This window comes from Passer domesticus, chromosome 3 (assembly GCF_036417665.1).
Source record: "Passer domesticus isolate bPasDom1 chromosome 3, bPasDom1.hap1, whole genome shotgun sequence".
Taxonomy (NCBI): domain Eukaryota; kingdom Metazoa; phylum Chordata; class Aves; order Passeriformes; family Passeridae; genus Passer; species Passer domesticus.
This window is the reverse complement of record NC_087476.1, coordinates 107609411-107681499: the sequence shown is the minus strand read 5'-3', so window position 1 is coordinate 107681499 and position 72089 is coordinate 107609411. Positions and strand designations below refer to the sequence as shown.

Genomic DNA, 72089 nt, shown 5'->3' with positions numbered 1-72089 from the left:
TGTCTTCAGGAGGGCAGTGCAATATACTTAGGCATAGGCATTCCCACAAACTAAGATGGGTTGAAGAAGGCTTAGCCTTTGGTTTATGAGGCAAAGGTCAAACGTGACATGTTCCCAGATGATGGATTGTCAGTATTGCTTTGCCAGACCATGTTACCAAAATTCTAGTTCTTTGTGCATCAGCACTGTATTTATTTAGGTTGTTGTTTAAAAGTGCCAGAATGAAACCTGCTGCCTCTGCTGTTTTGCATGTTTAGTGTAATAAAATATGCGGTTGGTATGACTGGATGCTGGCTTTTGTACAGCTGCTGTCATGTTTTGTTTTCATTTTGTTGAGTTTTATACACTTTTCTCATCAAAAGAGGCTTGCACTATTTGTGTAGGTGTCCATGAGAGGCTTGTGGAAAAGACACCTTGATCCTGGCTCTGTTTTTGATGGTGCATGGGTGGGATCACTGCTCCAAAGTCAACAGTTAAGTCACAGGTGCTGTGAATCCTTAAGATACCCATACTGGAGCACAGGCACAAGAGGTTGGGAGTAGTTGTGTTGAGAAAAATCTTCTTTAAATACAGACAGAAATGCTCCCTACTTATTCAGCAGCTTCTGCAATGTACTGTGGAAGTAGTAATCCCTAATAGGACTGAACAAATGTAGCTGAATTTAGAATACTCACCAAGGTTGTCTGGACTTCCCCAAGTTGCTAGGCAGAGAATATCTACCACCTTCTTAACACTGATTCCAGGTTTCTTGCCTTCCTCCTACTCTGGGCTTGTCAGACTGGAGCCAAACCATCACCACTCTCTTTAGGAAGGTTTCCCTAGTTTTCTGCAGGAAAAGTAAGAATGACCCAAGTGGAGCTGTTACCAGACCAACACATGAAAAATCCATCAGTGAGAAGGGAGTGAAGAAAGGAGAGGAGTGGAAAAGGTTTTTCCTGTAGCTTGTCACAGGCCTGGTTATGACGTGCTCATGGTGACGTCTTGCTCCCACTTCACCACTGATGCACGTGGTTTTTTTTGGCTAATCCTGCAATGTCAGCTCACGAATTAATGTTCACCATGCTATGGTTTCCTGTGCTCTGGTAACACTTCAACCAGGTATCTGAATACTACAGGACTTCTTAATTAAATTGAAATTATTTTGCAGGACCATCCAGAATAAATACTTCTGGACAACAGAACATGGTTGGTAATACGGAACATGTGATTTGTTTTTTTTAAGGAACTGATACGGGAAAACGTTTCCACACTGACAAAAACAGAACAAATGTAGGTCAGTGTCTGAAGGAGATGAAAGAAACCAAGTGTAATGAGAGCCTATTGTTTCATGCTGACATATGCAGGAAGCTTGTGGAGAAAGAACATCAAACTAAAATGTGAGGAAAAAAGAATAGAAGGCATGAAAATCATCATACTCAAGAAAACAAAGAGATCAGAAAGTTAAGGGGCATGCTAAGAAATCTGCACTGGGAGGCTAAATAAATGAGTTTCATATTTCCCCTTCTTCCTTCCCTTCAGTTCCGGGTTTCTCTCTCCCATTTGTCTACTAGGTAGTAGCTCTTCTTCCTTCCAGGAATACTTTGATTTTTTTCCTTCCTCTCCTGCAGATGCCAGGGCCTAGAGAGATCCAGATGGCAAGCAGACCAGCAAAAAAGGGCCTCTTTACTATTTCACTTCTCATCTTCCTCTCAAGTTAAAACACATGAAAGATCTATTGAAAAGAACAGACAAGTCTTATTTACTTTTTAATAAGTAAATTTAGTTTATGTATTTAACAGAAGTTAGTACACTGTTCAAACAGCTGGAATAAATATGAAGAAGCAATTTAGATTCTAATTCTTTACTTTGTTCACCAGTCTTACACTGATTTTCTCGGACGTCAGAGGCGTTTTTCTGACTTGGGCAATGGGCATAGAGAATTGGTCCTTCATGCTAATTATTTCTGCCACCCATTGTCATCTGGAAACATCTTTCATAGCTCTGGCCAGCCAGTGCCTTCCTCAAAATTTTAGTTGATCTAGGAGGCTTAAAACTGTTCTCAGCTCTGTGCAAAGAAAAAGTGATTCCCTACTCAATAGGGCTGCATGGGAATGAAACTGCTGCAAGAGTACATAGTTATGTCCTGTGTTTTTACAGATGAGGCATTGGTGTATTTTTTCTTTTTTTTTTACCAACTATTTCCTTTTCATATAGCTTTTCCCACCTCTTGTAATAGAAAAATATATTTGTGGGAATCTGTCTGTCTGAATCCTATGATACCCCATAGACTTGAGTCTTGTCATCCAAGGGTTCACCCAAGGGGGACTGCCCTGGTCACTGTTCAAGTGTTCCCAGCACTATCCCTTCCCATACCCTCGCTTAAACAGGATGGATACCAAATTTCCACTCTGTCACAATAATGAAGGGCTCCTGTGGCAGTCTGATGGATGGGCTGGGTCTGCTCCTTGTGAGTGGAGAATTCATGGCACCGTGAAATATGTTGTCTGATGAAAGGTGTCACAGGGCCATTGCTATCCCTTTAAAAGTTCTGACAGTAAAATTGTGAGTCCTAGCAAAGAACAAAAAAATCTTCTATTAGTTCTCCTTACAATATATAGACATGAAGCCCAGATTTTTGGGTTGTGTTAGGGCACAGGGTGACGATGACTATTTCACTTAGTGATACATTTGAATTGGTGATTTATGCAGCCCAACGTTGACTTTCATTTAGCTCATGTTACGAGCAGAGTAATTCAGTCCTTAATGAAGTGTACCTCATATGACATATTGAACATGGGATCTGACAATCAGTGGTTGCAAACCAACCTAGGTTACATTTTCTTTTGTCATTGAATGTGGGCTGGCAGTTCATAAACTTAAACTGAGGCATGCAAACCGATCACTCTCTCTTAAGTGGTGCTGAAGAGGAGAGACCTGTGTTAAAACAAACTTTCCTCATTCTTTTAAAGGAAAAGGAGGGAAAAAACTTCTGCATGAGCTGTGTTATGCATCTGAGAAAGTTGACATTCATGTGTGTATATACACACACTTGTTTAGTTTTCTGCTGTGTGAGTACATAGAAAAAAAAGTGTTAACAAAAAGATTCATGCCCTGACCTATGCAAAACTTTGGATTGTGCAGTAGGCGAGTGAGAGAATTTGATCTACATGCTCCTGAGCAGACAGACCCAGCTCTGAAGTAGTATAAATTATGCTTACATCAGCTCTTACAGGGGTTCAGGGCAAGGCTGTTGGGTAAGCAATAGGCAGCACAGCCTGCCTGGCTTTGGGGCAGCTGGGGGATGTGAGGGGGCCTTTCTCTGCATGCATTGGAAAGGACTCAACAGAACAGCTCTGAACTGCAAATATGCAAATCTTTTTTATATTTATGTTAAGAGATTAGTCCTTTATTGACTGTGAAGAAGGAAGCAAAAGTTTTGAGTTCTTCCAAGAGGCAACATTTAAAAATGAGAAAACCTGTGCTGCAGCAGACTAAGTCACAGCTTTGTTTTTTCTCACTGCAAAAAGTTGACTTAAAGTAGCATAGCAAGTGTGTTGCTTTTGCGTGCAAACCAGGTTCAGACATCTATGTCATCCACTCGTTTCCTTCTTCATTTTAGAAAACTGTTAAAGGATGCTTTTAGTATTTGACTGTGAGAGTAGGGGAAAGAATGGAGGTAAGCAAAGGACATCAGTTTCTGGGCCACTTGAGAATGATATATTTTCCTTTTAAAAAAATAGGGGGTGGGGGGCAGAAAGGACAGATGTTATGTCCCAGAGTGTTTTCTGGGAAAAGGAGGACAAATGAAAGGACAAGAATAAGAAGTTGTAACAAAGGAGAGCTTGTCAGTCTGTGCTACAAGGGAGGAGTGTGGGAAAGATGCTAGTTTAGGTTAAAATAGCACTGCAACTGGACAGCCTGCGTTTTAACTCTGCCTAACATGAAATTATCCCAAACTTCCCCACCAGTTGGATGTGAGGTGCCAGTACCCTGACCAGTAAACTGCAGGTCCAAAATCGCCTGGTGCCCTGGGACAGCAAAGTCAGGTGTGGGGGTAGGGCAGCTGGGCATAAGAAATAAAGGTGCTTTCATTTAAAATAGGCAAAGTCCTGCTCATTTTTGGTGCTTGGCCCATGGAGCTCTTGATCTTATGCTACTTTTTTTTTTTTTTTTCTTTAGTTGGGGGAGGATATTCTGGGCAGCCTCAGCACTCCTTGTCTAGGAAGGGAATAGGGTTGACACTAGGGAAAACAGGCAGAAATTATCACCTTGAAAATATTCAAGGATAAAGGATTTCTTTGACAAAAGAAACCCCCAAATTAGAAAAATACAGTGAAGGATTCTCAACTTTCAGGCTTATATAAATTCTTGTTGAATATCCATTTGATCTTAAGCCTTAGGATTTATTTAATGCAGTATATTTGATATCTTGATGTTTTTGTAACTCTGCCCTGAAAAGAATAGCAGGGGACAGGGATGGAGAATCCAACCCCAAGATCATGACATTTTATTTTAATATTGGCCATGACATGGATTTAGCTTTCCAGGAAGAAAATGCACTATCATACCTCAATATTAAACTGCAAAATGGTCAAATAGGTAATATTTGAAGTATTTGTGCATTACTAACTAAACAGCTGATTGATCAAGGGAGGGATGTTTGACTTTTTTGTGGAGGACACAGTAATTAAGTAGAAACCAAATACTTCATAAAAAAAAATTAAAACAATCCCAGGAATAGACCACAAAATCCTAGGTTCCAGCTCAGCCCAACACTATACAATTTCATATTTGATTTATTATGTTTTAGCCTGGGAGCTTCAAAAGTGTCTAAAAGTTTGATAGGCAAACCCCAGTGAGATTCTCCTGGCTCCTTTAAAAATGGTAGGAATTTTCTATTTACAGCATCACTAGTGATCAATGGAATTTTTGGGACAGTTCAAGAAATATTAAACAGGCTGAGTTTGCTCTTTATGAATTAGTCTGGTGTTTATTCAGCAGCTCATTTTTCATCGAAGCACAGTATTAAAATTTCACTTGTTTGTTATAGGGTTGTCAGAAAGAAATCTATTTCCAAAAATATACATTTCCATCTTCTCGTACCCTTTCTTCTTGCTGTAGCTAAGGTTATGTCAACACTCCCAATGTAAACCCCCTCTTTTCAAGGATTAGTAATGCTGGCATCATCAGCCCAGACTCAAGAATAGCAAAACCATGAAATATCCTCTCTAGGATCAGGTTTTGAAACAATTGTTTTCAGTGCCTTTGCCTTTTGTGTTAAGCATCCTTCTGTATCCAAAGCAGTGGCATTCAGGTTCTGTTCTAAAGTTATAGTTAAAAGAAAGAAATTGTGTAGGCCCACATATTTTCATAGAAGCATTGAAACATTTGTGTCTGAAGTTTAAACTGGATGCCCAACTAAGACTTAAAAATCAGTCCCTGCTCAAGCTCAGCAACTTTTTCCATGGTGTTGTTTACCACACGTAACCATAGTAACATCACAAGGGTCCATGCCAGGGCTCTTGGATGGTGTACTCTTCCTACTTGTTGCCATCTTTTGGATCCTCCTATAATATATACATTTAAAACAAGTATACAGCTGTATATTTGCTTAATCTGCAAATGTTTTGGCATGTCCCATGGAAAAGTAAGAGCTAAACCCTTCATGAGTCTTAGGAATGTCGGTGTGGTGCTGTGGAGTTCGTCATTCACTCCTTCTTTCCTATCTGCCTGGTTCCCCATCATGGAATGGGCTGAGCTGTGGAACAAAGTGGTCATTGTCATATTCTGTGCCCCCTTTTTGGTACCAGCTAAGTGGCTCAGCGAGAAGGTCTTAAGGCATGGCAGAACTGCTGCGAGGTTCATCTTCGTAATGCATTGCTTGAACATTCAAATGTGTTTTGTGTTCTGGAGAGCTCAAGGCTGGTTAAGCATTCCCTGGGCTCACAGCCTGTTACAGGTGACAAAATTTGTTCATAACACAGCTTGATTTTGTTTACATGCAAAATTGCATCTTAATTTTTCCACTCAATGATAAAGCACTGGCCTTTCCTGGCTGCCAGAGGTAACTTATCCTTGGCTGAAGGAAGTCTTCTACAGTCAGAGATCCTGGTGTGTCTGTGCTCTGCATGCAATCAATTACCCAGCTGGATTTTGTACAAAAATGGATTAAAAGAGGCTGGGATGGTGAAAATTAGATCAATAGTTTCTAATGCTTCTGTTGCCCTACTTTTCAAAAAGCTGGGATCATACCCTTAGAGCAGGAAGAGCTGAGGTAAGGAGTGTCCAGTGCTTCTCCTTGCCATAACAAGACTTCAGAGTCAACACAGTAAATTTTCATGGATCTCATTGCCAGGTCCAGTTATGGCACCAGTTGGGCCACCAGGTCTTTCCTCATCAGCCTCTAGCTGAAGGTGATTGTGAGAGCATAAAATAAGACAATAGAATGGTTAAAGATTTTTCACAAGATGTTTTTAAAGGAAGAAGCAGCTGGTGACAGAGTGGGCACTGGTGACATGAGCAAGGCTTGAACAGAAGAGTAGTGAAGAAAAGAATGAAACTTTAGGCCAGAGGATGGCTGAGCCTACTAGGCCATCTTGGTCTTGGAAACACCTGATCAGCAACCTTGGGAAATGATGGAAACTGTTGGAAACTGCAGGTGAGGCCTCTTAAAATGCTAAACTTTCTTGGGAGTGTGGAAGCAGGAGCAGCTATTTTGAGGCAGGATGGGGATGTGTAGTCATGTAACTAAAGGCTAGCATCAGAGGAAAACACCTCACTGAATACCTGGAGGCTCAGATGAAAAAATAATCATAGGAGTTAGAAATTTTGAACCCAGTTAACTTCCTAATCTCAGGAAAGGCAAAAGGGCAAAAGCAAAAGGGCAAAAGACAGGGAGGGCAAAAGCAGCCACCTGTCAGATTTGCTCCCAAGGAGCCAAGCAGGGTCAGACTTCATGATGGTGTGGACCTGGCTCTGTAGCCACTGGACTGAACCAGTCTGCTTGTACAAATGTGCTTCTGAATGCCAGCTTGAAAACTAGTCTGGCTTTCAAACATTCCTGCTTGCTTTCCTTTCTTCCATTATTATTGTTTTAAGTCAAAGATGTCATTTCTAGATGCTCTTGACTGATGCATATCCAGTGCTTTGTACGCTGTGCCTGGAGTCTCTGTGATTTTTGCATGACAAGAGGATTACATTTATACAATTAATTAACATTTGCTTGACCACTTTTATCCAATTTCTTTCTCTAGCACATAAAAGAGAACCTGACATAAATTTCTCTTTCAAAACAATTGACTTAGCAACTGCTGACCTTCTGTTCTGTCATTCTGAGGATTGATTGGATATTGTTGAATTGTTTCATTCTGCAGTAATTAAACATAAAATTAATTATGCTAGTAACCTATTATTTCTTTGAACCAAGGACTAAGTCATTTGTTTTTGCTTGGTTACTCTGCGAGTTTTAACATCAGACAGCAAAACCTTGCTGTTACAAACAAACTAAACAGTATAAAGGGAGCAATTTAATAACCTAAATAAAATATAAAGACTTCTAATTTCCGTATGGCTGGCCTATTGCATTAGGTTAATATAATTTGATCTATAAATCTTTTAAACCTTATGATTTTGTAATTTAAACATTTCCTGGATGGCTAATCATGCAGGGAAAGAATAATAATAATAAAAAAACCCCTAACCTAAAACAAAATACACGCCAAAAATATACCTCAAAAGTAGATTAAAAGATTAGATAGGAGGAGCGTTTGTTGAACACTTGGTGAGCCCTAGTATGTCTGAATATTTCTGGGGCTTGCTGCTTACACGAGTCTGTCTGCATTCAGTCTGGTGCTGATGAAGAATTTCCTTTGTTATGATGAAAGTGTTGTTAGATATTTACATTGCTGGTATTTGGTGTAGAAAGGAACATCAGAATGACAAGTTGATATTATCAAAATGTATGTGCTCATGGACACCAAAATAGTATTTTGTGGTTTTCATTAGCATAGCCCATATTAATTTAATTAACATGATTGAAAGTTATACCATACCATGAAGCAGATACCGAGCCCAGGCTTATTACTCCCCCATGGGCTGTAAAATACTATGGCTGACAAAAGGGGTGCGTGTTTGTACATGTGTGCGTTTCTAGCTGCACGTTCACCTGTGTGCTTTGTCCCAGAGCTGGTGGGGATGGTGTGGTCATTACCATGCACAAGGCAGAATGTGGTAAAATAAAAATGGGTAACCATCCAGCTCCAGTGGCAGGTGAGCTTTTCCCAGGATTGTGTGCCGATGCCCCTGTGAGGGGTGGTTGTCCCGTTTCAGGATCACCAGCAGCTCCCAAGGCTCTGCCTCCATCACCAGCACAACCTGGGATGTTTTAGACTTCATGGTGGAGCACTGCAGAGAAACCTTTGATGTTTGTGATTGCCAGTACAAATCCTGGAGGTGGCCTCGAAGGTTGGCTCTTCATACCCCCTGATTCCCGTTGCCACCAGCAGGGCCATCAGTCAGGACCTGCTGCCACGCAGGAAGAAGGACATAAAGGAAAACACTCCTCTGCCTTTGTCTCCCTGATGTTTTGGGCAGCTGCCTGCTTTGTTTGTACCCAGAGTCAGCTCTGGTGGAGTCCTGTAACATCTCCAGGTTGCTCTGTGTATGTCTCTTTCTTTGTTCCTCTCCTATTTCCTCTCAGAACGATTTTTGCTGGCAGCCAGCTTTTCATGATGCTCGAATCTCTCTGAACTAGAGCTAAACTCCTGTGCTGTGACAAGGCATACGTCAGAGATGAGGGAATCTTGAACATAAATGACTTTTTAATTGTATGACTCCACATAGCCCATTGCTGAAAGATGTGGTGGGCAGGAGAGAGCAATCCTTTACAGACCAAACACAGATACCAATATATGAGCCCTTTGTTCTTGCTCCCCTGCCCTAAGGCAAGCAATACACTCAGGTCTGTGGACATCAAGCCTAATTTGATCACACTTAGCCCAGTGAAACTATATTGACTTCAGTGGAGACACTGCTTTCCAGTGATATAAATGAGAGCTAACTAGTTCTTGAGGCCAGTAGCTATTACCACTCGGGATAAGAGCGGCATGCAGCAGTGACGGCTGCCTGTTCGTCATCAGCTGAGAAATGTCTGCTTTGTGGGCATGTCTTTCAAGGCTCATTTGTCACCTTTGTGTGGAGGAATTTTGGCCAATGAGTTGTGTTTCAAGTGTCTGAGCATTTCTGTGGGAATGGTTTGATTAAAGTCCTGCCGTTAGCTCATTGTTCAAATGTGTGGTCTCACTGCCCGCAGGAGTAATGTGGAAAAATTTCTGAAGGATTCTGTTTCCTAATAATCTGGGGTTTTTTTCAAGGCTTTGACCTGTGCTCATTCTGTATGAGATCAGTCATCCCTGTCTGTACAAAAGGGTCTTTGGTCCTCCCCAGGCTCTGCTGGCTCCCATCCGTTCCAGTCCCCGAGCTCCATCTGTGTGGATGCACCTTGCTCCCCGCTTTTTAACCTTAAAAGCTTTATTTTTTCAGGGTAGCTTCAGAGATGCTGTTACTCTATAACTCCCCATTTGTGACTTTTTTTTGTGGAAAAGCCTGTGCCAGAATCTTTGTCTGCTTGCAAACTCACTGTTATAATTTAATTCAATAAATCAGATTCTCAAAGCTTTATCCTTACCAAGAGAACTGCAGGGAACTTTCTACCATGCTTTCAGGATATAGGTATCCATTTTTTCAGCTTGCCATATCCAGCAATAGCTGGAAGCCTCTTGAGATAGTTTAAGAAATATTTTTTAGAGATGTGATAGATGAAGAAAATATTCTGCAGCTTCTGGATCTCCAGTCTCAAGAGCCATCTCTTAACGTTTAGAAAATTTTTACATGACAAAGCTTTGCAGCATGGGGCTGTGAATTTCTATCTGTTGTTTTCCTAAACACTATAGCTCAGATAGTGCTGATTTTGATATATTTCAACCTCTGGCCTTGGCATCTTGAAGGGTATAACCCTGATGATCCCTACTGCAGCCAGCCAGCAGGGTATAGAGAACTGAATGCTGTGCATCCTTGTGCCCACCTGCCCTGCACACTCTGTTCCACACCAGTCTGCTCCAGCTGTGCATAAACAGCTCAGCAGTGAGTTATGTGTTCCAGCTGACTATTGCTGATTATAAACCTGGAGTTATTTTTCATGGCCAGACCTTCTGAAGCTGCTCTTGGTGTCTTACTTGATGATGGGAGGAACAAAACATGTTAGAAGTTTTCTCACAGGGAGTTACTTGCTCCTCCTTATGGAGCCCTTATGGCTTTTAGGATAAAAGTCCTGACTCTGGGGCTGACCTGGCCCTGATTAGAGGGGGAAGCAAAGCTTGAACCAAAGCACACACATTGCTGAGGTCAGAAATGGAGGAGAATGAGATACAAAATAATTTTTTGCAAATATAGATCAAAGTAGGTTTGTACCACTGTCTGAAGCTGGAACAGGGAAAGTAAAACTAACACAGGGCAAAAGTGGTAGGAGAGCAGTAGTAATAGTAGGAGGAATGCTTGCAGACTGAGCACATAGTGACTTCTATAACTGTTCTAGCAGAAATTAGGAATTGATTTTTGTTGTTATTGGATAAATGATTTCAGGAAAATACTGGTTAGAACAACAGCTGAGTTTTATGTCAGAATGATGACTATGCATAAGCACTGAGATCAAATCACCTGGTGTTTAGACTTTATTGTGCTACGTTACAACTGCTCAACCCTCTTCATATCAGGTGTTTTGCTTTCTTGCTTTCTAGGCTAAGTTTACTTGCTTGTACTGATGGGAATGTTGAACTCATGGTTCTTGTGATGGAAAAGCTCGTTTCTTTTTACCACACATGTTTATAGAAATGAGAAAATGCCAGTTTAGTCTCTTGCTTTGTGTTTAGTTTCTTACTGATAGTGGAAACTTTAGGAAAGAGCGACTACTTGGGCAGACCTTCTCTGAGAACAAAGCACCTGAGGTTTCCCTCTGATAATGGGTGGCTCCAGGAAAAGCTAGCTCCAAATCAAACAGCGATGTCAATGGTGCTCCGTAGTGGACAAAAAGAGACCTCAGTGTTACCATGTTTTCAGATTAAGATGGGAGGATTAAGGAATTTTACTCAGCAATTTGAGATGCTTTGTTAAGAACGAAGGAGATTTGAGCTGCTTTGTTCTCAAACCACATGTTAGTGAGAAAGCAAACAGGCCCTTAATCCTGACAGACAGCAGAACTTGACATCAGTTTGTCCCTGGAGAGGTGACCAGGAGTTCCCCATGCCAAGCTAAAATGGTAATTTCTTCTTTTTTTAGGAGGCTTCTTGAATCCTCACACTCAGGGCTGCACACCTCCATGTACTGTGCCTAACCATTGTCAAAGCCTTGTGCTCCCCAAGACAGGGTAACATTTAAAACCCCACACAGAAGGTGACAAAATGGTTACTGAATTGGGCTAAAATATGTTCTAACTTAAGGTCATGTCTTTAGTCTTAAACAGGACCATGCCAAGAAAAAAAAAAGGAGCTGATAATTTTCCTGTTTGGGACTTTGGCTGGTTTCCTGTAGCAATAAAAATATAGCAGTCGACATATAGACAGCTGAGTATATACACGCTCGTATACTACCCTCTGACACAAATGTTAATGTCTTATATAGATCTTTGAGATTCTTTTAAACATCTAGTTACATTTTGAGGTCATGTCCTCAGAGGTCATTGATGTAAGCATGTTTGTAGAAAGAAACAAACAGCTCATTGAATTTGGTTTCCCATTTTAACATACATCAGTGAAATTAAATACGCGATGTTAGAATGTCTGGCAACAAACCCATTTTCTGATGTATAAAATTTGACTTTTCCCCTCTGTGTTTATGTCATAGCTAATACACAAAGATAAAGTGCGTATACTATACTCTGCATATTTACTGAACTTTGGCAAGTCACTAAGAGTCAGTACTCAAATCAAATAAGAACCGCCCGATTTATAAAATACCCTTCTAAATTAATTTTATTATATTAAAAAGGAACTCTAGGTTGATACGAAGCCAATCAATAACTCATGCTTCCCACTGTTCAGCAAATATCAACTATCCCTTTCTAATCTTTGTGTTTTGTCACCACTGCAAACCCGTTGTGAAAAGCTGCCCTCATGTATTACTTAAATAAACAGTGTAAATGCACCCAAACAAGATTAATCTCTGTACATGCTTATTTTTTCTGCAGGCACTGAGTATCAAAACATCTTAGTTTTGTAAAGGGATCTACTGCAGGTAATTAGATTCATCTTCCAATTTGTTCATCCTTGATTTGCAGCTGGCATTACTTTTTTTTTTACATTATTCTGCTGTCACCTACTAGCCTTTACACAACAATTTAGGTGAAAGGATTATTTGTACTGGGATAGCAGAGTCAGGTTTTGTTCAGAAAAAGATCTCCCATCTTCCTCCCAAAACTGCATTTGTATGTGAATAATCCAAAATGTGTACAGGGCTGATTTAAATTCTTTTTGCTCTTCCAAATTTCCAGAGAGCAGTAGAAAAAACAAATAGTTAGGTTTAAGGGGCAAGGAGGTTTGGAAGTGGCTAGTAGTCAAAGGAGAACTTGACCTTCCTTTTAAATTATTATATGAAAATTAAATCGGCAATATATAAATTCAAGAGTCTTATCAGTATCACCATTTATTCCTTGTAAACAGCATGGGAAACCTGGCAGTGGTGTAGCAGGATCTGAATAAGAGAACAGCAATTTACTAATTCCCTTTTAAAGACTAACAGAGTCCCCAAACACAGCTTTGGCACCCTGCTTGATTCAGTTGCTTCATGCTTCTAGGAAGGTTTATTGACTATATAAGGATCAAATAAGGGGTAAGCTGAAATCAGAAACACAGTATTCATTCATTTAACTCTGCTATAATAGAGTAAATTCAGGGTGACTCAAGGGACACAATGTCTTGTAAAACATATGTACTTAATATAAGGGTCATAAAATTTATTAAATTAAAAGCTAGGTTAAAAATAGGAAGAAAATTTATGCTGCTGTCTAAATGAGCAATAATTTCCCTTTGGCCTTTCACTTTCCACCTAATATGGGTTCTAGGTTTTGTTGGGTTTTGGGGTTTTTTTGGGTTTTTAAATAGTCAACTGGTAAAATCTTCATTGTTCACATGTGAATGCAAATCACTCTACCAGGTGAACTGGTATGCTAAACAAAGAAGAGGAGGTGTGGCCAGCTGGGAGAATATATTGCATCATAGCTGACCACACATGAAAACCTATAGGTATACATTTATTATTTTGAAAGGAAGAGTCACTTGCTCCAGACCAACAATGGACAAAAATCTTTTTTGGTCTTATGGCTGAAAAAAACAAAAATTTTGTTTTGTCACTCCACAAAGATGCCCCATTTCTGGTGGCATGTCAGCCAGGAGCCTCTTTCCCTAGTGATTCAACCATGGGCTTTGTAAAGAGATGCTCTTGCATGAATGTTGAACAAATGCTCCAGGGACGTGAGACACAGAGAATCTCCCTGTCCTTGACAGATGTATCAACAAAACCAAAGTGCTCAGATGAAGTCAATGTAATTATCCTGCAGTCCTGCAGAATGACAGCAGAATTTAGCTCCTTCGATCAAGACAACCATTTTCTATTAGAGATCTGGGGAGGTGTGGTGCAAATAAAGCGTTGTGACCTAAATCCTCCTCCCTAACCCCTAAGAAATCAAAGTGATGTTGGCCATCCTTGACTCATGACACTGGCCAGACCATTCGTAACTGAGAGCTCTGCAATGTTTGCTCAAAGGCATAAGTTGTTAAGGAAGGCTGTGAAAAGCTTGTGTGTGCTAGAGGGCCACCTTTTTTTTCCATGTGGTTTTACACAGAATAACACAACCAGCCTCAATTCCCATCCCCTGTGTGCTATGAAGGTTTTTTTTTTTTTCTTCATGCTGTTTAAACACTTCTGCACCCAAATCTGTCACCCGTGACCTCATTAAGTTGCATTTAATCACAGAGGGATGCCCATCAGGCCTAACCCCATCATTTCCTGAGGAATTTTCCCCTGATTTACTTAATAGTTCTCAAACACTAAGCGGGAGACCTCCGGGTGCTGTTCCCTGTGCATGTTGCATTACTGGCATTCATACTGTGTTTTAAATAAACACTGTTTTGCAGGCACACTTGTTTTGAAAAATAAACTTCTGGGCAGAAAGAGCTAGTTCACATCAGAGGCAGATTGGTAGTGATTTGGCTCTCCCCAGCAGATGGGAAGAGGTTGGCCTTTTGGTTTTGGGGGGGGTGGGTAGGGAGGAAGACGTCACCCTTCCTTAAATAGCACCTAACATTCACATCCCCTAGGGAGAAGAAAAGCCTGAAACCAAAGTGGTGGCTCTTTACAGGGGTGCTTTGGGAAGAGGGCATGGTAGCAGTCCTGCAATTTGCCCCCAAAGGGCATCGCATTCTCCATCTCCAGGGGTGTGACTTTGTCTCCTCCTCACCCCTGTCTTCTGCTGGACATGTGTTGGTCCACAACCTTCATCTTCATGCTGAAGGCTTTTGGAAGGGTAAAGACCACTGCCCTTATCCTGCCTATCCTGCCAATTTTGTTACCTATTCCCCTGCCCAGTCTGGGATGGGAGCCATGAGGAATGAGGGAGGTTTATGTCCTCTTGGGCAAGGATATTCTATGTGATTAAAAGTTTTACTTTCTCCCTGAACTGAGGGTGTTTTTAAGGAGGCAAAACTAGGAAGGTTCATGCGTGTGTCCTCTGTTTCTTCTAGGACTCTTGATGTGCTTATCACAAATCCTTGGACAGTGGGAATAACAAAAGCCCTTTGACTGCAAGTCCTACAATGGACTAACCAAGGGGGGACCTGGCCAGTGGTGGCAGCTTGCTGGGACACCAGTGGGACAGGAAACCAACAAGGTTGTTGCACTGCTCCTGAGGTGGATCTGGCCGACTTGAGGTGGAGCTGCCCAGCCAGGAGGGAAGCCTGAGCAAAGCTGCAAAGTGGTGTTTACAAAATGGTAGTCTGAGAAGTATGAGATGAAGATCCTTCATTCTCAGTATGATTATATATATATATATATCTAAATATGTGCATGTGTGTTTGTTGTCTTGTGGTTTGCTGCCATTTAGAGGAATGAAAAGGGCAAAAGGACTTAGGAGGTTCTGCTTTGATGACCACCCTTGTAGCCTAGGGTTGTATCCTCTGATCTTCCACAAAACACACCAGGCTTGGTTGCACAGTGTGCAGCCAGTGGAATTAATGCAGGTATTTTACAGTGGGAAATATTTACCCCATGCAGTATCTTACATGTTATGTGGCCTTCCTCTGAGAGAGCTCAATTTGGTCCCCAGCTCCGAGCAGCACCTTATCCTGACATTTGCTCAAGATGTATTTCAGAGCTGACCTTTCAGTCCTGCTGATAGGATCACAGCATATTCACTGTCACCATGTTTGCTTCTATTTCTTTCTGTTTTTCTCCACTACAGATCTGGGCCACTGTAGTGGATAAATGAGAACCCTCCCCTCTTCGCCACATCGCTGTCTTCTCCTAAATTATTGAGACAATTTATGAGGTGAATGGGATTAATGACATCCAGTTATTTTCTTTGGTCATTCTCAATAGCCAGCATTGTCTAAAGTTGCTACTAAGGCCGTGCCCACACTGCTGTGCCTTGGGAGGAAGTTTGGAGGGCACTCCTGGTAAAACAAGGTGCATGGCATGGGTGCCTTTATGTTTCTCAGATCAGAGGCATCATGTCAAAACAAGGTGTTCAAACTTCTGAAAAGACAATCCTTTGAGAGCTCAGGGGCTAGGCTACAATGCCAATTTGTCTGTGGGAAGGGTCACCAATTAATTAGCAGTTTTATTAAAAAAAAAATTAAACTGGCAGCCCTTCTGAAATTTAAGCACATTGTTCATGGTGTAATTATAGATGAAATATTAGAGAAGTGGACTAATTACACACAATGCACTTGAGCCCAATTAAAATAGCATCTGCAGTGAACGTAGGGGTATTCTCTTTCACTAATAAGAAATACTTTCTTAACAACAGAAAATAAAATAGCTAAATTGGATATGCAGTTGAGATTATAAATATCCTATTAGCATATAAAATGAGGATTAACCTTATTTAATCACTGCTTGCTTGATCATCAAAAGTCATGTTTCACCTCTATAATGTAGCTGTATCCTCTTTGAAGAAAAAACCCCCAGCATATTAATAAATTTGGCTAATTAGGTGCTTTTTCTCATCTGCTCAATGGAGCTGGTGGAGCAAACCGTCTGGCCCTAAGAACTTGGCTCTTTCACATCTTGAAGTTTATTTCTAGCAGACATCTCTCAATGAAGATGCAGGGTTTAAGGAGATTTGTGTGGCATTCTGTCCTGTATAGCTTGGTGGGTAATCACATCAAGGAGGACTCTGAACTGTGAACCTGTTGGGGAGAAGAAAAAAACGGGGGTGAAGAAAAGAACCTAAATTACAAGGTTTTACCCTGTGCAAAATAAAGTTCTGCCTTAAATATCACGGTGTGAGGGCCCATTCTACTGTCAGTTACTCGGGAGGTTGGAGCAACTTGGTTTTCGGCGGGTCTGTCACCGCCGGTGTCGCTGGGAGCCAGCTGGTGCTCAGAGGAGGCTGCGCTCCCGGCGCAGCGGGGAGAGGGGCTACCCGCCAGCTGGCGACTTGGCTCTGCGAAAGCTGGGCAAGGGGGCTGGGGCAGGGACTGAAGCAGCCTGACCTCCAGTCTCTTCTATAAATATTCAGCTGACCCAGGATGCACAAAAGGAGACAAGCTCTGAGCAAGAAGAGGGCTTTGAATCCATTATTTTGGGATATTTTCTGGCCATGTCCCGTAGGGAATGAGTCCTGTGGTGGTACTGCCTGTTATATCTGAGGATCGCTTGGCAGGTTTCAGAGCTGCCCCTATTTACAGAGCTGTTCTGCCCCTGGCTGCATCACAACATCCTTCTGTTGGGTCTGTGCATGGTGGAAAATTGTACTAAAGCAACAGTGGGGCAGGAGCAATCCTATGAAATATGGGCATAGTTTGATCTAACCCCGTGCAGCTCTGCTCCCTGGTTGTGTACTGTTTCCATTAGTGCCTCTATGTTTTCCTGGCATGAGGGCCAGTGGCTGATAGCTTGCAGAAGCTGAGTTTTAAATGTGCCTGTTGACATATTCCCAGAGGAAAGGCTTGAGTAATACCATCCTCGCTGGGCTGAATCAGGGCCCTGCAGCACTGCTGGCACGCGTTTGAGGGCTGGTAGCTGTAATATGGGCTCGTGGCTCCTTGGCTAAAGGTGAATGTTACCCCCTGCAGTTTGCCTTATTCCCAGGGACCATTTAAGCTTTTATTTCATTGTGTGTGTTCAGTTTTGATCTAAGTGTGGACCCAAACCCAACCAAAATGAGCTCAACTCTAGTCTCTCAAAATACTTGACACTTCAATGCTTAAAATGAATAAAGTGATTTTCTCAGCAGTAGCGATGGTGATAAAGAAGATAGAAGCACAGAAAATCCTAGATTTAATTGCAGCTTCTCTTTTGTGATTTGTCTCCACCAAGCTACGCTGAAGCATCAGCTGCCTCTGTCCTGTCCCTAGGCAGAAGTGTGAATTTTCCACAGATACTAGTCAAGTGCACTGAGGGACGGTGGTTTTATTTATCGTATTCAAGGACCCACAATTGGATGTTTCACAATAAACTGGGCTCAGCCTGTGATTTACAGTAATGGGGAAGAGTACTCTGCTGGCATGGCTCTGGTGTTGCCAAGTCTTGTGATGGTTGCAATGATTTTTCCTTACTGCCACAGAGCCTGGAGCAAAGTGTTCATAAGCATTTCAGCTTGCTTTTTTCTCTATTTTTTTTTGTTGTTGTTTTTTGTTTTGTTGGTAGTGGCAATGGAAGGCTTTGTTTTCTTGTATTAAGAGCAGCCTTCCATCCCTTAGGGCAGAACAAAAGAGTTTGGAAGCATGTTCTCAGTGTCTTCACAAAGACTCAAAAGGCAGTATGAATTTTTTTTATTTTAAAGGAACCCCCAGTTTGTTTTCCCACGATTGGTTTAAGTCACTCTGGCATGAGTTCATATCCTTTCTTGCCTGATTCATGGAGACTGGAGAAGGGCAGCAGTAGCAGAAGCAGCCAGCAGCTACCTCCACAGGGCAGGAGGTGGGGTGACACAATAAAATTGTCTGCAGGGAAGTTTAGAGTTTATAGGGTAGATATACACCTTTTGTTGCTGCTGTTCCTGTCTTTAAATCTCATTATTACTTATATTTTTAGGGCTTATATCCATTTTTATCTAACCTGGTAGAAGAGGGTTAAAGGAACCTGAAGTGTAAATGTAGCTCAAAATATTAAAATTAATCTTGTGGTGGTCCTATTTCAGTGCTTTTCAAAACTCTCCCTTCCAGCAACTCCTGGCTGTGGCACAGGCCACCTTCTCATTTGTAGCCTGCCACTTTCCCCCTCCTCTTCTTTTGGTGCTAGAAATCACATTCAACTAAACCCTTCAGAGAAACACAGGAGGCAAATTGAAAGTGACTGGGAATAAAATAGACTTTGCCATGCGGGGGGATTTGAGGTGTTATACTGTAGGGGAGGGCTGTGGGTGAAGTGACTGAATCCAGAAACATATGGAGAATGGAAAGGTCTGTGGGTGATCGTAACATCAAAAACATGAAATGAAGTCAGCTGCCATAGTAGAAATGCAAGTTCAGGGACTCTGCTGCAAAGAAATTAAGGAAAATACAAGTGGGAATGAGAAACATTTTTCTGGCTTTCATGGCTATTCATATGGCGAGAAAACTCTCTTTGGGCTCTAGTTTTAAATTGTTTGTGTTTTTTTCATTGATGCTATAGCCTTAAATCACGGTAATATTCCTGAGCATAGAAAAGATAACTTGGGGGGCTCTAGTTTCAGCAGCAGGAGAATTAAACACTGCTTTCAATGTAGCTGCAACCAAAATCCTGCCTTTTTTTCCTCACATTCTGAGCACTGATTCATTAGGCAAACCCAACATTAACAGCAGCTTCTTGCCTTGCCAGGTGGGCCAAAAGAGTTAAACCAAAACAAAGCTGGCAGTTGACTTTTATCCACTTACATCAAATTAAGGGAACTCTCGGCTCTTCATGTGTTTTTTTTCCCTGCAAAGAGAGAAAGTTTGGGAAATCTAAAATCCCTGAGTGCCACAGAAATGTTAGATTTGGGTCTGATTCCTTTCAAAGAGATAATTCATCTCGCTTCCCCCTTAGCCATCAAAAATGAAGAGGCCCAATTTCCAGAACCACACAGCAGCCAGCAGGTCCCTTTGAAATTTTTCTCCTGCATGCTCAGACCCTGGAGCAAGAAGAGCTACTGTCCCTTCTGTGCTGCAGAGGGGAAAAATTTTGGCCACTTCATTAAGATGCCTAAATTTGGCATAAAAGTAATTTACAACCCTAGTTCTGGCTGCCATGATTGGTAATCTCTTCCCATCATCCCCTCCAGATCTTCAGGGGAGGTTTACACAAGGAATTCAGCTTCAGCATGGAGTTGCTACATTACGGGTGAAGGGTCCCGTTGCGACGCTGGATTGTTTTATGGGGGAAAGCAGAAACCAAGATGCTTCAGTGGGAGGGGGGAGAAATATGTCTCTCCAAAGAAGATCAAAGGAGGCAAGGGGGGGGACTGATTTTCGGCAAGAGGAGAGCAGGGCTCATCTCTCTGCCTCTGTGCTATAATTCAAGGCTTGTTTTAGAGACCCATCATACAATTTCTCCTGTAACAGGGTGGGGGGGAGTGTGGGGAGGAGAACTTGGTTAAATTGTAAATGAGTATTTCTTCAAGCGCTCTGAGGAAATATGTTCTTTCCCCGTAGAGCCTATACATTATTTTCATGTAGTTACGGGGCCTCACATTTCCTGGAACTATCAACCAGACCTTAATTCTCCTTACAAGACATCCCTTTAAAATTGTGAAGCTCTCTTAATCAACCTTTGTATCAGCGGCAAATTTGCAGTATGACCTAATTTGAAAGATGTCTTGAAGTGCTGACTCAAAGGGTTGGTGAATAAAAGCCAGTCATTGCCGCTGTGACACTAATGTGATGCAAAACAAAATCGAGTTGCATCAGCTGAACATTAGTTTGCAAAAAATATTAGTGATTGAAGCCACTTGCTGGTCATATTTTATTTATACTTGTGAAATTTATACTTCTTGGGGTCTGAAAAGGCTTTAAAACAAACTTCTGGAGGAGAAGCACGGAGAGACTTTTAAATGGTGAAAAATCCCAGTAGGATCTATACATCTAAGCTGCATCATTTGCACTTCATAATCTCCTCTCTTTTATAGAGCAGGAGGCAGACACATTATTTTAGAACTTTTATTAAAATATTTATACAGCAACAGATGAAAATTCTCATCCTAATATGTCTCTTTGCATTTTTCGATTATGTTCCAAGTCTTTATCTTTTTTTTCCTTCTCTAATTGAAACACAGACGATACTCCTTCATTCTCCGGATAAGTAACTGTCTTAAAATGACTAGCAGTTACTTTGGGACTCAAAGAAATAAAAAGGAAAGAAGGGATTTGGGCCAGAAAGTTTGTGGGGGGAAAAAACATCCCTCACAAAGCAAGGAAACCCCATTCCACCATAGTTTTATTTAACGTCTTCAAAAAAGAAAGAGTGAGTATAAATTATTGAGGGGTTTTTGCTATGATTTTATGGGGACATTGTTTCAATTATTTTTTTTTCTTTTTTTCCCTCTAGCTTCTCTTTTTCATGCTTTCTTAAGGAAATTTATTTGAGCTGCAACAACCTGGCCAGAGAGGAGCAGAGTGCATTTCTTTATCAGTTTCTCAAATATTGGCAGCTAATTTAGACTCCGAAGGGTTATTGAAGAAGCAGGGGTCTAAAGATGAATCAACTCAGCAGAACTATTTTTCCTTGCACTTTTTTTATTATTTTACATTTAAATTGAAATATCAATAATGCAAATCATCTAACATGTGCTGATAAAATGTCTATGACTTTCCACTGTAGTGTCTGAAAACCAGATACATACAGACACACAGAACAAGGGAGACAGGTCATTAATTTAAAATTTAGAGGACCAATAAGTTTTTGATAGCAATGGGTTACTGTGCTAATGATTATTTAGCTTGCTTCATGTAGGGTTAAGTGTGTATGGCTATGTAAAGTGCAGTGCCTTATTGAAGTGAGACAATTTTGTCTCTGAAATGTTATATTCAAAGCACAGGGAGGAAAGCAGCCAGATTATAAGAAACAGTTACTATATGATGGCAAATTTCAAGCTGTTGAGAAGTAGAAGCTGCTACAGTTACAGAAGTAAGTTTTGCTACTGCAGGAGAAAAACCCCAAATAACCATACACAAAACCAAAATACTTCTGAGTTTCCTCTCTGTTTCTTTCTGAAAGCTATTTTAGTATGGCTGTATTTATTGATGGGTGCAAGCACAAAACAGGGAGCATGGCTGGATGTTTTACCTTGCTGGTTATTCTCCTAATTATTCTCATCCTTTCTCTTGGCTTGCCTTAATTTTCTATTTTTTTTTTTTTAAATTTTCTTTTCTTTTACTTATTCTCAAGATGTATATTACCACAATAAGATACTGTGGGATCTGGGGTTTGCTTTTGTATTTTTGAGCTTGAAGGGACATCTTATTATAGACATATAATTCAATACTGTACATATTATTCAAGAAAACTCTGATCATTCTTTTTCAAGTAAAAGGTAACACCACTTCTAAGTTAAAAAACAAGAAAGCTGAAAGTAGCAATAAATGTTTGATAGCCTGTAAATGATTTACAGATTTTTTTTTTACTCCAGCACTCTTCAAGTACAGTATGTTTGTATTTTTTATGTTGTTTATTTTGTCTTTCTAAAGGGATTGCACTTGCTAACCTCACAATTTTGGGTTGTTTATTCTTTATGTGGCTGACTCCTTAACAGCGCTGCCATTTGTGAGTGTTTAGTGTCCTTCAGCCCTCCTAGGAAGTTGTAGGCAGGAATGCTCTAAACCCTCTAGCAGTTTCCTATGGGGAGAGGATGGCAAAGTAACGGCTAATGATCTGGAAGTTAGCTGGAATTCAGAGACAAATACTAAACATAATATATCTACCTACCTGTATATATATAAAAGAGATTTTTTTTCCTAAAAAAGAAGTAAAAAAAAATGCAATGAAAATTTATGACCTTAACATTCCTTCAGGGTCAAGCAATTTATCAAATTCTCTCACTTTCTGGTTTCAATTACACAGCTATTGTGGAAGGAACTTATTTTAGCAGGTTCATTTGCCTCAGTAGGGAATACAGGACTTTGGCCTAATGCTTCACCTTTAGTGCAGGCCATTTGAGCCTTAGAACAAATACCAATCATCACTCTTAGGGGGAAAAAAAAAAAGTAAAAAAAATCTGCATCGGTATGGCCTATTGGAATGGGGTTTCTGTCAAGGTAAACGGTTGTCGGCAATGACTGTGGTAGAGTGGCGATAAATCCCATTTTATTGCTGAAAAATTCCAGCTTCTCTCCATGCCTGACAGCTCCCCACATTCTCGTACCCATTTGGGCAATTTCTGTACTATGTCCATCTGGTTCTTATTACCTCTCAACCTGCCAGTGTCTGATCCAGAAAAAGTGCAGGTCAAAAACAGGGGAAAGAAACCAAGGTGATGGACAAAACAGAAAGAGAGTGATTGAGAGACCAAGTCATGCTTCCTGTTCCTCCCTCCCCAGCCAAGAAAATATGGGTTTGAGTGGAATAAACAAATTTAAGGGAGGCTATTAGCTTAATTATGAAGTTGCTGTCAATGTCCTTAAAATACAAAATTAAATAAATATCAATCCAAAGCTCCAAGCTTTGGTATTGCCACCAAATTTTTGCCCAGGACACTGATGACATCTGCCTAAGTTAAACCTTTCTGGAGAAATGGAAAAACCAAGACTTCAAATCCTTAAATCTTGGAGTCCTGGTGTGACCATTTCATCTGCAGCTTTTTTCACTGTGCCCTTGGCATTAAGAAAGACTAGGCTTGTCTCCAAAAGTTCATTTGGGGGTTCCAAATTGTTTTAGTGGGGCATCAAAAGTATAATTTAATTGAAATTTAAAAAAACAAAAAACAAACCCAAAGTAAAAGTTATGTTAGCTTCCTGATAGAAAAATAAAAAGAAAGGAAAGTCTTTATTTCCATGCAAGTTTTGTGCATACTGGTGAACTCAGACCTGTGTTAGAAAGTCCTCAAAACCCCCTAAAATAAGTAGAGAGAAACTTGATAATTAAAAAAAAAAATTAAATTAAAAAAATTAAAAATAAAAAAATTGGCCCACAACAGCTGAAGTATCAATAAGAAAAAACCCCAAAACCCATAGGGGTACTTGCTCTCCTCCCAACTAAAAGTATTTTGTATGACATTTGTCAAGGACCTCCTAGTGCTATCAGGGGATGTGCCCTGATCCACTTTCAATCTCTCCCTTCAAGGGAGCCCAGTGAATTTAATTGCAATTTCTGTATTTATTCTACATGGAACACCTCATTTCCCACCCAAAACGTTGCTTGCTGTACCCTTTTTCCCTGTAGATCATCACTCCTCAGATCCCGTGGTCTCACATTAGCTTACACAGCCTCTTCCCACATTCCCTGAAGACGCAAGGCAAATTACACCTGACTTTTTGGAGGTAAAAAATCCTAAAAATCTGACTGAATTCTAAGGAGCAGAAACTTCAGTGTGCCCTACCATCTACTCAGAGATCCTTGGGGAGGAGGACTCTTGAGCATCCCACACTGGGTGTCTCACACATGGTGGGATTTTCTGGCAGGTGTAATGGTCTGATCTGGTATCAAAGGGCTGGAAATTGTGGGAGATGTTAGGAATTATGTCCCCGCGGTTTGTACAAACCTTTTGGTTCCCAGAAGCTCAAGATGGGGCTCTAAGAGTGAAACAAGACACAGGGGTACAATTTCCAGAGGAGCTGGAGGAAGATGTTGTCATTGAACAAGGAGATAGGACAGAGAATGAGTAGGAAGGAAAAGGTGGGGAGAGTTCAAGATCTTCCTCCAGAATAGGTGACCTAAAAACACCATGTTGAAAATGTGACATGCACCTCACCACCTGTCCTTGCAACTTCTCCCTCTGATGCTGGTGCATCCATTTAAAATAGGAATTTGGAGAAGATTGCTTTGGTGGGAAAAGTCTTCCTCTCTGCTACCTTTTGGTGTCAGTAATGGCCCTGAGAAATCTGACTGCCTGTGCCTAGGATTTGCTTGCATTTGTCATGGATTATAGAATTAGAATTTTTTTAAAGTATTATTTTCTGCATGTATTTTTCTTTGTTTGGTTGTGGGGGGGCATGACATGCAGATTTAGATGCCAAGATATAAGAAGGTGGTTTGAGACATCTACACAAACCTTGGCTTGAAGACCCATTCAGCCACACTGCTTGGTTTGCCTGTGAAGCCATTGAATACAAAAGAAGCTGATATGAGGGAAAGCCCCAACTTTGACAATAAAAATATGTCAGCATGAAAATGGTTAATGGTGAGTATTATAGCTTCAAAAGAGCCCATTGGCTACCCCTAAAGGATGCCCTGCAATTGTTAAACTCATCAGATGCAACTACCCTTCCTCAGCTAGCCCTTACATTTGTCTGGCTAACAGTAAAAAAATACTATAATAAATCGGTAACATATGTTGCCAGACAAGAATAAGTGATATAAATAAAGAGTCAAGAGACATAGCCCCTCAAGAATAATGTGTAAAGATTTAAACTTCCAATGTATTAGTTAAGCTAGGAACATTTTAGGAGGAACTTGAAAGTGGTGTACTGTTTGTTTATATCATTCCTTCTCTTTTTTTTTTTTTACCCTTCTCTTTTTTCTGCTCTTCAGATTGCATTTTAAATCAAAATGTTCTCCATGACTGACTGCTTTGCAGCACTAGGGTAAGTCCCATTTTTCCATAGCTTAAACAAAAACTATGCCTAAGAAATCTATGCCAGAAAGGCATTTTACTGGGTTTTGGTTTATGAAATAAGCACAATGTTGTGAGGAGGACATCCTCTTTTATTTTATTTTTTTCTCATTTTCTTTTTTTTTACTCCAAACATAGAAAATTGTGCATGTGCAAACACAGCTACTATCAAGAAAGTCAATTCACAGTAAAGGTGACAACTCTCCAAACTAGTAATACATTTACAGCTGCAGCATTAAAAAAGAAAATATAAAACCAAATATGCATTGAGACTTGGCTGGATGTTTTATTTATCTTTTACTTTTATTGAGACATCCTTTGAAAAATGGCATAAAATAAATAGTTTTACAAAGCAACAACATAATCAATCTCTAAATGAGAAAATAAATCAAGGATTTCATTAACTGCTGGTAGCCAGTTTAAATTGTAGTCTTGTCCATAATGTCTATCTATCTATGTATGTCCAAGTTATATTAAAAACCTTTAAATGGCTTTGTAATATCAGCTACATCTAGCTATTATAATAATTAATGATACTGTTTTATAAATCAATATATGTATTCTTGATAAATTCATATCCAGTTAATGGTGTAATTTAAATAAAAAATTAATGTAATAAGGGACATACTGAAATAGGCAGGAAATCTTTAAAGGTTAAGAGGCAAATTTGTCTAAATTCTTTTCTTTGTACCTATTTTTTGAGAAAGCCTCCATTGAAATGCAGCTGATAGCAGGCTGGCTCTCCAGATCGCGCTCTCGCCATTAGTTTTGTTTTAACAGCACCCGGTGAGTTTTTGCAGCCAGAGGAAAAGGGAAAGCCCCTTCAGCAGCAGGAATACTTTCCTTCCTGCTTTCTCATCCTGCTGCAAAACTGCAAACAAAAACAAAAACAAAGACAAAAGCAAAAAGAAAGAAAGTAAAAAAAAAACAAACCCACCACTCCGGCATTTGGCCAGAAGCAGATATGGTAAAAATGTTCTTTTTTTATCATTCCCCCTCGATTCCATATTTGTATTATTACTAAAATATTTTGCTTGTTCTATATGGTGTCATTAAAAAGGTAAAATATGAACATTATGTTCCAGGCATGAAGTGCATTCAGAGGAGTCTGGAAACCCTGCAGACTGTTCAGCGCAGTAAAAAGCTGCTCTTTATCTCTTGTTTTAAATACAGTTAATCCTGTTTATTCAGCAAACACATTTAAGAGCAACTTTGAGGGAAAAAAAAAACCAAAACAAAAAAAGCTGGAAATTGCCTTTTTCTATCTGCAGTGGTGAGAAACTGTGGCTCTGTTCCTTTGCTTTTATTTATAGTCAGTAACCACAAAATGTATCTCTAACAATAACAGGGATTTTAATAGGCAATATTAATTGTTCTTTCCTTAACTTTTGATCTGAAATGTTTCAAACAAAAGCCTGTTGCCTGTTTATACGATGAATTTGTTTGAAGTATATCTTTCTGAAATGATGCAAAACATGACACTTTGTCATTTGGACTGACATGGGACAGAAATGTCATTTTAATCCATTGAGTGATTTTTTTTTTTTGGTTTTCTTTGGGGGGGAGGCAGGTTTTTTTTCAACATTGCTCTGCCTTATTTAGAGCAGCAGTGATCTGCGCAGTTTCTTTTGACACTGATGAGTATTTCAAACCCCTTATACTGAGGGGAGGGAGAAAAAGGAATTTGCTGCCAGCCACAGCGTCGATGCAGCTCCATAAGCCATCACTTATTTGCTAAAAGTTTACATTTCAAATGAGCTTGAAATGCAAAGGTGGGTTTTTTGATGCTGGGACTGTATTTAGGAATGAAGAGAGAAAATAGAGGGAAGATGATTATGATTGTATGGTAAAGACTATCAGGATATTGGTAATACAGCCGTTTAAAATGTATTTTGTTTTTTGATGCAGCTAGGAGCAGGAGATTCACAACCATATCTGGATGCTTAATTTAAGCTTTATAGGAAAAAACATCAAACAGCAGCTTACAGTAACATGCCGAAATACATTACACATTTTAAATATCTTCAGTTAGAAATGTGTGTTATATTTTTTATCCTCCCCTTCTGGGATCACTAACATGCCTCTACCCAGACAAAGCAAGGACAAGTTCCATCTTTAAAAATTATCTGCCTTACAGATCACATTCTCAGGCACGTTCCATGCTTTTTATTACCACGGATAACCTCTTAATGCTATCACAATTTTATACTTGTTAAGTGGACATCTTCCCTATATTTAACTGCAAAAAAAGCGACTTCATTTTGGGGGGTAGGAGGAAGGAGAAATGCTTTGGGATGATTAGAAACATAAGTTTCTATCTTCTGTCACACCAGCCTATCAATTATTCAAAACCCTACTAAATTTAGATGTCTGTTCCTAAAACGTTGTTTGCACTCGTTCCCTGGGAAGATGGAGGCAGCTGATAATTTGGCTAAATTATGCGTTTGAGCCCAATGGTTACAAATGAAAGAGCTGGATTCGGCAGATTTATTTGCCGCTGATGAAAATCCTTGGTAGCATGAATTCAGACCTCCTCCTTCAGGGAGCAAATCGAGGGGTGAGGTGGTGCCCACAGGTATTTATGTGGACCACACCTCATTGTTACAGCAAATAATGTGATGCATCAGTGACTCGGTGGGAGGTTTTACTGATCAATTAGGGACTGGCTACTGGGGGCGAAGGGCCTAAAGCAGCCCCTGAGGTGCTTTGTGCCCCAGGTAGTCATTACCTGAGTGTAAAGACCAATAAAGGGGAAATTATTGCTATTATAGGATGAGATGTGAAGGATGCGGGGTGGACGACTCCGGATCAGGCAGGGTGTAATGCTCTCCTCCCAAACCTGCACTTTGAGCATCCCTGGCTGCTGTGATGGTGTAAAATATCTCCCTTTTCCAGCAGTGTCGGGGTGTGATTGGCAGCAAGTCTGCACCGAGCGTGGGCGTCCTCCCGTGCGCACCAGTCACAGGACGTGAAGGGGGAGTTTTTATAATTTATTTTATTTTTTTTTATAAATAGATAGGCTCTGACAAATAACACCGCCTCTTCACGAAGCTCCTTTGCAGCAGCTAACAGACCTCTGCTGGGTTTATCAGTGACAGAACCTCCTTTCCTAAAGGAAATAATATTTTTGGTGAAGATAATTCGGCTGATATTGCAATAGCTCAGGGGGGCAAAAAGCTGCAGAGCAGAGCTGTTTCCAGCAGCCCTGGGCATGGGGCAACACTGATTGCTGCACCGGGTGTGTTTCACAGGGCCAGGCACGAGAGCGAGAGGAGAGCTGAAAGAAATGCTGCTGACTGTTAAAAATAACAGAATAAATTACAGAATAAAATCAAATCCATGCAACAGAAACACCACCCTTTCTCTTGCAATGACAGTTGGTAATTGCCAAAACACAGACAGCCTTAGGCGAAAAGAAACCAAATCAAACCCCCCAAAAATCCATAAAGAATTTAATTTATATTTAGAAACCAAAATGTTTCAGGCAAACAGCACGCAAATTGCACAAGCCCTTGTGTCGTTCCCCGCTATCCTGTGCTGACTCTTAAGTTACGCTGCTGCGGAACATATCCCCGTTTTTACAACTCTGGCATAAAGGCAGGCGAGTGGCAACGGGGAGGGGAAAAACCCAACCCCCAAAAAAACCCAAAACAAAGGACGTGTGAGGGCTTTCATTTATTTTGATAATCCTCCTCCTGCTCCACAGCGTTTTGCTGTCTTTGTCAAAGTGAATGACAACAATTTGGCCAACTCTCTCTGAGCTGCACTCAACAGTGACAGGCAAATTATCAGAGGCCCTGCACTCCTTATTATCAGAGGAGAAGTCATCAGGAGGACGTGCGGAGGATCCCTCTCCCCTGTCACTATTTGTCAGTGGGACAAGGGCCACTGCTATGGGTAGCTGACAGGTAATTTCAACAATAACAATTACTCCTATTACTGGTGTCATAAACAATTCGCCCAAGGCATGACAATAGCAAAGCTTTATAATTCAATGCCATATAAATAAATGCCAGCAGGTAACAAGTAATTTAGCTCCAATCAGGCCTTGGCCCTGGCATTAATATTGTTATTGCAAGAAAATGGAAAATTGAAAAAATTCAATATGTTAATGAATTAAGAGGGGTTCAAAGGCTAAGGGAGGGGAGACATGATCCAGAATGGGGGGAAGGAAGAAAACAAAAACAAAAGACACAAAATCATTCTTTCAAAGCCAGCACCAATATGTGTTCATACAACCTTATAACTAGGTTTTGATATAGAACATGGTCTTGCTATGCTGCTTTTCAGGTTAGGGCAAAAGGCATGCATGAACCTGAACCCCACCCCTTGCCTCCATCTGCCACACTGTGAAAAACGTGCATCAAAAAATAAACCGAATTTAATGGTTTTATTAAAAACAGAATAATATTTGAAATCTCAGGCAAGACATAGATTTAACAAAGATTAAAGGTTTATTTACAACTCCATTGCTTTATTGTTCACTTCTTGCATGCTTTAATCTTTTTTAAACAAGCTCTGTTCAATCATTGATTCTCAATTTATCAAGAAGAAGGATTTTACTGCACTTTTTCTCTCCCCAAATGTCTTTCATAGGCCACAACACCCTAACTCTCTTACAAGAATGATGATCAGCAGCAAACAAGCTAAAGACCAATATCTTCAAGTCCAACTTCTTGATCAACTCAATTTGCAATTTTACTATTTGTCCAGCAAGACAATGTGGCATCAGGCTGACAGCAGTAAAAGAATTTGAAAATCTCTAATTAGAAGAGCTGTGGAGCAATTAACGCATGTCAAATTTCACTTCATCAAGTGCCACTCTAATTTTCCCACTAAAAATTAATGGACTTTTTTTTGGTGTGTGTGTGTGTGTGCGCCTGTGTCTCTGTGTGCGTGTGTGTGTGTCCCCTCAAGGCAATGTTGATTCAAATCTGCTCAAGATGCAGCGTTGCACAGCTAAGCATCTTCTTGATTACAACCCGACACACTTCTAACTGCTTTCATTCTCACTGCCACAGATACTTTGTCAACAGTCAAATTACGCCATGCTGATAACAATGCATAATGGTCTTCCTCAAAGGAGGCTCCTGTCATGGAGCAGCCTTTCATAAAAACCCACCAGTTTCTTCTCTGGGAAATAGATCTGAATGAAAGGAATTAAGCTTTTGTGGTTCCAGCCATGGTTGCAATGCAATTTTTTAAATTTCATTTCTTGTTTCTTCTTCTTCCTCTCATGCTATAGTTTATTTATTTTTGTACTCACCTGAAATTACGGCAGGGAGTTGTTTAAAGAGTGATACAGAATGGAAAATCTTTATAGTCATTGTTTATACAGGCTTTGCTTTAACCACTTTGCTCCAAGACGTTTTCAAGAGCAACATCCTCCTTTCAGTACCACTCATTTCTTTCTTTTTTTTCCCCCCCTCCTTTTCTTTCTAAAGGTGCAGGGCAGCATCCTGCACTCTTTGCATAAGCACAAGCCCTGCTGACGTCAATGGGAGTTTTTCCGGGGCGAGGGCTGAGCGCCTTGGCTCGCTGCTGTAAACACATTGGGACTTTCTCTTTTAATGGATGGTATTTAGATTCTGTGTGGGGCTTGTTTAACAGGCACGTTTTCCAGAGTCCTCAAACATCGTGGGGCACACAAGACAAATTGTCTTTTTGTCAAAGCAGCATGAGGGCAGAAGAGAAGCACTGAGCTATCACAGGCAGTTTTTGCCTTCCACTCACTGCTCCCTGATCCCCACCTCCCTTTTCCTGGGAGATCAATAACAGCAAAAGTCAGAGGGTGTCATGGGGCAGGATTTCAAACAAGCAGAAGTGGAATTAATAAGAATAACATTCTCCAGAGATATTAATATTTTTTTGCCTGTAAGTGTCAGAGCTGAAGTACAGTTGTCTGCTCCCTTGGAGAGAAGAAGGGTTAGCACCCACAGCCCTTGCCTGTCACTGGGCTTATTGCTGCCAACCACCCCAATGACATGGGTAGGGTATAGAGTCCTTGGTGTGTGCATGTCTGTTTACACTACAAACAAAGCCAAAACCACACATTGTCTTCAATCTGAGCCATCTTTCCATCAATATCTTATTTCTTGCCCAAATAAATGACTGATATTGCAGTGGCTGGTAAGATGGGCTCCTCTTCTCCCAGTTATTTTCTGTATCCTCCCCAACAATATTCACCGCCACCCTGGCAGGTATTAACATTTTGCAATCAACTCTGCCTGATATACTAAGAAATGGGAAATCCAGGATATTTTGTTCCTCAATTCTGGATGTTCCCCTCTTTGTGTCCTCCATCTAGGATGGACAAATGAGTCTTCTCCTAATGACACAGCCCCAGAGCACACACAGTCCTCAAACATCCCCAGACCAACAGCATGGCAGCCACTGGGTCTGCAGGTTAATATATGTATAAGTGCATTTCTTTTTTTTTCCATGTCCTTCTCTAAACTTAAAAATCTCTAACACTGCTTTTAAACAAAGCAGCAATTACATACTTTGCCTCGACAACCTCTCCTTTTTTATTAGGGGACACCCTCCCCCCTCCTCAAAAAATGCTGCCATAAAAACAATAGGCAAGGCCATAATTTAAAGAGAGAAAAATGTGATTATATAACACATCCTGCAGTAATCAATTTTACCTCCAATATCTGCTTTTGTTTTCAAAATGCTAAATAAACAATACATAATGCATCCCTCATCAGCCAAAACCATGAGGGCTCTGTGCTCAAATAACAGGAAACATATTCAATTTTCCTAACAGAAGACAGTTCATTAAGCTGTGCCACATCAAATAAAACTTTAATTTCTCCAGCATCAGAGTCGCAATGAAAGCAATTGAGGAAGATGAGCCATATGGTACTTCTATCAGCAAACACATATTGCTCATTCCCCCAAAGTTTTCTAATTCTGCTCCCCAGACCTGTGTAATATAGATAATGTGCTCTGAGCGCAGCAACCATGAGCTATCTGGTGTACACTTCTAATACTGTATTTAATGGGAAATAATGAATCATAAAAGCCTGCAGAAGACGGCTTTTGCTAACCTAAATCTCAGCTGTAATTTCATTGTTCTGTGCCTAAGATGCTGTTTGCCCTTTTCAAACAGCAGCAGTTGAACATAATTATGCTGCTACAAACCTGGGCTGCAAAAAAGAAAGCCTTCCTAATAGAACCAAGTTTTTATTAACTCTTGAAATCCTGAGCTTGGGGCAATTGCAAGCAGACAGCTGCCTGTCAGGTTTTAGGGTTCATTAAAGCACACGTACACGTATATCTTGATTTCCAGTGCGCAGCCCCACAAATTAAATTGATGATTCCCACATCGGGCCAAAAATGCAACAGGAGAAGGCTGTGAAAAATTAGGAAATCTTCTTGACATCGGGAAATCCGACACTTGTCTGCTCTAACATCTGTAAGTGCCAAAGAAAGAGGGGGATTTTTTTCCTTAAAGGTAAGTCTATTTTTCTTCTTCTTGCCAGATATAAAAATTGTGGTTAGTGCCTGAAGTAAAGGGCCCTCTAAACTTTATAGTGTTTACCCTCCATTTATAAATCCATAATAATCTATTTAATGATATCATAAGGTTAAAAGTTAAACAGCACTGTATTTTCTCTGCCTTTTTCTCCTCTGCCTTTTAGAAAGGCAGGTTTGCCTATCTCCAAGGGACGGACGGTCGGGGCTGTTTTCTGAAGAAGCCTATAGGTAAAGAGGCATCCATATGTTCACACAGGAGGATTCATAAAGGCAAGGACGAGAAGATAAAGGTATTATTCTGACATGATGACCCCTGGAAAATGTCTTTGACTCATCCCAAGTAAGTGAATTTTTTTCCTTCCTCCACCCTCTCCGCCTCCCCTCAAAATATGGGGCTAATTTAAAACATTTTCTAGATATGCTACTTATATATATTGAAAACATATTTTAGTGACTGTGTTTGTTTTGGCAATATATAAACCAAAAAACCATCCCAATTAAATTAAAAAGAGCGACTTTTAAAAGTTAGAGATTGCCTTTTAAAATCTTATTAAAATCAGCATGTTAGATGTCTGTCTTTGAATTAGCTCCGAGGCTTGATTGCTTTCATTACAGCTGCCTGTTTGGGTGCTGCTTGGTGAGTGTTCAAGTCTGGATTTTTTCCCCTCTTCTTCCCCCTCCTCACCCCCCCCCAGCCCCGAGCTGCTTCTTACTACTTGTCAACTTGGATTTTCCCTCCAAATTTGAAAGCAAAACTTGGATTATTATTTTTTTTCTTTTTTGAGTAGTGACAGCCACCCCCACCCTGCCTTCCCCCTTGCAAAATACCACAACCAAAATCACCAGCAATCCGAGTCAGAGACAGACCAACAGGTAATATATACTAAAAATATATATATATTAAAAAATAGCTTAAAAAAGACACCCAAAACACCCACCATGAACAAACCAACACCCCTAAAAAACCCACCCCAAGCCACCAAAAAACTCCGAGCTATCACATTGCTCATAGCCCATGAATGCCTTAAAAACAAATGTTTAAACAGGTTTTCTTTTTTTTTTTTTGAAGCAGCAGAAAACCTCTGCATGCTCCAATGGGTTACAATAACAATGCTCTATTGCAATGTAAAACAAGCTGGAGGAGAAAAAGGTGCTTTTTGTTACCATTTTATCAAAGCTGTTCATCTTCTAGCTGCAGGCAGCATTTTGCTGGAATTGCAGATATTTCTCTGTCCGGGCTCCTTTGTTTGTGCATCTCATTTGCATATATTTATCTCCAGCTGAGGGTGCTTTCAGCTCATTAAGGCCTCCCCTCGCATTATTTCATAAGCCAGCTGCTAGGAGGGATTTCACCTGTGGTGACTGAGAAAAGAGGGGTGAAAAAACCAAATTCTTCATTAAAAAAAAAAAAGGAAAACAAAAAAACCAACAACCAAGGAAATCTTCTGACTCTCTTCCCCTATAAATGGGCACCATTTGTGTTAAACAGCCTCTTGTCATGATAGATGCCTCCTGGGGTCAGGGGGGAAAGTTGATTTGAAGGTCAGCAGTAAAACAACAGACAAACCAGACGCCAAACTGGTTCTTTAGCTGTCGGTGGGAGCAGTGGTACAACCAGGTCTTGAACCTTTTTCAACCTCTAATAAAACAGGGGAAGAATCTGAAGTGGAGCAACCAGGCCCCAGAGGAAAAAAAACAAAAAAAAACAACTCACAAATAATATCAATATCGAGCAGCAACGGGAAACAACGGGGCAGCTCTCAGCGTTACGGCCACTCTGCTATTGTTTCAAGAGCTGGGGAATTAATTCCACTTATTTATTTAAGGCGTGTCAACTCGCTGCCTAAACCTGTTTCGGTGTCAAGATGAATAAAACTTTTATGGCTCATAAAATAGAGCCATTCATCTCCATGGTCTTTGTGGTGCCTGGGTTGTTTGGGCTTTTTTTTTTTCCCCCCTTTCCTCCTGGTAGGCTGAGCTGGGCCAAAATCTCTGTGTCCCATTGCTACCAACTCACTCACAGGAGAAAAGAAAATTTGGACGGGGCATCTCAAGCTAAACCTCTGGGTTTGATTAGAAATTGTAAATGTTAATTCATCATAGTCATGTGCAAAACCCCCATCTCCTCTGTTTCCCTAGTCTAAAACCTACAATGAATTTACATCATCTATATGGAGCTTTGGACCAACAGGTAATAAAATACAATAAAGCTTGCTTTTTATCAGGACACACACAAAAAAATCCCATTAATTATGGTTCATGACTACTCTAAACCAAATGTTCAAATAGTAGTTGGAAATGATGCATAAAATCTCAGCATGTTCTGATAGGTTATAGAGTCAGTGGTTTATTGCAATGTAAAACAAGCCACAGGAAGAGAGGGTGGTTTTGTTTACCATTTTCATCAAAGCTGTTCATCATGTTGATATACTTATGCTATATTGTGACCCTTACATACGTTGCATTTCATATATTTATTTTCCAGGTTGTTGCCACTTTTGCTGCCTTTGCCTCTGAGAAGTTGAGTAAATCCTCTGGCCCCTTTCAAATATTTTCTCATCTGCACTGAATTTCTACTAACAAACCAACTGATAGATACAGACCTAAGAAATATTATTGTCATTGAGTAAGGCTTCATTTTTTTTTTTTTTACTTAATCTGAGGCAATTAGTTCCTGAATAAACACAGACTAAGTAATCTACCTCCTCAAAAGATAATTAGACTTGAAAAGCACTGTTTGGTCCTACCCAAGAAAAGCACAACTTGATTAAAATGTTTTGGAGATTTGCTTTCATTTCTTCCCTTTTGCCCTATAACATCCCAATAACTTTTCTTTTCTCCCCATGCCAAAGCTGGGGTCTCTGTTGGTTGTTGCTGTCCTTTTCCCCCACCTTTCCTAAATCTTTAACCCTGCTTCTCATTTTTCTTTGCCCCTAATCTAATCACTAATTCCTTGGCTTGGCCAAATAGTTAAAAATGTTAAGTGCTGCTCACAATTCCTGCTGCCTCCCCCACGTATCTGTCTCTGTTTATGGAACAGGCCCTGGTTTCCTCCTGCTCTTGTTCAGCTGTAGGTCTGCAGGTCAGGAGACTGTAAATACACACAGTGCTGCCCCAACCCATAAATCTGAGCAAAGGGCAGCCTTATATATTCAGATAAGGGATGTAAGGGGAAGGCAAGAGAGGGGGTGGGGAGGAGGGGGCAGTGCAGGAATCAAAAAAAATGTAAGAAGAGAACCAGGAGATTCTGTGGTGAATGAGGTTCTTTGCCAGACCCCGAATCCAAGCTGCATGCCCGGCTACCTTGCAGGATGTTCCAGCCAGAGATAAATCTGAAATATTCACCCTTCTTCCCACCCTGCCTTGTTTATATATAAATCATTACAAAAAGCATTTTATTACCTTTGGGACAAAGAAATTAAGCACGAGATTTCAATGGCTTTTTCTCCTCCACATCTTTGTTGGTCTATTCCCCGTCCTTCTCTCCCTGCCCCCCCCATTTTATTTCCTGCACCTCTGAAGCTTTCAAGGGAACAGTCCCCCTGTTATTGCTTCTCAGTTCCAAGGTCTTAGAATAAATAACATTGTTATTACTCACTTCACCAATTTCCAAGAAGAAATATTGCTGCAGCAAATGCAAGCAGCACTAATATTTGCAAAGTGATAAATGGATTGTTACATACCTTCCCGTCTGTGTGGCCTCCAGCCATCCTCCGGCCGGCTACATCCCTCCTCGGGGTGGGAGGGAGGCTGCCTTTGAACTTAGCAGGGTCCAGACACTTAGTGCCTTGCACCAGAGCCTGCCCCAAGCCCCCTCCCTCACTCTCTGATGGAGAGATAATTTTTAATGGACCATGCCAGAGATGGTACCGGGACTGGGGGAGAGCAGGAGCCACGTACCAGCACCAAGCAACCATGTGAAGATGCTTTTGGCATGCAATCAGTGTCTGGTGGGTTTTGTTAGTGTTGGGTGCTGCAGGGAGAGGGGTGATAGACCTGGGATGTCCCCAGGAGACAGCTGCTGCTCCACTGCCCTCCCCAGCTCCTGCACACAGCTGCTCTGGTGTGGTACCACATCCCAGGTGCCACAATGACAGCCACCTGCTCTTCTCCAGCTTCCAGTGATGTGAAAAGTACACAGAAAAAGTCTGAAGAGGAGAAAAATTGTTTTTCAAGTTCCCCCCACTCTCCCTCCAAAATGTTTCCAGTGCCTGAATGGGAAGTGCAGTGGATACCTGAGATATCAGGGATACAGATGCTCAGTGGGGTGAAAACTGGAAAGACATATTTCCAAACACCACCATCCTGCTTGCTCATAAAATTTCACTAATTTGCATGAAGTTTTCAGCAAACTTTCTTAACCAAAGCTGAAGTTAGGGAGGTGATAAAGTAGGGAGCAGTCTCCTGGCCTCCCCATTCCAAACCTAGCTACTCACCATGTAACTTCTGAGCTTAAAAATAGATAGCAATTGGAAAATTCATATGGAATAATTAAAAACCAATAAAATTTTGGATTTCTCTTTTTAAGCAGCAATTTATATCTAGCTCTGAGACATGATTTGGGCTCCTTGATTTTATTAAAAAAAAATCTCCAAATCAAATTATTCCTGGGCTGCAAGTCATGCTGAAAAAAGCTCCACTCTGAATTTGCAGTAATTAGAAACAAACCAGCACATTTTCCTTCAGACCCACAAAGAGTAAGTTACTGACATTTCTTGGACTGAGTCTGTTGCATTTCCATGCCGTGGCTCTCAGGATAGGGCCTGGGAGGGTTTGGTTGGACGACTTGAATTTCTTGATGTGATAAACACCCCCACATTAGGTCATTCAGGCACCAAAGGTGATGTAAAAGCCTGTTCTTCACAGGCAGAGCAAAACGAAGCTGCTCCAGAAGCATCATCCCCAGTCCACTACTGCTGGTGTGGCACTGCCCCTGTGGCGGGGGCACCACCAGGAGAAGGGGTGAGAGCACCTTTCCTCACGTGCCCTTCCTGCACAGCCCCTTCCCTTCTGGAGAGGTTGTCAGAAGGCTGAGGAGATGCCCACTGGTGTGTGCAGGTCTCCTGAGGAGGTTAAACCCAGCAGCACAAGCATCTACGTGGTGCCAGCTTGAGTTGTGAGGAGGTGAAGAGTGAGTGCGAAGGTTTCAGCTACCTGGGGTGGAGGTGTTGGCACGGTCTGGCAGTGCTAGCATGTGAATACTGTGCCCACAGGGATGGGGAAGGTGGGAGGTTGAAAGACTTGAGCTACTTATTAGGTTGCTTTTTCCTAAGGGATACCACGATCCATAAAAGGATGAGCAGAATTCAAGGATTGCAGGAAGAAAATTATTCAGAAACTGTTAGCAGAGGTATGAAAGGGTCAATTAGAAAAGAGGACAGAAATATATCTGACATGTTTTCTTCCTGACCAAGGTAAATTCCATCTCCTTTTTTTTTTTTTTTTTTTTTTTTTTTTGTAAGACGAGAAATATTAAAAGGAAGGTCACAAGTTAGAGGAAAGACTAGAAATTCCTTTGGGATGAGCTCTTATGCAAAATAGATACAGTTCACTAGTAACAAAGACCAGATAGTCTTTACTGTTTTTTAAAAAAGAATTAATAGAATCATGGAATTAAAGATTCATTAAGGTTGGTAAAGACCTCCAAGACCATCTAGTCCAACCTTTACACAAATTACCCATAATACTCTCTCATAGACATACCTGTGTGTATGTTTATGCAGCTGTGAATAGGCATGTGATTGTGCACATATATGTAGGCATGCGTACATACCTATAACAAAAACTCAGTGTGCATCAAATGAAAAATAAAATGACCTGCAAAATTATTTAAGGGAAAAAATTATGAAAGTGGTTGAGATCTGGGGCAGCAGTATGGTGAGGAGCTATCCCACTGCTTGGAAATACCCAGAAACCTTCTTAAACATTTATCAGCACCTTTCCTTACTTTAGGAGAAGGGCTGGGAGTGCCCCAAAAGCATGATTCTTCAGGATATTCCTGTCAGACAGGAAACCTTGTGAGAGCAGCATTGCTTGTTCTCTATTCTGCTTCCAGCCCCAGAAAGCACACAGATAAGAAGAAAAATCAAAATAATTGAATATATACAAGACATCCACATTTGTATAAACAACAAGCTTTGAAAAGGGAAAAAGAATCAGGTCTTAATTTTTTATGATTTCTTTTTCTCAAACTAAAAAAAAAAAAGAAGGAAAAGTCAGGCAGTTCTTATTTTATCCAGACCAGTTCATAAATCCCAAGTCATAAATCCACATGATATCCCGGGCTGCTGGATTTTGCATTTGGAGCTCTGAAAGACTGATAGCTGAAAGATTTATAAAATCCCAGGTAGCCAGAGTGCTCCCTATTGGCTCCACATCTGAGAGGTCCCTGCATCCTGCTTAGCCCAGAAAGCTGGATGTATGGGATATATTGTGTTCAAGAAGCAGCACACCCCTACCCTACTATTTTCAGATGTGACTAAAAATTTGAAAGCTAAAAATTTGATCATGTGAGGTGGATGGGCCCTGTTTAGGGACTTTTCTGCACAGACGTGGGGACAGCCACTAACTGGGGCTGCCCAAAAACTGCTGCCACCTTTTGCAAAATTACGCCATGGTTTGTGTCATAGATGTATGATTTACCTTGTGTGGTAGACCTGAACATAAACAGCAGAATTGTTTCAGCTGCTTTGAATATAAGCTTGATTTTGTTTCTTGTAATATCCTTGAGTAGGAGTGACTGCTCAGTAAGAACAACGGATCATCACTAGGCCAGAAGATGATGGTTCTTAGAGGTGAACATGACCAGACCCTCAACAAAAAAATGGTACCTGAGTAAAAGTACAAGTTGCAAACAATTCAGCTGTCAAATCAGCCAGCTCACATTTCCCAAAGAGCGCTGTGAGGTTTTTCTCATCAGTTCAGTGGATGTTACATGTGACCATGTGTATTGGGGTGAAGGCTCCCCAAAACAGACACTCTCAAGACTGATTTGTGCTATTTGTCTGTATACACAGGATACTGAAAAAGTGCTTAAGCCTTCCCTCTCTTACTTTTCTCTATCCTTCCTCAATGACCTTATTCGAACCTAATACTTTTCTCCAGACTTGTAATGACAGACATTTTTAATAAGCTTCTGTTGAATTAATAAAAAGATTTTAAAAAATCCCTCTTCTGCAGTTACAAGATTTGTTTTATAGCTGTAACTAACATCGTTGTTACTGAGAAATTAAATGATTTGCTTTATGTTTCATATATTTTTATTCATGAGTCTGAATATATTGAAAATTTTCCATGAGGAAAATCCTCCTTCACTCTCCTGGAGAAGGAAGGTGGGATCAGCCTGAGCTCTGCCTGTTTGGAGGTTTATTGGAAGCATATTTTCTGGATAAATTTAGATAATTTTTGGTGTTGTTTTTCTGACTCTATTAGTGGAAATTAAGCATTTCAATGGTTTATGCTCACTGTGCAGCATATGTAATGGTTTATGCAGTGGATAATGCATCTCTGCCTTTGATCAGCCACGTGAATTGAGCACCTTGAGTGGCTTGGCTAGCACACCACGGAGCTGCCTGCCTCCAGCACACTTCTTCCCCTTCCAAACCCCTGCTTTCACTAGGAACAGTACTCATTTAAGAGATCAAACTAAACCAGACCAAAGCATTTATATGAGGACTAAGTCAAACTCATGTCTGGAGAGGTTTTTCTTGGTTATTCTTGAAATCAAAGTTTCCCCAAGGCTGTTGGTGTCCCTCAGAGGGTGTCCTCCCTTTCCCATGCAGAACACATTTCTTTCTAAACCTCAAAATGCTGTGGACTCTATTTATGCCATATTACATTATTTCTTGCTGCTTCCTTCCCTTTATCTCTCTTTCAGCTGGGTTAGAGACATCCCGAGCTCGTAGCTATTGAGTGCAACACCACGGCCAGGGATGGGGCTGCCTACTCTACCCACCAGGGCAGTGGGTGCACCATTACTTAATCCAACCTGACTCTACAGGTCAGATGGCCCTGTCCTGCTTCAGGAGGGTGAATTTGCCATGTTTTGCCTCTTTGGCACTTCTAGCACCTTTGACAATGACATTTGGTGCTCTACAGCCACTGATTTTGGGAGCTTTGCTTCAGTGAATATGCCCAAGTCCCCTGATTTTAGCATCTTGAAGTGCTCAGATGGGCTTTGCTCATTGCTCATCGAGAAGATTGGGCTGAAATGAATCCCCTGATGGAGAAGAACTACCAGAGCAGGGTGAAGGGCAAACACTAACTTGTGTCTATTGATCATCCCCTTCAGTCTGCATTACACTTGTGGTGCCTTTGGAAGCACAAGATTACTTTCTCTTTCCAAACAGAGATTTGGGATGTTGAACCTGATCAAATATTATGTTTTGAAGTTTCAAATGTGCAGGTCATCTTAAAGTTTCCTTTTTTTAAAAGCTTCTACAGAAGGTCTTTTCTTGTAATTCTTGTAACCACTTCACTAATTAAAAATGCTATACAAGGACTAGTATTGAGCTATAGAAATGAAAGGTCAATACATGAACAACACTTCATTTGTAAATAATACAGCTCTGTAATCAATTATCTCATTTTCACAGAAGACATATTAATCTACAAGCAAAGAATGGAGACATTTAGAGGATGTACAGAGGGGATCTTTAAATGTTAACTGTTCTTTAGCATGTGCTAAATAAAGAGTTTGGCAGAGTGAAAATGTAGCACACAACACTGACACTCTAGGGAGAGTCTTTAGGTCAAATGATTTGTACCTTCAAAATAGTTCTCCATAGCACTGTAAAGGCTCACTGTTCATAGCAGGGAGGTGGGTTAGTGTTATTTGGATGTTAGTTGTAGCAGGGAAAATAGTGCAAAAATTAGAAAAAAAGGTGATTTGCAAAGAAAAAGGTGCCTGTTTTAATAGATGAATCCGCCCTCTTTGCACTGCTATTTGCTTTCTGTCAGCAGTGTGAAGAGAGTTTTCTTACTTCTAATTTTCCATAAAACCTGGTGCTGGATGCCAGGTTGGAGATTAATCACATTTACAGAAAAAGCTGTGTGGCCAAGTGCCCTCGATGCCCAGGAATGAACTGGGAAATGCTGCTCCAGGAAATGTAGCATCCCACTGAAATCCATGCAGGATTGTTTCCTCTTCCATGGGTTCCAGTGGGAATCCACACAAGGTTTTAAAAATGTAACAGTTCTTGGGTGTTGGAGATCCTGTGCATGACTTCTAAATATCATTAGGGAAAATTACAAGAAGATCCATTCCCTGATGCATAAACAGCTTAGGCTTTTCATCAAATGGAAAGGCTCTTGACACCTCTGTTGGGAGCTGGATAACCCTCTACGCTCATGTACTGCATTTGACTACACAGAGGTGATAGAAAAGCAGCGGATGAATGTAATTTCATTTTCACTTTGCCTGTTTCATTTGTCTGTTTGCATTGGATTTGCAGTACATCCATCCCACACTTGCAGCTTTAAAGTTTCTATCAAATACATGTTTGAACTTAAAGGGGAAAACACTAACCTCTCCACCCCCAACTCTCCCCACACCCAGTTCTTATCATTTTGCTGATTTCATCCCGTTCCCTGCTTGCCCTCCTCTATCCATGGCTGGGTGGGAGGAGTGAGGAGTGGAGTGGTGGGAACAGCCCCACCAATGTGAGCTCTTGCACGAGGGGAGGATCTCCCTCCCATCCCCTTTGCCACAGTCCCCTCTTCCCTCCTCCCACACTTCCTGCCGGCCAAACACATTGCCTAGACCAGGAGGAGGCTAAAAAAAAAAAAAAAAAGAAAGAAAGAAAGAGAGAGAGAATTCTTTTCAGCAGACTTCACAAGCCAAAGTGGAGTTGGGAAGGGTGGAAGTTGGGGAGAAGCTGAACTCTTTGACATCAGTGGGACTCAAGGCTGACTCTAATGTTTTGCCTCACTCCTCTCTGTACTCTTTCCACAAACAGAAGCACTTACCTGTCACATGCTGATTAAGCAAGGCACTATCCCAGCTCCCTCACAGATGGCCAAGGGGACCAGAACAAAGAGCCAAGACCACCAACACCAGCGGTGTGAAGGAGAAGGCAAGCCAGGGATTTAGGGAGGCTTGATCCCCCTCTCTACACTTGGCTGATACCAAGGTTGAATCACCAGCAACAGCAAAGTCCTCATGAAAGCCTTTCCTGGCTTGTGCAGCAGGAAAGCTGGGTATGGAATTGGCACTGGCAAAGGAATGGCACATAGCGAGGTGGCAAGGCAGGAGCCCTGTCTGCCTCCTAATTGATATTGCAGAAAAATGTGAAGATATCCACTTCTTCTTTAAAAACAAAACTTAGGTTAAGATGAAAAAAAAAAAAAACCCCAAAAAACAAAAACCAAAACCCCTAAGCCTAAATATTTCCAGGTTTGCTCACCCCGTGGGTTTGGTGCACTCTGTAGCTGCTTGACCTGCAGGGCCTTTCAAAGCTCTGTGCGAGTCTCTGTGCCAAAATAAATGTTACTTTACCATCAAGTAGGCAGAAGAATGAAAACCGTAAGATGTGTGAGTGAGAAAAAAAGAGCCCAAACAGGAAAACCCCTTTCTTCTCTTTTAAAAGTCCTGGATGATCAAGGCTGTTCTGTTCACTCTGATTTAATCAGTTTGCAGATACCCAAATACACATCCAGCCATGGAAAGTGCTCTCCCTTTGATTCTTTCAAAATCCTTTCTAATTCTCTTTAAATGTTCCAGGGCTTTTTGAAATGATTGCTATCAATGCCAACCAAATGCTTTAGATCTTTTTCTTTTTTTCAGTTTGCCTGTCTTTAAGTACTTGCTTTATTTCTTGCTTTATTTACAGTTACAGCTGTACGTGGAAAAAATATCTAGAAAACAGATCTGGTTTGCTTTAGCCTTTGTGCCATATAGAGTTAGACACTTTAACCTTCTTTACATTTACTTAGTTGCTTTAATGTGATTTCTGTAACCCCTATGCTTTCTTTTTTCCATAAAAGTTATTAAATATTTATAATACAGTAGCCCATACATATCACATAGGTTGGACTTTTATTACGTTAAGCTCAACATAGCTATCTAGTAAATCATAAGTCATTTTCCTCCTAAAAGTTAAAAACCAGGATTTTTCAGCTGGGCTTGGACTGAATTTATGAGGGACCAGCTCAAAAAAAGCTGAGACGGTTAAAACAATAGATAGACTTGTTTAACCAGAAAATAATAGATCTCCTAAAGTGCTGGATCTGCATTGTTTACCCTGCGTAGGAGCACCAGGACATGAGCAATATGCTTGGGAGTCCAGTGCAGCAGCTATGGGTGCTGCTGACTGCTTATGCTAAGGAATGGTCAACAGCTGTTGTAGCCACCATGAGGATGCTGCTGCTTCTTCCATCCCTGCTTCTTCATTCCCTCCCCTCCCTCCCCTTGCCAAGCCATGGCTGTACATGATTTCTCCTCAGCATGAGCCTGCATCCCTTGCTACTGCAATGATACCTCATACACTGCACCCCAGTATGGTGTGGGGTGCTCAGCTCTGTAAAGAAGCCCTCCCTATCTAAGTCCACCCCACCTCCGTGGTGGTGCCTCAAGTGAGGCTAAGATCTCTGTCACCTGGACTCTTCTGTCCTCAGCTAGGTTTGGACAGATGTGCACTGTCTTCTGAAGTTTAGACAGAAAAACCTCTTCCAGGCTTCCTTCCCAAAGGGATCATTTTTGCAGCTAATATTCCTTCATTCACTATCTGTTATGCCATTATTAAAGCACAGCTTTCCAACAACTGGGGAAGAAATACACTCCTTGCTCTGCCACGCTTCCTTCGCCCAGCTCGGAAGCAGGAACCGGGCGGCTGGGTCTGAGGGTGGCTGCCCCCCACCCGCCTTCCTCCAGATAAACTTTCTCCGTGGAAAGAAAAATGGACATTTGTGTTTCAGCAGACCATAAAAATGCCATCTGAAAACTTTTTAAGACTTTTCCAAGTTGGAACTGTCTTGAAAGTCTTCAGACCACATTGCCATATGGAGTGGTGGCATATGGTTTAATGCACGCAACACTGCTGTTCCTGCGTCACCACCCTCCCCTTCCATGACGGGGCCACTCTTCCTGCAGGGATGAATTCATTTTAGGATGGTTCTTCACATGTTTCTGCACTTTCTCCAGTCACTCACATCATTTATGCTCCCAACCAGCCAGGTACAGGAAACATATTATGCTCAGAAACAAGTGGCCTCATCCACACCCCATACATGTTTGCTTTTTCCTCCTCATTCAAAAACTTCCAGTGGAAGCATTTTAAGCTAAACAAAACGCGTATTCTGCTTCAGCTGGAAAGTTTTGGTTTTATTTATTTGTTGAAAAGATTTTTAGCATATTTGGTGTTTTCTCCTCTTTATTCTCACATTCCACACCATTTGGAGTGCTTGGATGACAGACACTCATGATGCTGCTGCTTCTTCCATCACCATTCTTCCACTTAGTCCATCCCCTTGCTGAGCCATAGGCATGTGAGCTTTCTCCCCAACATGAACTTGCATCCCTTCCCTTGCTGCTGCTCTGATGCCTCACTCACCCCATCCCAGTTTGAAGTGAGAGACACAGCTCTGAATAAAACCCCTCTAGAGTTAAATTTTTTAAAACTTCTTTATTTTTTAAACTTCTGTTCCTCTCCTTCCCCACTCTCATTCCTTTTCTCTAGCTTCCTTAATTTTACCTTGCCTTTTCCACTCTGGAAAACCATATATGAAATTATATGAAACAGTATACTTGCCTTTTTGTGTGGTTTCAAAAAGAAAACCAAGACTAATTGAAAAAGATGATGGAACACTTTATTTGGGAGGAAGGTAGGAGGAATTCTTCTTTTTCTCATCTTGAAAATTCTCTCTTGGTTGTTGGGTGGGGTTTTTATTTCACTTACACTACATAGCATAAAGAAATTTCAGACCATGGTCCAGCTCCCCACATTTTTGCTTTGGACTGCCCAAACACTGCCCACAAACAGACCACAAGAGTACAAGATATTTATGTCCAAGGGATTAAAAAAAATATTGATCTGACAGAAATCTGTTATTTGCAGATGGAGTTGTTCAGGTAAGCATCATATACAGTTGCAAAAAGAGGAGATAGCCAGACTGTGAGGGAAAAAATAAATTATGATCTTTACAGCAACAACAACAAGAAGCAACCAAGAATACTCATCAACAGAACATCAAGGTGAAACAACACCAAACAAGTCTAGTTTGCAGGAAGGCTGTCTTTCAGGCAAAATTTCTATTGAAGTGAAGGCTGAAATCTGCGTACTTTGTCCAAGTCATATCCAATTTTTATAAAAATGCACTCTTACTGTGCCTCAGGTGGCCCTGAACACTGTGGGTGTCAGTGAGAAGTAAGTGGTTTTCAGGGAACAGGGTCTGAGGCTGGGATGTGCTATGGGGGAGGTAGATGGGAATCAGGAGCAATGAGCATTAAGCCCTTGGAGGAGAAAACAGGACCTTCTGCTGACTTCAGCACACTAGATCCAGCCATGGATAGTGCTGCTACAGGTAATCAGCAATGGGACAATAAGACAGAAATAAATATTTTTGTTAAAAGGCAAGCAGGACATTTTTGATTTCCCCCCTCCACTTCCCTTACTGGGCATGAAAAAGTGCTACTCAGGCACTCTTTCTTCACTCATAACAAATACACTTTTTCCCCACTCATTTATAACCAATATTTCAACAGACAAATTACAAGTTGAAGTTAAAACTAATAAGAGAGAAAAAAACCAGCCCTTCCCAGTCTTACATGTTGATACACTCATGTCCCACACATGAACCTTGCTGCTCATGTTTTGCACCATCTAAATGCCATATGTGAAGCTCTACTGTCTGTTTTCCTCTCTCTTTCCTCCCTTCCCTCCTTCTTTAAAATAATTTTGTTTGGTTTGAGGGAGAGGGAAGATGGGCAATTTTCCACTGAAATCTGCACAGACCATCTTGATTTTCCTGCCACAGACTCGTGACCCATCTTATCCCATGGGATTGGGACCAATGCGAATTTTTGGACCATATTTATCTCCAGCTTTTTGCTGCTACAGGCCATCAGTGTGTTACCCTGCTCAGAGGTAATATATGGCACATGCTTGGACCTGACTGGAGAACACATTTCCATGGCATAATACACAAAGAATAAACAGGCACTCTCTGTTTTCCAAACCTTCAGGAGAGGCAGTTCCTATGGGCTGAATATTTCTTTATTTCCACATACCAATCTCCCCTTGCTTTCATTCTGCCAAAGAACTTTTCTATCTTATGCACCCACATCCCCTGCAAAAAAAAAAAAAGGTAAATGAGAGAGGCAGTATGTGGGTAATGCGTAACTCCTTTAAAATTTATCATATCTGGGGTTAAAATAATAAAAGATACTTTTTTCCCTCCTTCTAAAAGGGGATTTTATATCCAAAGATACAAAGGTAATACTCTTTGCATTATAGCTTCAATATTTTTCTCCTTTTTTTATCCAACAATAGTGAAAAGATGTGATTTTTACATGCAAATAGGAAGAAAAAGCCTGAACACACCATGGGAACATGTTTAAGAAGTTGATTTATGTTTCATACTGAGCCTTACACCTGCAGTTCAAGCAAAACTCAACTTTGCCGCCCCACAGAGTCTAGTTTATTAGGTATCAAGGAGTCACAAGAAGCCATGTAATTAAAACTGTAATTAACTGGAAAAGGAAAGTGCCACCTGAGTTTTGAGAGGCTGTCAATTTTCTTACCATTACAGCTTTCCTTCTGCTTCTTTTGTCTGTAGGGTGCGTTTTTCCCTCATCTCGATAAAGAAAAACAAATTTGTTTTTTTTTTTCCCTCTCTTTATTAACTAGAGAAGCCACCAAATTCTCTTATGTCTTTACTATCGGGAAAAAATTTAGCCACTCAGTTTTGGGCACGGATGCAGGTTTCTCTCAGCAACATTTGCAGCTGTGTTTGCCAACAGGTGTCAAGTGTGGTCCAGGCAGGAAAAGAAAGCCCTGAAACGTCCTACCGGCAAAAGGGTTAGCTGAGTTCAAAGCCTGTTTTAACAAAACCTAATCAATGCCCCTTAAAAAGGGGATCGGCAGTGCCTTGTTAAAATGCATGACCTCGCTGCAGCAGGCAAGCCAAGCTCCAGGCGCCCCTGGATCCAGCACGTCCCTGGATCCAGCACGTCCCTCCCAAGGCTGCTGGATCCCGACGGAGACCACCGCGGTGTTTCTGCGGGCAGGACCAGGCAGCTGGACAAAAACACGTCCGGGAGAAATATGAGGTCACGTGATGAACTTTGTCAAGCAGAGAATTTAAAAGTGAAAAGGGGCCCAATCCCCTGGCCAAGAAAAGTAAATCTCCCAAAGGTTTGGGTGAGATGTGCAGCCAGTCATGTCCTCCCTCTGCCTCATGTACCCGCTGGGAGCAAAGTCCTGGGGAATCAGAAAGAAGTGTCAGAAGAAACAGATAGTTATTTGATAAGATTTAAAGAAGAAAAGACTTAGACAAGCTTGAAAGAAAGTCATAGTAAAACATAGTTGAAGAGTAATTGCCTAAAAGGATAAAATGATGAGAACAAAGTTATGATCTATCCTAAGGTTCATAACAAGGGAGATTTATGAATGTATAGAAAATTTTGCAGAGGAGATGTTTGTCTTAGACTGGTACATGAAAGGGGTGACTGACATTCTTCATTTTCCATTTAACAGGTGACAATATCCCATCAAGTGAAGTAACAGCCTTGAAAAGGGAAGTTATTGTAAAAGGAAATTTGTTCTTGGTGTCATTCTGATAGGCTTAGGGCTTTTCCCCCCAGCCTTAATTATTTGTGTCCTCTCCCCTCCTGAAATAGCCCCAGCTTGCAAGGCAAAGGTCTTGGGACCCTCTGGGTTTGAAGGCAGATCTTGATCAGCACTAATCTGGGGAAGTGAGCCGGAGGTACCTGCAGCAGATGACACGCCGGGCTCAGCTTCTTATTCAGCTACAAGTCAGCAGGGGCACCCCTGACCATCTGTGGTCTATAAATTACAGTAACACCAGCACACACTGCTTGTAAATCACCAAAGAACAGGCTTTTCCTTATGACACATTACATGAACCCTGTTGGATATTCCAATAAACTCCCATAAACCATCCGATATAAACTCTGGATTATGTTTCTTTGGGGGGCAAGAGAAAAACTTGGACTTTTCTGCACTTGCACAAACTTCTTATGGGTGAAATGAAGTTGTGGCCTGAGCTATGTTGTGTGTTTAAGCACTATATTTTCTTACAAAAGAGATTTCCTCCTCTCTGCCATCACTATTACCATAAATATTTCACTTTCCAAGAGTGCATCAGCCTTGAGGTGACCAGGGTTGCCATTCTTCTGAAGAAAAGAAGCCCCTACTCATTTGAAAAGTCCATTTTTATGTAAGCCTGCATTACTCTATCCTTGCTGCACCAAGCAGAGGTAGATTAATAAACGGGAGAGGCTCACCCACGCCCTTTCCTTTTGGAGGAGCAAGAAGATCCAACACATGACCTCAAGCCTTTGGATATTTCTTATCTGACATGATGGAGCCCATGTCTGCAAGGAGATAGTGTGAGCAGATGTTTTGGCACATGGTTGTGTGTTCCTGCAGTACATGGCTGGTTGGGACCACAGACACTCTGCTGAGAAACCTGGCACTTCAAACTTTCTCCCAAGACCTGACAAAGGACTGCTTTTGAGAATTATATCAGTAAGCCCTGCATTTAACCTGTCATCTGGGGAAAAAAATAATCTGTAAAATAAGTTCAGAATGTGGGGCATAGGCCAAGTGATAAAAGGCACTGTGATAAATATTATTTGACCAGCTTTTTTGCTGACCATGAACAACTGTGGGCTGCAGTGTAGACAGCCTGCAATGGCTTTGTCACAACTCCTTGGCAAGTTCTTTAGTTGAAGCTGAAATCCCAGCCCCTCTCAGGAGGCAGTGGGAGCCCTGCAGCCATCCCACTCATGCACAGCAAGGTTTCCTAAGGTGACATTATTTTTATCTGGGTTTCTAAAGGCTGTTGGAGCTGGGTGCTCACCACGATCCACGTGGGTGTGTGGGTGCGTGGGCACCAACACACGTTTAAATTCATTGGGTGACTGCAATCAGACTGGTCAGATATGCCCCCCTCATGGAGACAGGCAACCAAGGCAGCCATGTCTGCCTCCCCCAGTGGCAATGGGACGAACCCACTGTCTGGGTTCAGAGAATCCACATCTGCAGGAGGAATCCAAGGGAAACTACCAACCCCTGCTCCCTCCACTTCTGAGCTTCGAGTTAATTAATGCTCATGCCAGGACCACCAGCATTGCATGATCCCAGTGTTACCCAGCAAGGCTGCACCTGACTGAAACATTTTGAACACTCTCAGGAGCAATTTTCAACTCACCAGAAGTGTAAATTTGTAGCATTTATTGAATCTAGGTTGGACCTGTCTAGTTAGCTTAGTTTCAGAAAAATTGGTGAATAAAACAAAGTTGACTTTTAAATCTATTTTACTCAGAAGAAAACCCAGTTTTATTTGAATGCTACATGAATTTTTCTGGGGAAAAAAAGAGACAGTTTAATATACAAACATAATTAATCTTTATCAGCACAGAAAAATACTCCATGATTTTCAGTCAGGGAATTTTTACTTTGTAAACTTTTAAATTAAGAAGTAATGTACAAGGAGCATTTTTGCAGTGCTTTTCCATCCAGCAGGTGAACCAAAACCCCACAGTGAGGCAGTGGAAAGCCCTAAACCAGGTCTGGGCATCACGGCACTGAGGCTCTACTGGGCTCATCCATGAAGAACCCCCCCCACTGGGGGTTCCTGACCTTTCAGCCTCCTCCTTTACCTTCCCACTGCCTTCTCCATCAGTCCCTTTCTGTGCACTCTGACAAGAAGAAGTGATAGTGCTATTGCTGGTTTTTAACAAGATTTGGAAGGCGTTCAAGTGCCTGACTAAGTGGTTGGAAACAAGGAAGCAGAAGGATGTTTTGGCATCCTGCGATGTGTGCATGAAGAGCACAGACACAAACACATTGAATGCACATACTGTAAAACAAGATAACAAGGAAAGTACAAACTAATAAAAGCCTATTAAAACATCGTGGAGGCTATTGCTGCTCGCCTGCATGCCTATGTATTTAAAAACCAAATAGTTCATGTGAACGTGCAATTCAAACATGACTGATCATAGATATAACTTTCAGCAACCTTTAAATGCATAATGCCATCCTGTAATTAATGTAGCCTATCCAGAAATTTGAGGGATTTATTGATACTGGCAGAAACATTTACAAATAACTTGGGGAAGTTCATGACATACCTTTTGTCTCAAGGGATTTCATTCATTTTTTTTCCTTTTTTTCCCCCAGCTACCATCAATAATTTCATTCAGAGCCCTTACCATGTGACGACAAATGCTGTTGGAAATCCTCAGCAGAAAGTTTGAAGAAAGTACCAGCATAGAGAAAGAGCCTCATTGTGTTTTTATTTGTTTTGTTCTCTTTCACTTACAGTGAAATATATATAACCATGTCCAAGGGGATTGCTTTTGAGGTCTGCAATGAAAAAAAAAAAAAGAAGCAGACTATAGGCATAGAAAGCTGCAAAAGGATTTAATCCCAGTTTTCCAGGAAAACCTATGGCCATCCCGTTAGCTCCTGCCTGAGCACAAGGCAGGCTCCAGCACTGGAATGTTACCTATTGATTTGACTAGACACACCTGTATGGAGGTAATACAACTTTTATAAGGCAAACTAACAAGGTTGGTGAAAAAATATTTGCATAAAGCCCTTTCCTGGGGGAATGTAGGTGTCAACGCTCTCATCTTCAGAAAGGTGCTGGTTTGAGGGGTTGACGAGGAATTAGGGACAAATCCCAATATTGTGGCACATGTTCCTCATATTCTACAATCACTGCAACTGCAAAACTTGGCCACGACTCTACAGACATGTATTTAAAATTTCTGCAATAACAAGGATAAGGAATATCCCATCCTTTTTCTAGACAGGCTTTCAATACCTGAGGTCTGCTCAGTGCCAGCACACAGTCACAGCATCCAAAGCATCAGATGGCTGGCTATTCTGCTGTTACCAAGCTGTATCTAAGTAGGTTAGTGGAGCGAGCTGGCACATGTTTCCCCTCGCCTGATCTTCCCATTTCTCCACAGTTTCTCTCAATATTGTAAAGAATTTCTTATGTGGGACTATCTTATCATCAGGCAGTATTTTTCCCTGTGAATATTTGTACACACACTCATAGGATTAAACATGGAAAGGCAAAAGAATAACATTTAATTTAGGAAATCGTTCAGGATTTTTTCGTTGCTGTTTGTTTTGTTCTGCTTTGATTTTTTTAAAAAAATCTTTTTTTCTTATATTTTTTTTTCCCTAGGGCCTAAATTTGAGATATTCCTGTCACATGACATGCAAATCAGTCATTTGCACAAAAAAGAAGCCAGCAGTACCTGGGCAGGTACACCAAAATGTGGTTCTCTGTCCCTTGTTTCATTGATTTGAATGCACTGGGTACATTTCAAGCAGCAAGCAGAGACATGCTGTGGTATGAATGGCTCCACTTCAAATACTGGGGGGAGCCCAAGCTCTCTCCACAGCTTCTCCAGCCCTTCCACCTGCTTCCCACTGTACTACATTGAGTGGCTTGGTTTCCTCACACTTTACTTTGCCACATCTTCAAACATTTCCAGTAAAGCAGTGTCTCCAGCTCAGTGTCCACAAGTCGCCACAACAGTAAGCTGGGGCTTTGTTTTTGTAGGAAAGAACCACCATTTTGTGCTTTCTGCTTCATTTAGGGAGAGAGGAGGTAGGTGTTGGCCAAATGGCATATGCCACTTTCCCCCTCCAAGACTGAGGAGGAAGAATTTGTGAATCAGGAACACAAAAGCTTCTCATGAACTCTGGTGGGGGTGGGCTGACCAACCAAATTGGGCATCCCTCTTCCTGTGAGTGGCAGGAGGGCTCCTCTCTGCCCTGAGAGATGAGAGAGCTGTGTTGACACTGAGATTGGGAAGGGTTTATCTCACCAGTAATGAGTTCCCCCCAAAAATGGACATGGGAAACTGCCAGGAGAAGAATCACATGTTGATATTTTCCACCTCTCAAGGGAAAATCAACTTAAAATAGGAATTAAAAATGGAATTTAGCTTCTCACCTTCTCCCACTCTTTTCATTTGGTTTTATATATTTCAGTGTATCTACAGATAATGATTAAAAAATACTTATGCTGTGATAAGCCATCTCTCCAGCATGTTTAGGCACATGACTTCACCATGCTGCCTTCAGGGTGAAGAAGTGTACCAGGGAGTGGACTGAAGTCACCATCCAAGGTGCCTGCAGAAAGCAAACAGCAAGTGGGATCCACCAAATCAGTGCCTTCTCTTCCTACCACTTTTACATGAGAAATTTTTCCTTTTGGCTTTTCTTCTGACAGGGCCATAGATAAAACTGATGCTGTTTCAGGCAATTGAAAAGGAAAAAAGTCAGCTAAACAAACCCAGCCTCTGTCCCCACAGCACCAGGAGAGCCCCACAGAGGCCCCAAAACCCCCCAGGAGCAGCACAGAGGGGTCTGTTGTGCCACCATCAGAAGGCTGAAGTTGTCAGCTGCAGGGATGAAGAATTTGAGGTTGGCTGTGGGAGCACTCTGAGCTCGGGAGGGGTTTGCAGAAATGCAAGCTGGGGTTACATAAAACACTGACTCATGCTGAGAAATCACGAGTTTTGAATGTTTCAGCTGAGGAATGAGCAAAACCTCAAGCTGCATGTTGCTTACAAATCAACAGGAACTGGGGGGTGCCAGGGACCTCTGAAAATCTGGCCTTGCTGCAGGGTGGTTTTTTTTTAAGTTCTGCCACTACTCCTGGGAGGAACCGAGAGCCACGTACACCTGTCAGGGGGAAAATATGGCCCTTTGTTATTTCAAGGGAAATAAGTGTGGGCATTTCAGCTTCACCCATTGGAAAAAATTCCTTGAGACACAGTAAACAGAAGTTAATTTTTTTCTCTCTGTTTTTTTTTCATGCCACTGTGTAGGGTATTGAAAAGTACATCATCCAGAATATTTACTTTTTGTCAGGGTATCTAAGCATGCAAATGTTTGTGGTTTCATTTTCTGGGCAAAAACAGTTGTGGAGTTTGGCAGTCTGTTGGTCTATGGTTTCTGTGAATGCCTGGATGTGGTTCTTCCTGGGGCATTATGGGTTACTCAAATTGTGTCCCATTATACAGGTAATTTGTGTGCCACAAAGATGGTGTGTACATATGCAAAAGAAGCACAAGACTGAGACTTCCTGCCATGTGTTAGAAATACTGGCCAAAATCATTTGCACTGTGATATTTAAATCAGACTTTTAAAATCCCTGGTTGGAGACATATGTAAGCAGTTGATTTTTGGATCCTTTACAATTTTCTCTTCTTATTTACAGTAGGTACTCGGCATCTCTCTCTCTCTCTCTCACAGACACACATGCACATAAAGTCAGTTAAATTATTCAGGGGCTTCAATTAAGCACTGGTTGCCTGATTGTGCTTGTCCAGATTTGAAAAAATTGTTGCCTGATATCAAGCCTTACTTCTCTTTTGGTCACAGTCTCTCTCTCCCCTGAAACACACTGATGGAAAAAATGAAGATGTGCAGATGAGCTGTTCATTTTCAATCAGGTTGGTGTTTAGGTATGGCATCAGGAAAATAAGAGTGTTAGACACACAGTTGTACAGAGGCATCTCAACCACCGTGCTTGGGATGCTTTTGCATCACTGAAGTGTTGATTATCCATCCTAAGCAGAGCCAGATGAGGCCAGAGGAAATGTAGTTAATGGAGAAAAAACTATTGGCAAATTGCATGCTTTTCAACCTCATACAATGGGATAAAAGAAATATGGACTAGTGCTGGGGTCAAAGTTTTTATTATGTGAAGAACGAGATGTGCAAGTGCCTGAGTTTCTGATGTAAAAAAATAAAAATGGTGCTAAGTGTATAAATACACACATACAGATGCATATATATATATATATATATTCATATATATGTATATACATACTAAATATTTATATAAATATTTATTCAGGCCTTTTTGTTTTGCAAAGCCCCCTTCAATTAGCTCCCAGCTAATTTCTCAGTCTGCATTGCAATTACTAACAATTTAATCACCTTATAAACTTTCGTAGTGACTAACACCACATCTATGCTTTTGGCACTCCGTGGTCAGAAGTTGTTTTAGCAACAGCGGTATGTAAAGCAGACACACTATTTGTGAGGCTCAGAGCCCTTAAAAACCATTCCTTTCTCTCTGGGCTATCGACATTCCTGAGCACTCACGATGCAGCTGCCGAGCCGCTGGACAGCCCACATATGGCCGTGTGCTGAACAATAGCAACTCCTTGTTGTTCTTGTTATAGGCATCACCATATGTGTTTATTAGAAACAGCAATAAAATGATGACGGGCTTCTTCAGCTATCCCCGCTGCTTGGGGAAGAGAAAAGCAAGGGAGAGATAAAATCAGAGGGTCCTCCTCAGCTCTGGGGAGCTGGGCAGTGGGTGCAGTCCCACTCTTTAGGGAAGTGTGGGTGTTTATTTACTGGTAACATTGCCAAGTTACTGCTGGTCCTGTAAATGGACACTGAACCTAAATTCTGTTTCATTCCCATTTATTAGAGAGAAATCCTGAATCCTGAAAGTGTTGGCATCTGAAGTCCTATTCCAGCAGGGCCCACCTGTAAGCAACTTGCTAAGTCATGCAGGAGAAACATCCCAGCCCTTTCAAGAGCTTTGGATGAGAACCACCCTTGTCATGTACTTCCATCACAAATAGATAGTGTGGGATCACCCTCATCGTTGGGGCGCCTTGGAAGTACTTTCTACATACAGCAATTTGTGCTGGGGATTTGACGTTTCTCAGATGGAGGAGTTGAGGCAGGCATCAGGAGCCCAAAAATCCCCACAGAAATGGTTTATGGCTGTTTTGACATCAGTGCAAAGACAAGGGAGTCGTAGGGAAGGGGTGTTCAAAGTTGAAAGTGGAGATTAACTAAGACAGTCAAACCAAACAGCTGAATCCTCACATGCTTCAGGTTCTGTATTATTTATTTATGCTTCTACTATTTGCTACACTTTAAAGCAAGAAGAGAAGAAAAAGGAAGTTTGTGAGCAAAACCAGCAGAGTTAGTAATATGATGTATTTCAACATGTAGCCTAACAAAATTTTTATATCCCTGATTGTTATAAACTGTATTCAGAAACACATAAATCATTGGGATTGAGTACTTACACCCAAAGGGAGATGTGAATCTCTGCTTGCATGATCCATATTTTTCATACGCAAATCTTGATATTTCCTTGATAATTAGTAGTTTCCTACTTGCTGTCTTTTTGAGACCAAAATAAAAACCTTGGCCACTGTAAAAAAACCCAAACCAAACCAAACAAAAAAAAACCAGCAACAAAACACAACCAGTTTAAAAAATGAGTTTGCAATGCTGACTTTTATTGATTTTACTGCGACTTTCTAGCTATGAAAGAATGCCATTTCCACTCTTACTAGACTTATTTTTTACTTTCTACCCATAAATGTAAAGAATTCTAGACAATGTTTTACATCCTGGAAACGTTCCCAAAACAGGATTTTCCACTGAGTCTGCAATTCCCTTGGGTTTTCCCTTCCCTTCCCTTCCCTTCCCTTCCCTTCCCTTCCCTTCCCTTCCCTTCCCTTCCCTTCCCTTCCCTTCCCTTCCCTTCCCTTCCCTTCCCTTCCCTTCCCTTCCCTTCCCTTCCCTTCCCTTCCCTTCCCTTCCCTTCCCTTCCCTTCCCTTCCCTTCCCTTCCCTTCCCTTCCCTTCCCTTCCCTTCCCTTCCCTTCCCTTCCCTTCCCTTCCCTTCCCTTCCCTTCCCTTCCCTTCCCTTCCCTTCCCTTCCCTTCCCTTCCCTTCCCTTCCCTTCCCTTCCCTTCCCTTCCCTTCCCTTCCCTTCCCTTCCCTTCCCTTCCCTTCCGACTAAATTGTGTAGTTAACTTAAACGTCAACAAAATCTCTGCCTTATTCTGTATTTGGTCATAAGTTACTTTTTACAGGCTATTGTTTTTTCCCCTCAAAAATTCAAACTGCTTTTTCTTTTGAATGAACCCATCTACTACTTCTTCACTTATCAATTTGGAAATATTGCTGTATGGGTTTCACACAGTTTGATAACTTTGTCTTGGATGGCTCTTTGTCTTGGATTATTTGCTCAGAAGAAAATTGTTTTAAAGCAAGCATCTTAAATTCTGCTTCCTTTTAAGTCTCCTAAAATATCAGTGTGTTCATTAAAAATAACCTGTTTATAACTCTTGAAGGACAACAATGGATCAACAGCTTATTGTACTTCTTTTTTATTAGTAGTAATCCATGTTCTGCACCTCCAAAAGACAATCAGGGCTTTGCCATTCAGTGAAATAAAAGCAGGGTAAGACCATATGGTTCTTGTTAAACAAGCCTCATCTTCCTATTGTTGATACTTATCTCCAAAATAAAGTATTTCTGCAGAAAGCATATTCCCATAGTATATTCTCTTTCCAATGACCAGCTGGTTGCCAGTTTGTTATTTGCACTGCAGTAGACCACTTTCATCTATTTCTATTTCGGTCCAAGAACACCATTTGTACATTGTCCAACTTGGAAATGTTAATTTGACACCATTGGTCACGGGCCTTTTAACTTCAAGTGGCAAACTTCCAGCTAGCTGCCAGTTGAGTATTTACATTGGAATGTTTCTTAGTCCAGAAATAAACTATTTGTTCGCCATAAGCATCAGCAACACACCAATAATTTCTACAATGCATATGTAGAAAGGTGCAATCCCCTTCACTTTGCTGTTGTCTCCTCAATAACCTCCTAAGTAGATCCCTGGGGAGATGCTGCTTGTCTTGAGCCAAGAAAAATGCATCTATTTCCCTCTCTATGCATGTACATAACATTCCTAGAAGTTACACATAACATTCATGGAAGTTTAATGCATATTAAACAGTGAGAAGCAGGACCAAAGTTAGGATGGACAGGCAGGACCCTCACAGGTTCTCCCAAGGCCTCGGATTGCCATAAAGGCTGAAACACCTGGAAGACCTGAGTGCAAAAACATCCAGCTGCTTTGGCATCATCCAAAGCTTCCTGAACACTAAGCTCTCTGCACACAACCACAAGAGAAGTGTTCAGGAAAGAGGCAACACTGCATGTTCTTGAATGCAGATTTTCAGAAAGCAGAGTGGCATGAGTCCCATTGGATTTTGCTTAGGAGATTGCTATTACTTCCGGTAATACAATTTAGGCTTCTTGAAAGAATATTATACTTTGAGCTCTTTTCAATGAAGTAAAAAACAGAGGCAGGAAAAAAAATTCTGCTTGGTTCTGTGATTTAACTTCAAGGAATGTTATGCAGTGGCAAGTGTGTGTTTCATGTACTTTGTTTGACTCTGTTAAAATAAAACATTTCCTTTTTACTTATTCCTGTGTTGACCTGCGGATGGGAGAGGCTAAAGAAAGACTTTAATGAGCTTGAAGTGTAAACCTCATGAATAGAAACCTCCTCCCTTAAGGAAAAAAAAATAGTGACAGTAATGGCCTGTTCTCCCCTTTGTTCTTCCATTTAGTCAGATAATATACCCATCAACTTTAGTATTAATTTTGTTGTTCCAAGTAAAAAAATAAAATATCAGTTTACAGGAGAATTACCACTTGACCCTACAGAAGTACTTTAACATAAGTTTTACTGAGATGTAAAACTTATATTATTGTTTAGCACCTAAAATGCACCTACTGCATTTAGGTCAATATCCCCATTCACCTGCACCTCACAACTGTAAAGAAAATGAAGGTTAAAATGAAATACTGGCCAGCATGAAGAGCAGGGTCCTGAAAATTCTTGTTATGTGAGCTAAGAGAAGGTGTCCTCCTTGCATCAGACTGGACTTCCTCCAAGGTCTCCAGACTCTCCTCCAGAATCCAGAATGGAACAGGGAGAATTTTCAGTGTTAGGGACATGACTTACAAAGTGATTTCGTATCTTAAAGACTCAGATGTTAAAAATATTCCCTTTGCCATAGCAGTCAGGTGTAAGAGGTACATTTCCTACCCACCTACACGGCTGGACTGAGGAGTGATAAGAGACACTCACTGTTGTGAGAAACTGCAACATCTTGGGTAAAACACAGCTGTAGTGTGAAACCCAGGACTTGTGTTTCCAATGCTGCAGCCTACTTGCTCCTGCTGCAGTCAATGTGATTTCTATGTCAGACATAGCAGTTTCAATTCTGACCTTTGCTAAATTCCTACTGCTTGATTTTTTTGTACCCTCAGCATTCCTTTGGGTGGATGAAATGTATACAAGCGTGTAACCATCTATTGTGCATCAACATTTTGATAAACATACATTTTTCTTACCTCACTTAAAGCTCCTCTTACAATCAAATGAAGGCGAACAAAATATTTTGACTTCTCGAAATACATTCTCTTTTCCGGGAGAGCAAATAAATAGACCTGACAAAAAATAATGTCATAACAATCAGAAACTACAACTTGATCCTTGCTGCTGTAACTTGAAACTTGTAAGAGAAGGTTAAAGTAACCAAAGTCTGAATTCCTGGCCACTATAAAAACACCTACTCCTTTTGTGTTGGGTTTTTCTCTATGGCTAATCCTATTTGGGGCAATCTCTGAGCTCAGTACAATAGCAAAGTACTTCCCCAAAATGATGATGAAAATTTGACCATTGGAAATTATTCTTGTTTACTGCAGTCAAACAATATGAAACAGGAGCAGGCAGAACTGTGGACCAGGGGAGGGTCTTGGACCTCAAGGGAGGAAGAAAATCAACCCCCTCTCAGAAGAAACGCCATCAAGGAAAAACAAGAGTCTGTAAAAAGGTAACAGGCCTAAGAAGAATGATGAGGAGACTTTGGAAGAACCCCAGGACACCAGAGAAAAGAGGTTGAGCTGTTGAAGTAAGACTCAGAAAACTTAAAAAGAGGGGCCTGGAGCTAATCTTTCTGCTGGTTTATTTTTTCCCCCAGTTTGTTTATTTGCTACAATTCAGATTTTAGAGCAATTAGTAAAATATCATGCAAATATTCCCTGTGTGACTGCACATGAATAACTTCAATTTTGCTAAACATTTGTCTCATTCCAAAATACATCTGCTGTTTGCATTAAGATAATCTGCTGAAATATTGGGAAGTAAATTACAGTTTTTATAAGATATTTATGAAACATCTTCTTATTTGTATACTAAATATCTTTGACTATCTCGGCCTGGTTTTTGGCTGACGTTTGCCTTCCCCAGGAGCATCCATGCCCTGTTTCAATTACAGACTGGGCTAAGTACCATCTTGTGGAAAAGCTCCAGTTGGCTGGGAATGGCTCAGTGTACATTCATAACGGGCTGAGGGAGTAGTATTTTATCTGCCAGCAGCCTATGACAGAAAATTAAAAAAAAAAATCCAACCCAAAAACAAAATACAAGGTTGCACACATGCACAAATTACATGGTTTTGTAGAAATTCTGACATGACACCACAGGAGTATGTGTCCCTCCACTCAGATGCTTCTATAAATGCCCTCATGGAGAAACAACAATTAGGCTTGGAGGCTGCTCCCAGTCCCTGCTTGGTGAACACACGGCATACAGGAAAGTAAATCAAAACCATTTTTGACTGTTTCATTCTCTCAGGGTTGTCCCAGTTTCTTTTCATGCAGAATAGTCCTAAGGGGTTGGTTAGTATTGCTGCAGCCCAGCTGAGTTTGTGTGTAGCTCAGTTTCCAAATTTTCAAAGGAGATGTGAAAAATCAGGTCATATCCTCCAGCACTGACTTTTGAGGTGGGACCAGCAATCATAACCCCAAGGGATGCCCCCATGAGGACACACACGGGCTGGTTGAAGAAGGTGGAGGATAACAAAGAACCAGATCTGTGTGCTACTGGAATTGGAGAATATTGCTGTTGTACAGTCAGAGACAGACCTGCAGTAGCTTCAAGCCTGGGTAGACAGAGTTGTCGGAACTCAGGGCATGCAGTGAAACCCTCCTGAGATGCAGATAAATCTTAGATCTCTGCCATAGCTTGTTCTATGCAGAATCTGCATTGCTGGCAGTCCCCAAAACACTTAATGAAAATTAGCTGTGCCCATGTGAGCATGAACACTCCTGTAAAACTAGAAGTTATGCCTATGTATCCCTTAAAACCCAGCCTAGACCTCTCAGGAGCTGCCATGGCCCCACAGCCAATGTGTAGCTGTACTGTGTGCTGTCTAGAAAGCCACCAAGGAGCTTTTGACTCTCCAAACTTCTCTGACTATCTGAGACTTTGTGCCCATTCATTGATAATGACTTAGTGTGGATTCCTTGTCCGCATATACGGTGTTTCTGGCTTGGAGGGTTTTGAAGGTTCAGAGGTGCTAGCAGTGGAATTTGGATGTGCAAATCAGATTAGCACTGTGTCTATTTCATTCCATTCAAAGCTGCTCCATCCCTGCTCGACAGGTTAAAATTGAATGTCCATTTTAAAAGAAAATTAACTAAAAAAAGGAAGCCAGAGGCACATGGTTTTGCATTTAGATGATCTAAATTCTGGATGAAGAAGTCTGGGGAAGAGATAAGGAGATTGAAACACTTCAACACCCCTTGTCATCTTTACTCACAAATCCCACTTTGATTTGTTATTAATATTACCTACATGGAGTCCAGCTTTAAAAATAATAAAAGGATTGTATGACCTGACTCGCCCTTGTCTTGCTTGGACCCCACACTGTAGCTACAACACCGCTTGTTTGGTCACATATTTGATTGGCCCAAGGACTCCCAAATTGATGTAAGAGGGCAGGGAAGCAAGTAGGAGGGGGTGTCTCAGCACAGATCAGTTCTCTGACTCTCACAGCAAAATTCTGCCAGCCTGTGGCTCTGTGGCCAGGTTCAGGCTGCCTCACCAAGGTCTATTGGTACCCACACACTGTGCTGAGCCCTGCCTGCTGTCCCAGCTCTGTGGAGCCAAGGGCTCTGGCAGGGACCACACTGGCAATTGTGCAACCCTGCTCAGCCACAGATGTCCTCTGGCACCAGCAGCACAATAGTGGGCCTGTTGGTAAACGGGAATTGTTTCCCTGCCACAATAGGGCTCTGGATGAAATCATTCCCCGATACCAGGCAGCCTCGACGTGCTTCCTCTGCTCCCCACCCTGGTTTAGTTGGTAGTGCCTTCCTGCTCCCTGTGGGCGACAAGTCCCTCATAAAATGACAACACAATAAAACAAAATAATAATGGAATCCATATAAGGCTTGATGTCTTCATTGCTTCTAAGAAAAAGTGCCAAGGGAGCTTCACCTGAACAGAGGCAGCAGATTCTCAGCACTGGCAAAGATTTTTTAAGAGGAGGAAAGAACATTTTTCAAGCCCTGGATGCCAGCATCTGTCTCACACGTCCTCAACTATACACCTACATAGGAAAAAAGCAGGCAGCTACAGGAAATGAATCCCTGGGTCTGGCAGGTATATTTGGAGTTAAGCTCACCTTAACATCTCGGGGCTATCTGAGAAGGGAGATGACTGCTGGCAGTCTCATCACAGAAGCTTTGGCGAGGCTGGACTGCTCCCACTGTCTCCCTGGTGGCATGGGGGACCATCAGGCTCTAGCAGAACATTTTGTGGTCAGAGTAATTGCATTGTGTTGTCTTAAAACTGCCGAGGCGTGGCCCTAAATAAAACCAGAGCCCCGGTCTCACTCCAGCCCCCAGCTCCCTGTGCATGCAGTCTGATGCATGGCCCAGTCCAACCCTGTTGCCCTGCTTTTATTTTAGACATATGATTATTAATGAACTTTTAATTGCATAGAGGGGAAAAAAAGATAAACATATGATTTGGGACAAATACATACATGTCACTCTCTCTCATAGCCCTCTGTATTTTGGTGTCCTAGAACCTAAATGCACCATTTAATTATTTGTGCTGGCAGTGCCAGAGAAACCTACTATTTATTTATATGGTTAAATCAGCTGCAGATGTGACTGTGCTTTTTCCTTCTTTCTTTCTTTCCTTCACTGTTGGCATTTCTGACATCTCCAGGATGTTCCCCCCACCCCCTTGTTCAATGAGGGCATCTGAAAAGCATTGGGAAATGGCCTACTGGCCCCTCTCAAGTCCTGTCCACAGGGATGGGCATCCCACATCACTCTCAAAGGACAGTGCTATTCTCCTGCACAAAAGCAAGGCTTGACAAATTAAGACTTCAAACACCAGGAACTGAGAAAAGGAAAATTTCCTGTGCCCAGGAGAGCTCCTCTGGTGAAGGAATTCCCACAGCTGAGACCTCACAGCACCTGTGGGGCTGCGCTGGAGGAACTGAGTATAGCAGGGAAAGAGAATCATGTTGCTTTCTGAGAAGCCCAAACCAATTTTTGTCCCTACTAACAAGCAAGTACTTTTTTTTTTTTTTTTTGAGCCAGTAAGATATTGAAGTGATGTCTGCTTTTCATTTTTTTTTGAGGGCAGGGACTGTATGGAGCATCTGTCTAAGCTGGGCTTTGGCAGAACCTACTGCCTGGCCACCACTGTGACTTGCTTGCATCAGCCATGCCTTGTGGTTTGGGTTTCAGCCTGTGAAAATCAGGTTTAGCATTAGCTTTCAGCATTACCCAGGTGACACAATGAAGTCAGAGATGCTTGTTTGACTTTCAGAAATGCTATCAATTTTTGCATTATTATTTTTCCACCCGGTATCATGGTTCTTTTCTTGAACAGAATTTGCATAAGCAGGGTACCAGCCGCTCCAAGCAGCATGCCAACAATTACCATCCAGAATCAGGACAAATATTGCTCCATCCCTTTTGGCAGGAGAAGGCAATCTCTTTCTGCTTTACCTGGAAGACAGTCATCAAGACTAAGTGTCCCTGGGAAGAAATTTAACACTACACCCAGAAAATGCACTTCAGATTCTTTTGGCCAGAGACTGATGTTTCCTAGTACCATTCTAGGATGCTTAAATGATGTGATAATAGGTGGAGTAGAAGCATTTAGGAGGTAGGACTGTTAGGAAGCGATGATTTGTTTTTGAACTTCCAAACGTACTAACAGCTGATGTTCATGTGTTGAACCAAGGTAGCCCAGATAATTTCCAAAGACAAACACCATCTATCTAAGGGCATTTCCAAGTACCATTTGTAAAACTGCTCTTGGGGAGGCTGGTCACAACATGACAGACACACTCTCTTTATATTGACCTATATATGAGGAGGATAACTTGGTTTCTCTGGTTCACTTTGTAGCAATTATCCACTCTGTAATCTGGTTCATTCTATATTATATGAAAAGGTAAAATATCCATGAAACTGTTTCACCCATACATTTGTATACACGCAAAGGCTCAAGTTGTATTTAAATATGTATATTTATTATGTTTTGTTAGTTATCTACATTTAATTGTTTTCTTTTTTATATTTTGTTTTTCTCATAAAAATGCATAGAAGCCTAGACATATATACATATGTATGCATGCATACAAAGGTATTGCATGTATATTCAATAATATGCAGTATGTCTATAAATACATATGTATACATATATGCATATATGTATATACAGATTTACACAGACATATATAAATGTACGTGCATGTCTCTACCTATCCATATGTATGGGCACATGCTGGGTGTATAAAATGACTGACTACTCAAGCCCTGTTCCAAGGCACACTGAGTGCCATGAAACAGACCATGAGCCTTCACAACACCTCCCAGGCTAGACATGCAAGCAAGTCCACTGCGACATAACAGCATTCTCCCTCTTACACATTGTGAGCTGCCTTCATCAAAATTCAACAAATTTTTAAAGAGGTTTTTTTGCAGCCACTATTCACAAGCCTTATTTTTCTCCTGGTCTCAGTAAAGCCATCATCCTCTGTGCCTGGCTGCCAACTTCTCCTGGGGCAAGGGCAGCATAACCAAACCAGGTTTGGTTATTTGGGTTATTTGGTATAAAGCACTGATTGCTGACTTTATTGCCATTTATCTGGCATACCCGGAAAACCTGAAATATTTTAAAATTATCTCTAAAATTACTTCTTATGTCTTATTCCATAGCAGGCATGTTGCAAACAGCATGCAGGTTCCTCAGCAGTTCACTGAGCCAACTGAACTACATGTATTTTTTGTGAGTTTCAAGTGCATGGAGCAGCCTGTCTGCTGGCTGATGATGGCCTTGCTCTGCAGTGTTTTGGCACCTCCCGGGTGTGGCTGTGCCCGCCGAAGGGCCGCACTCCGGCTGCGCGCCTCGCTGCCGGGAAAAGTGCCGGAGGCTGCAGGGGACTGGGTCCCGGCCCGCAGCGCTGCAAGGCACTACAGTGCCATTTTGAATTAAAATATTTATTCCTGACAGCTTGCAAGAGGGGAAGAAAAAATAAAAAAGCAAAGCTGGCCATAATTCAAAGTCTCTGCAAAGTCACTGGGAATCTTCCAAAAGGCTTCAGTGAGAGCAGGATTAACTCCCCCTCACATATACATAAAATTTGTTGTCTTTTGCATATCAAAGTGGTGAAGCCTCTCTTCTCTTCAGCTATTGCTTTTAAGTGTACTATGAACAGAGCATAATCTATCCAAATGAAAAAAAGTCATTGACAAGGAAGACTTGCTCAAATGCTGAGACAACCTTGGCCACGTTCCTGCAGCGAGAGCAGCACCAATAAAGACGTGGGCTGGTCTCTAGATGCTATCGATAATGTGATTTGGATGCTTGTTCAAAAACCCTTGCTACATCTCCCGTGTTGTTTATTCTGCTAAACCTTTCCTCATCCTATCCTCACCCCCTTGCCCTCCCTCCCACACGTGCAAGGATGCCATATCGCAGCCAAGCTGCCAAGGGGTGGGACACCTCTAGATTTCTCCCAGCTGCAGTAGCAGACACTAAAGAATCCACAAAACCAAGAAAAATTAAAATGGCAAAAGGAAAACTTCCCAAGCTGTGCTTGCTTGTTGAGGGGCTTCACACAACTCCACTTCTCAAATTTTAGCTTCACTGCCCTTGTATTCTCCATAAGCTCAGTCAAGTCTTTGTAGATCAGATATGACTTTACCTAATATGTAATTTCTGTGGATTTTTCTAAATCCCTCCTCTCCTCTGAGGAGTTGTTCACTGATGCCTGTGAAATCCATTGATACATTCAGTCTGGAAATCTGGTTAATAATTAGGCTGATGAGACAACCTATTAAAAGGACCTGAACGAAGCCAGATCACCCACTGCCCCACGAGCTTCTCATGACTGGAAGGAAGGAGAAGTGACAAAAAAATGACAAACACCATTGTCCACCACACCCCAAATTCTCTTTTCTCAGCAATTTGAAGTCGTTGTCTCAACTACATGCAAGGAACTTGTATGCTGTTCCAGAAAAAGCACATTTATTAAATGGGGATTTACAATAGGATTGAACCAAAGAGTCAGTGCTGAAGAGGGGTGAGGCTGCAGAGATTTCACCTGTCTGGCCACATCCAGGCTGTGTGGTCATATCCAAGAGACAGATATCTAACAGACATTGGACCAGAAGATACACTCATATATACATCAATGCATGTGTTCACATAAAATCCCACTGTGAATCTATGAAAACCCTGAGGATGAGCACAGGCTGGTCTTCATTAGTATTTGGACAGAAAAAATCTGCTTCCTTTTCTTATTTCTGGGCACTGAAAAACATCAGCACATTTTAGGAACTTGAAATATTTTCAGTATGTGCTTGGCCCAGCTTTTCTATGCACCCAGGGAATTATGGAAATACAGAAGACTGATGGAGCTGCTGGAGAGAGCAGTGGCATGGTTGTGCCCAAACCAGCAAACAGAAGAGCTTTTCCAGTGCATGCTGAAAATTCAGATTCTATCCAAGTCTTTGGAGAGCAGATGTCAATTATGAATCACATGATTACTCTGCCATATTTTTCTGGGTTATGCTCATTGACTTAGATAAGGTATCATTTTTCACCTACAAAATATGCTGCATATACAATAAATAATATGCACAGTACCATAATAAATATTCAGTATATATGGCGTGTGCATTATAGTGGTCCTGGTAGAGTTATAGCAGAATAGTCAAGGCTGAATTGGCATTTTCATTATAAAGGCTGATAATTCAAGATCAGTAGCAAAAGACAATGAAATACCATCTGCTCTCACACAAACAGCTTTTACAGAGGGGTTTTAAGGTCTTGATGCAAGCACTTCTGCAGAGAGGACAAAAATGAGAGAGCTCCTGAGACATGTCTCTCGCTGTCAAAACCTTTCATCTGATTTTGTTCCCACTTAGATGGCAGTTGATGCTTTTCCTAAATCTCCGACTTCTGGAGCTGGAAGATATTGTGAGCACTAGTGTTCTCATAGGAGATATAAAGAAGTGGTTCCTAGACTTACTGCCACAATAAAAAAGCTTGTAAATGCAAACTCTGCAGCTCACCAACCAATATATAGATGGGGTTAAATAGTCCTCTCTGCCATGCCTGGACTTCTCGACACTGCAGAGCAGCAACACACCCTCAGCACTTGCTCAAGTCCAGGATGGTGTGGGCTGGGGCAGGTGATGACCTCTTCCAGTGGTACCAAGTTCAGTAACTGAACCACTGTAACCATTTTACAATGTCACATATTTCCAAGGATCTGGCCTCCTTGAACCGAGAATTACTATCTCTTTTTAATGTCATAATGTATCTTGTATGTGATGGCATGACAAGAACTCAATTAAATGCTGCTGACCCAGCCATATCACTGACTTATACAAACCCATTTTGGTAGCCTTAAGGAAACTGTTTTATACCCTTTCAACTTCTTTGTGATGGCTGCAGCCCTTCAGGTGGAGGTTGCACACAAATGGCTTCATCTCAGCTGAAGTTTTGGAGCACTGCCTGGAGGTGTTCAAAATGGGACTGGATGGACCTGGGTGAGCAGCTTTGCTGGTGAGGAGGCAGAGGGGGTGTTTTCCAGCAGAGGGTGTTAAAAAAGAAGTGGGAGGCCTGGTGGTGGGTGACAACCTCTTCTTTTAGCACATCTGCTTGCAGAGGGCACGTCTGTTTACACCTTAAACTAATCACAGTGACAACCAGCAGTGAAAACCTGGATGCGGGAAAATCCGTGGGAATTTTGCCCAGACTTTTCCCTTGAGTTGTTAGACTGACGGTTCAAATGTATTTCTTCCAGTATATGGTACCTTTCCCTCCAACAACCAAATTTATACTGACTTTTAGCTCAAACCCAGGAGGCACCTAAGCATCTTCCCCCCAGTTCCTAGGACAATAAAAGGATGTTGATGTTTCAGGGTGCAAATACAGGTAAGTGGAAAAAGCTACCTGTGACCATATTGACCATGTAACTGCTCCCTGCCCATCCTGACACGTCTAACAGGTGAGTTTGACCATTTTGTAATTCCCTGCTTTGCTAGCTGGCTCTGTATTGATGATAAGTATTATTCACACATCATCACAGCCTCAGTTCGGCAGCCCTTGAGCCTGTTTCCAAAAGAAGCTGTCACAGACAATAAACACCAAAGTAACCCCACTTCCAATTTAATTGTTTTCTCAAAATATCACTAGCAATTAGACTATATTAGCAACAGATTGTTTGCAGTAGCTCATTCTCTCAGTCAAAACTGGTTTCTTTCTCTTTTACAATCACACAAAACATCTGAAACTAGAAAGTACCTAGGATGGTGGTTTGGTTTGTTTCTTTGAGTCAGAATCAAGTAAACAACTGACACTGCTTCTACAAAAGCCAAAATATCTGGAAAACACCGGATAAAATTACAGGATGGCTGGGATTTTTTCTAATGTTTACAAATTTATTGTGAAAGTTTTAAGAAAATACAGTGACAGCACTGCCTGCAGTACAGTAGGAAATGACAGTCAATAAATAAAACTAAAGGACTGTGCAATAAATAAATACAAGACTAATATAATATGTTTGCAGCAGGCAGATCAGTTTTAAATCCTTTGCCTAAGGCTGACTTTTACAATAAACAAACCACGCCTGTACGCTTTTCTCTATTGGTGCTGGATGAGCCCAGTTATTTATGGTTGGGCTCACCTAATTCCCATGAGATTTTTGCCCATCTCAGTCTTTTTTCTCTTTAAAAAAAAAAAGAAAATAAAACCCCAAGCAGGGAGTAATCCCACCCAGAGGTAACGTGCACCTACTCTCTTACTGGTGGAGCATTTAGGCTTCACGGAGATGCTTTGGGTCCATGGGGGTATAGCGTGTGTGCCCCCACACTGGGGGCAGCCAGAGCCTTCATTATTTCCTATACATGTCCTTTGCTGTGCTGCCTGTGTCAAACTGTGTCCCACGGTGTCTCTGGGGAATTTTTTTTCGAAGCCAGCTTAGCCAAGTGACCGCAATCTTTTTTATTACCTTTGGTGGAAAACATTAGCCCTTTCTTTTGAGCAGAGCTGCACGGTCGAGGGGGCTTGGAGGGCTCCAGACAAACGTCTGCAGAACCATCTCTGGCTCAGTGGCTGTGATCACGGGCTAGGTAATTTGTTTGATTAGAGCATCCGTCTAAGACAAAGAAAGTGTAGTGGAGTGAGTCAGGCTCTGGTCTCATTTACAGGTCTGGAGATGCATGGAGAAGCTATTACAAGTGACCTGTGACCTGGCCCACCCTCAGGTGAAACGGCTTTGCCCAGTCACCTACTGTTAGCCTCAGCCAAATGATAGGCTTCGGGGAGCCCAGGACGCGCCCACGCTTCATCAGACAGACAATATCAGACCCACCGGCCCAGCCCCGAGCTATGCAGATGCAAAAGCAGATGAATTTTTAAAAAAATAATGGGCTTTCAAACTTAATATGGCGATAGTGTTACTTACAACAAATCTGTCTGCAGTTTTGGGGCTGCAGAGATAAAAGCCCTTAGGAAAAATGTCAGTGGCTTGAGTTTATTTATATGTAAGGTAACCATGAAAAATGTCGGCATACCACTAATTGTAGGGCATATTTATTCTGCACAAGTTGTTTTCCACATTAGCACAGTTGTTAAAATGCAGTTTTGCCTCAGGAATATTATAACTTTATCTTCTGTAATTATAAATGTGGATGTTGCTGGGGTACTCTATACATTGAAGAAGAAATGTAAGAAATGGGTACTGCAAGGAAGAAAGCAAACATAATTAAAAATGCAATGTAGTAATTATATGTAACATACTTGGGAAGTGGCGACCCATGGATAAGCTAGAAAAGGAGCTAACGTTGTGTTAGATCCTGGCTTTAGATTTGTATGCCTTCTAACTTCAAATCTCTCCCATGGTTTTCCACTCAAACCAGCTAACTAGGACCAGTTGGTAAGGCAAATGTTTATGTGCAGCAGCATATTAATCTGCCCCGTGCAGTCATGTTAGTGTAAAAGCAATTTTACTATGAGCATCTAAACACAGAAAGCTGGAATGCAATGACAAAATGGAGTTATCATGCAGCAAATGTTTAATGAATGATGATGTAAGAGAATCTTTTGATAGGGGAGGGGATACTACTTTGAGGAACGCCTGGCAAATAAAATTGGGAGTTTTCCTCGTGGTGTGAAGAGGCAAAATTTAGATATGATTTGCCCATGTGGAGCAAATTCTCAGCTTGCCTGGGAGTCAAAGTTTTCTCAAGAAAGTTATCACTGAGAGTGGGACTGTGGTGGTGACAGCAGCCTCCGGAGCAGTGGGCACATGAGGTCATCCCATTGGTTCCACCTCTTCCTTCCCGTTACATGCACCCCGGGTGTGGTCCCTGCACAATGCAGAAACATGGATGAGCACATACACAAATTTACATACTGGGACAAGGAATCAGCTCCTTTCCTCAGGGAGGAACCATTTAATGGCGCAGGAAAGTACTTGGTAGCATTTCAAGGTTTTGGGGTTTCATTTGTTTTACTGACTCCTTATATTTACACCAAAAAAGCAGATCATGCCTTCCTGAGTATAAAAGACAGATAACACCAAATTTCCACTAATACCTTGGCAGGGGCCAAGTAGAAACATATTTGTCATACCACTACTATTCACCTGAGCTTATCAGCAAAAGCTCTGTTCATGGTCATTATGAAAAACCAGTCAGGTATAAAAAATACCTGGGAAGTTCAGTGTGGTCAGGAGGTTTGTCGACCAAAATCCTGGAACATTTCCTTTCAGCTCCCTCTTTAACACCCTCTTCCATCTCTCATCTACTACAGCCTTCTTTTTTTTCCTTATTTTTCCCCTTCAAGGATTCTTACTGCCCTCTAAAGGCTCCTGGTACTTCAGTTTCCTTTCTCCTTCCACTGCCTTTCCCTAGTGCCCATCCTTTTTTCCCTCTCCTCAAGGTTTTGGCAATATCCTGTTTTGCTGAACGGTGCAAATGAAACATTCCAACTCTTCTGCTTTTTCACTCAGGGATATCTGTACCCAACAAGAAAGCTGGACAGTGAGAGTGAACCAGAAAAACAAGGAGAGGGTCATTGAAAGACTTGGACATCATGGTAGCCAATTTGCCTAAATTGCTTTTTCCTGAAACTAGGCATGCTGAAGTGCTCTTTTTCATTTCCTCCAAACACACTTATCATTCTTTAGACCTCCCCAGACCTAACAACACGGAGAATCTATCACAGATGAATATCTCTAACAGGCACAACTCTGCCAGAGCTTCACAGCGCAGGCCATCCCAAAGTGCATAACCCTGAAAAGTCATCACCTCAAAGGGCTGGAGGGGATTTCCAGAGGTAAATAGTGCTGTGCCTGGCCCATGGCACCTGTGTAATTCCTGACAGAATGCTTATCTTTGGGGTTTTAAGGCCTTCAGTGCTGGAAATGCTGCCACCTCCCCAGGCAGTGTCTCACAGTGCATAGCTGCTCTTATCACAAGAGGGTTTTAACCTGAATCTTTCTTACTGCAATTTAAGCTCATTACTTCTTGTCCTATCTTCAAGAGACTTGGAGATCTGATTATTCCCTTCCTCTTTGCAGCAGTCCTTTACATTTTTGAGGATTGTTTTGTTGACACAGACACTTCTCTGCACCAAAAGCACCATCTGAGGAGAGGTTTATCTCTCCATTGCTGAAGCCAGCATACTTTTGGCTATAATGTCCACTGGCAGCACTTCTATTGTATATTCACTTTACAAAGTGAACTGAAAACTGAAATGAAACCTCATTGAAAAGCTCACATTATGGGAATTTATACTCCCTCTTTGCTATGACTTAAAATACAAACAAGACTATTTTTGACTTATGTGTAATTGAAATAAAAATAAGCAGACACAACTTTGCCAAATGCCAGTGCTGAATACTCATCATTTAGGACCCCAGGAATTATCATCTGGACATAAAAATAATAAAATTTCAATGATACATGTGAAGCTCTTTGCAATTGCCATCTGGGCTAGGTTCTCTCAGAGCTTGACCTGGGCTTCTATTCACTTCAGTCAACTATTCATGCACCAGAAAATTAGATGTCTTGTCATTTGCTGTGGGCTAATGGGTATGGAAGAGCCAACACATCTATTTAAGGTGGCATAAATGACTCCCTGGAAATACCCCTTTTTTTCTTCTAAGAGAGTGCCTAAGCATTAAAGGCTTTCAGAACAAAAACCACAGTGGAGCAGGGTGTATTTCCACAGACTTTCTC

At 41.4% G+C, this 72089-nt stretch overlaps 2 long non-coding RNA genes across 4 annotated transcripts; one reads left to right on the top strand and one right to left on the bottom strand.

The window, feature by feature from the left end:
- The first annotated feature begins 24905 nt into the window (after window positions 1-24905).
- LOC135297411 (uncharacterized) lies at window positions 24906-39716 on the top strand. 2 transcript variants are annotated; one of them, XR_010359420.1, is made up of 3 exons: window positions 24906-24941; window positions 29567-32429; window positions 32617-34371. It is a non-coding gene; the product is annotated as an uncharacterized LOC135297411 (long non-coding RNA). The 2 variants fall into 2 exon arrangements; XR_010359421.1 differs by lacking the exon at window positions 24906-24941 and adding an exon at window positions 34938-39716 and having other exon boundaries at window positions 28628-32429; window positions 32617-32792.
- A 5486-nt stretch (window positions 39717-45202) lies between these two features.
- On the bottom strand, window positions 45203-59012 carry LOC135297410 (uncharacterized). 2 transcript variants are annotated; one of them, XR_010359419.1, is made up of 4 exons: window positions 58869-59012; window positions 55731-55858; window positions 50850-51003; window positions 45203-46735 (listed from the first exon to the last, which is right to left on the bottom strand). It is a non-coding gene; the product is annotated as an uncharacterized LOC135297410 (long non-coding RNA). The 2 variants fall into 2 exon arrangements; XR_010359418.1 differs by lacking the exon at window positions 58869-59012 and having other exon boundaries at window positions 55731-56101.
- Window positions 59013-72089: the final 13077 nt, after the last annotated feature.